General features: G+C 33.9%; 5 protein-coding genes across 7 annotated transcripts in view; 3 read left to right on the top strand and 2 right to left on the bottom strand.

Annotated features, from left to right (window-relative positions):
- The first annotated feature begins 12,593 nt into the window (after positions 1-12,593).
- LOC127117519 (uncharacterized) lies at positions 12,594-15,922 on the top strand. 2 transcript variants are annotated; one of them, XM_051047565.1, is made up of 2 exons: positions 12,594-12,881; positions 13,418-15,922. In XM_051047565.1, the coding sequence occupies exon 2, from the start codon at positions 13,512-13,514 to the stop codon at positions 15,597-15,599; it is 2,088 nt and encodes a 695-aa protein (XP_050903522.1). In that variant the 5' UTR covers positions 12,594-12,881; positions 13,418-13,511; the 3' UTR covers positions 15,600-15,922. The 2 variants fall into 2 exon arrangements, with proteins under 2 accessions (XP_050903522.1, XP_050903521.1); XM_051047564.1 differs by having other exon boundaries at positions 13,415-15,922.
- Positions 15,923-39,952: 24,030 nt separating this feature from the next.
- LOC127117517 (serine carboxypeptidase-like 50) lies at positions 39,953-41,481 on the top strand. Its single transcript, XM_051047562.1, has one exon. The coding sequence runs from the start codon at positions 40,024-40,026 to the stop codon at positions 41,398-41,400; it is 1,377 nt and encodes a 458-aa protein (XP_050903519.1). The 5' UTR covers positions 39,953-40,023; the 3' UTR covers positions 41,401-41,481.
- A 749-nt stretch (positions 41,482-42,230) lies between these two features.
- LOC127117518 (40S ribosomal protein S26-3) lies at positions 42,231-43,951 on the bottom strand. The gene is made up of 4 exons (XM_051047563.1): positions 43,803-43,951; positions 43,521-43,698; positions 43,247-43,380; positions 42,231-42,485 (listed from the first exon to the last, which is right to left on the bottom strand). Exons 1-4 carry the CDS (start codon positions 43,803-43,805, stop codon positions 42,408-42,410), a joined length of 393 nt encoding a protein of 130 aa, XP_050903520.1. The 5' UTR covers positions 43,806-43,951; the 3' UTR covers positions 42,231-42,407.
- Positions 43,952-49,835: 5,884 nt separating this feature from the next.
- LOC127117516 (uncharacterized) lies at positions 49,836-52,036 on the bottom strand. 2 transcript variants are annotated; one of them, XM_051047560.1, is made up of 3 exons: positions 51,900-52,036; positions 51,582-51,806; positions 49,836-50,458 (listed from the first exon to the last, which is right to left on the bottom strand). In XM_051047560.1, the coding sequence occupies exons 2-3, from the start codon at positions 51,747-51,749 to the stop codon at positions 50,225-50,227; spliced, it is 402 nt and encodes a 133-aa protein (XP_050903517.1). In that variant the 5' UTR covers positions 51,750-51,806; positions 51,900-52,036; the 3' UTR covers positions 49,836-50,224. The 2 variants fall into 2 exon arrangements, with proteins under 2 accessions (XP_050903517.1, XP_050903518.1); XM_051047561.1 differs by having other exon boundaries at positions 51,905-52,010.
- Positions 52,037-67,735: 15,699 nt separating this feature from the next.
- Positions 67,736-72,089, top strand: part of LOC127117515 (uncharacterized) — a 4,360-nt gene continuing 6 nt past the window's right edge. The window contains exons 1-4 of the mRNA XM_051047558.1: positions 67,736-68,003; positions 68,110-68,190; positions 69,720-69,912; positions 71,685-72,089. The exon at positions 71,685-72,089 is cut by the window's right edge and continues 6 nt beyond it. Of these exons, the coding sequence (XP_050903515.1) occupies positions 68,137-68,190; positions 69,720-69,912; positions 71,685-71,815 (378 nt within the window). The 5' untranslated portion in view covers positions 67,736-68,003; positions 68,110-68,136 and the 3' untranslated portion in view covers positions 71,816-72,089. The remainder of the gene's footprint in view (positions 68,004-68,109; positions 68,191-69,719; positions 69,913-71,684) is intronic.

The raw sequence follows: 72,089 nt of genomic DNA, 5'->3' as shown, positions 1-72,089 counted from the left end.
GATGCACCTTTGCATTGAATATCGTCAACTGAACAAAGTTACCATAAAAAAACACCCCTTACCTCAGATAGATGACCTATTGGATCAATTCAAAGGAGCCTCCATGTTCTCAATGATGATTTATAATCGGGTTATCGTCAAATTCAGAGTTTAAATTTTTGATATTCCAAAGACTATATTTAGAACCTGGTACGAGCATACATGCCATTCAGAGTGACAAATGTGATTGTCATCTTCATGGATTACATGAACATAATCTTCCAGCCTTACATGGACCAGTTTGTTGTAATCTTTATAGATGACATCCTTATCTACTCCCGTTATCCACAAGAGCATGCAGAGCATTCGAGGATTGTCTTATCGGTGTTGTAAGAAAAGTAATTTTTCGTGAAGCTTAGTAAGTGTGAGTTTTGGATAACCAAAGTTAAATTTCTTAGACACTTCATATCTCAAGGAGGCGCGGCAATGGAACCAACAAAGGTAAAAGTAGTGATCAAATGGGAAAGACCGAAGAATGTCTTAGAAGTCAAAAGCTTTTTAGGTCTGGTAGGATATTATCCAAGATTCATCCAAGGGTTTTCTTAATTATCCTTAGCAGTGACTAGACTCGCCCAAAAGGAAATTACTTTTCGGTTGGATAAGAAGTGTGAAAGGAGTTTTTTTTAATTAAAGAAGAAGTTAACCACTACTCCCATCTTGGTAATTCTGGATCCTAAAAATCCATATGAAGTGTTTTGTGATGCTTCCAAGAAGGGGTTAGGCAGAGTCCTAATGTGGAATAGGTAGTTTGTGGTATATGTGTTCCGAAAGTTGAAACCACATGAAGATAACTATCCAACTCATGATCTTGAGTTAGCAACAATACTATTTGGATTCAAGGTGTGCCGCCATTATTGGTATGGAGTTCATTTTGAAAAGTTCATTGATCATAAGAGTTTAAAGTACCTCTTTGACAAAAGGAGTTGAACATGCGGCAGATGAGGTGGATGGAATACCAAAAAGACTATGATTTCAAGCTCAAGTATCATCCATAAAAGGAAAATAAAGTGGCAGATGCGTTTATCCGAAAAGAAATATGCACGACTAAATTGATGATCTTAGAGCATGACCTATTAGAGTAGCTCCAATTCGTATGGACTTGTGATGGAGTAATAATGGGAAACATGAATATCACATGTGATTTGAGGGAAATGATTAAGTGTAACCAGTTAACCAATGCAGAGTTTCAATTTAAGATTGGACAATTGTGTTTTTCTCAAGTCGCATATGGAGTTATTTTATTTAACCAACGAGTGTGTATTCTGAATGATGCAAACTTAAGGAAATTCATTTGGGAGGAAGCATACAAAAGCAGGTTTACCATTCATTCGGGTTTGTCCAAGATGTACCAAGATCTGAAGATGACTTATGGGTGGCTTGGGATAAATAAGAGTATTGTCGAGTATGTAGCCGGTTGTCTTATGTGTCAGGAAGTAAATATTGAGCACCAAAGGTTAGGTGGACTAATGCAACCGTTAGAGATTCCATATTGGAAATGGGATAGCATTTCCATGGACTTTACCATAGGATTACCATGTACACTACATGGTCATGAATGGATTTGGGTGATTGTGAACCAGTTAACCAAATCAACCCACTTCTTGGCCGTGAAAACCACATACAATGTGGTTTATCTCGTGCGACTATTTATTGTGGAAATTGTGAGGTTGGACAATGTTCCTTCAAGCATAATTTATGATTGAGACCTAAAGTTCACTTCAAGATTTTGGAAGGCATTTCAACATGCAATGGCTACAAAGTTATGTATGAGCACTTCGAATCATCCTTAGACGAATGGTCAAACAGAGAGGATGATTCAGAATTTGGAAGATATGTTTAGGGTGTGCATGTTAGAAAGTGGAGGAAGTTGGAAAGATCATTTTCCATTGATCGAGTTTGCCTATAACAACAATCATCATGTGAGTATCAAGATAGCCCCATACAAATCCTTGTATGGGAGAAGATGTAGAACACCTCTTTGTGGGACCAAAGTTGGAGAAAAGAGTATTCTTGGACCCGAAATTATTCAAGAGGCCACTGAAAGGATAAAGATAATTCGTGAAAAAATGAAAAAAGCTCAAGCTCGCTAGAAGAGCTATACGGACCAACATAGGATATTGTTAGAACTTTAAGAAGGAGATCACGTGTTCTTGAAGGTCATACCAATATTGAAATTGAAAGGACCTTTCAAAATGAGAAAGTTGAGTCCGAGATACGTGGGACCATATCAAATCATTGGACGGGTGGGCGAAGTGGCATACCAATTAGCATTGCCACCTTCCCTTTCCAGTGTTCATGATGTCTTCCATGTATCACAACTTCAAACGTTTATTCCCGACTCTTTTCATCCCATCCTACCAAATAAGGTTGAATTAGAGTGGACCTTTCCTTCTAACCTCAACCAAGTTAGATTATGGACTATACGGTCAAGACGTTGCATAACAAGAAAATATCCGTGAAGTTCCTTTGGGAGGCTTCGCATCCGGGTGAGGCTACTTGGGAGCTCGAATCAGAAATGCAGAAGTCATATCCTCATTTATTATGGTAAGTTTCAAATTCGAGGTTGAATTTTTTTTAAGGAGTGGATGATGTAATATCCCATAATCTCCTAAATGTTAATCACCCCAATAAGTTGGGATATCTTGCATGGTTAGTGGGTTAAGAGAAGATTTAATTTAATTCATTCTTACATCATTACTAATTAGTACGAAGTGGCATTTTGGAAATTTTAAGAGTTTGGAAATTGTAAATGTGTAATTTTCCCATGTTCCATAAGAGACAAATGAGTATTCTTTCTTTTCTCAATACTAACTTTCTTTCTCTCTCATTGTGAGAATAAATTTAGAAACTTGGAGAAAAATAGGAAGAAATGGCGATTGGCTAAGGAAGAAGGAAGGAAAGCTTCACTCAGCTCTTATCTCAATTCATCATATCCTTTCTAGATGTGGGTTCTTAGATAGTGGTCATGGGGGTTTCTTTTTAACTTGAGTATGTTTGAATGAAAATTTGGGGAAGTTAGTTGGTGATTCTTGCCCTGCATGTGGAAATTGATGTTTGATATATGATATTCTTGATGTTATGTTGTATTAATGTTGTATTGTTTGTGTTTATCAGTTGTACTAAGATTATTAGGGTTTAATACGAATGATGCTCTTGAGAAACAATAGATAATGTATATGAAATCCTTATATATGATATGATTATAAAATGGTGTGTTTCAATATGTTATAACATTATTAGAAAATGTTTAGATATGTTTGAATGCTAGAAAAACATGGGTATGGGGATGAATTTGGATGAAGTTCATAGAATCAATTGATATCCATGAACACCCAAACAATTTCATGCATGAATGTTGGTGATTTTCTGGATTTTCCAAAGGTAAATCGATTTACTCCCTTGGGTAAATCGATTTTTACATGTCCCCGAATTTCAATTTTTGTTGGCAGATAGGTGGTAAATCGATTTACTAGGTAAATTGATTTACATGTTCAATTTTCCCAAAATTCGTTGGCAGAGAGGCAGTAAATTAATTTACTCCCAATGTCAATTAAATCACTTCCCTGAATCATGTCCAATTTCAATTACTTGGAACTTTTATGCCTTATAGAATGCCATATGACTTGTAGTAAATATGTATACATATAATGGTTGATAATTGAATAAAATCCATGATAATCAGGTTGTTTAATCCTAGAACCCTAGTTGGTAGAAACAAAAGGAGAGGCGAGGCAAACTTAGGTTGTGATTGAATTAACCTCAAATGTGATGCTCGAATATGAAAGGGTGCCCCAATGAGTAACCATGGGATAAGGGGTATTCTATTTCAAAGAATGCCTTAGTTGGCATGAAAGATTAATGATAGACTCGAGGTGAGTTGAGTAGACTTGTATGAGAAATAACAGGACATTGTGATTGTCAAGAATAATTATTTATCCGGGAACAAACCATATTCATACTTGCCCCGAGTTCGACACTTATATGAATTAGTAACAGAGAAAGACAAGTGACTAGAAGATTGATTCTATGACTAGTGTCTCGACCCATGTAAACGGTGTTTTCCAGGGTAAGATGATTCATCCGGGATGAACGTTTGTGGCTGGTGTCTCAACCCATGTAAGAGGTGCTTGTCAGAGAAAGAATCCAGTCTAGTGTAGGTAGTTTGTGACTCATGTCTCGACCAATGAAATAGGTACTTGTCGGGGAGAAGACGTTCCTCACTTATCGTAGACATCTATGACCTGTGTCTATAGTACTAGACGTGGGATCGATCAGGGAAAGATGTTTTGTTATTTGAGTTCCCGAGTTAGTATAATATTGGGTTAAGTGGACCCAATAACATTATATTCCCATATGATACAAAGATTGATAAGTTCTTGATTTCTCGATCCGTCGTGTGATTATATACATGTGATACGAAAGCGGATGACCTGTAAATCTCATTTATCGTATAGAAACCTTCATTTTTCAAATAAGATAGGAGAATTCACTGAGATTAGTATCTCATTTTCAAGTAGCTCCAAGAAAGAGAACAGTAAAGGTAAATTTGTTTGAAGACCCACTCAAAGATGATTTTTCATTTTGTATTCCACTGTGATCCATGTGTATCTTAGTATTTTGGATTGACATTCATGTACACTATATGCCTTGTTTATACTGTATGTGTATTATAGACATGTTTTATCTGATGTCGTTAAGCGCTTATGTATGAATTGTACTAATGAATTTCTTGTGTAATATTATTTTTGACATATGTTACATCCTTTAATGTTATAGTATTAATATATTGAGGTCTATATAAATATAATTTTATTAAAACAAAACAAAAAATATGTTGACACCATAAAAGATGTATGACGTTATATGTTCATATGAATATCAATTTTAAAAAAAAGTTTTTCTTTTTCATTACATATTAACACTTGTTTTAAATATATTTTATATGATATTAAAATTTAAGTGTTCAAACATTATTTTTTTTAAGGCAAAATAATATATATATATATATATATATATATATATATATATATATATATATATATATATATATATATATTTAAGATAAACAAATACAAAAAATATAAAAAAAAAATCAAAAGAATAACAAACAGATAAAAGTAAAACCAAAATCAATAGGCCAGTGAATTGCAAGCAAAACCAAAATTACTGAACACCTCCAGAATAGGTTAGAACTCTTGATTTACCTCCATAATAGGTTAGGTTAGAACTTTTGATTTATTAAAGGTTTAGACACATGATAGAATTCTAAGGAGCAAGAAGAAATAATTCAATTTTGACTTGTTAAACAACCACTTCCAAGCGAAAAAATATTATTTTCCTCAATTTTTTTCGTATTTATTAATACACAATTTTTTATCATTAGCCGCTTATCAAATAATTCACACCACCACATATCAAATCATAGTTAAATCGACTAAAATAACTTAACCTTTGCTCCTAAAAGTAAGAAAAATCGACTAAAATAACAATTTACTCTATTGAAAATCGAGATAGAGTCTTAACAAAAAGAAAAGATAGTCGCAAATATTTTTTTAATTTTTTTTACATAAATAACCAAAATTTTAATTTTAATATCAAATTAATCAATTTTTTTTACATAACTCTTAATATTTCAAATAAAAAAAGATTAAAAAGGAGGCATCACATAATTCTTATTATTTTTTTTTTCAACGTGAATTTACCTATAGATTTGATGCTAACTGCAAATTTACATCGGCCAAATTTTTAACTCTTTTGTTTATATATAGTTTCGTAAATAAATCTGCAGGTAACATCAATTGATGTCTCCTACTTTTTAAAAAAATATATAATTATTTTAAAAATTATGTGAAAAAATGGGTTAAGTTGGTATTAAAATTAATTTTTTTTGATTATTTAAGTAAAATTTCACTTTTTTTTTGGTCTCTTTCCTCAACAAAAATGGTTGAGGTTTCCAAATAGGTCTTCATACCTAGATATGCATTCATGACAACGTAAATACTAGTAGTATTTAATACTAACCATCGAAAATGAAGTACTGAAAAAAAATCTTTGCTATTAAAAAGAACAGTAAAAAATCATCATTTAAAATAAGACAAAAAAAAACATTAACCGACACAAGATAATTAAAAACGATTAATATTGCAATATGATCGCCATAATCTAATAAGATACTGTAAAATGTTTAAGCTTTAAAAGTAGGGTTACAATTTTTTGTACAACTATTTTTGATTGGTATGAAAAGTCCGATATCTATTGGAACAAATTGGTATGAAATTTTAAGCTTAAATTTTAAAATTATATTTATAATTATATATCTCACTTAAATATAATAAATTAAGTTCCCTTACTTCACTAGAATTTTATTTATTTTATTTTATTAGTTTGTGATATTAACATTAAAATAATTAAATAAAATTTTAATTATTTTTGTTTGACTTCATAATTTTTTTTTGTATTTTTAATTTGTAATGTGTTATAATATTTTTAATAATACTATAAAATTAAAAATATATAATATTTAAAGTAATATATATTTATATTAAATATTATATATATTTATTTTATTTTAAATAAAAATTAATTTGTTATGGATTCAATTAAGTGCAACTCATATAAGTTTGAATTACATATTTTAAATGAGTATTGTTCATTGCACCTCATTTCTTATTCACCTATTTCAAAAAATTTAAAATGCTCTTAAAATTTAAAAATTAGAATCCAGACACATCCTAATCACACTAAATATAAGTAATAGATATATTCGGATATTGAAATCTAGATTCACCATTTATTATTACATAGACATAACATAGAAACAAACAAGAAATTTGGTCTAGAGGTTTGTCCGAATATAAATACGGATTCTTTCCTATTATCATATACTCATAACACATAAGTAGTTTGACATAGGGATTTGTCTGGATATTAAAATTCGAATCCAACAATGTTATCACAAACACAGAACAAATAAGCAATATGGTCTAGAGTTTTGTCTGAATATTAAAATTTGGATTCACCTTTGTTATCACAAACACATAACACACCAGGAATTTTAATCAAAGAATATTAAATAACATAACTTAGATCTTTGTTATGTGAAATAACACAACTTAACCTAGATCTATGTTATCACATACACAAAATACATACCATAAATATATGTTAACATAAATTTAACATGACATTTCATCACCAACAAATAGTTCAGGACGTTCATAATCTTTAGAATATTTGTGGTTGCTCTTGCAAGTGTTGCATCCACCTCGATATAATCCTTAATTGTGTAACGATGAAATATACTCCATATAACACTTACATCAACATATGCCTTCAACTCGAACTTATTGAACTTAATATTCCCTTCATTATCAAAGTTGATGAACGATATTCAATCTTAACTATTCTTTTATTGTCGACGTAATGTAAGAGATTATCTAGTTTGAATTTTAGATCTACAAGGCAGGTGCTCTCGGTGACCATAAATTCAAATGGATATCTCATGTCGTTGAAATAAAAAAATGTAATATACCAATATCGATTCATTTTCAAGTGTTTGTGCTAACAATATATGAGGCATATTTATATATAACTAATATCATTATGAACCATTCAAATGTAATACCGTCGCAGGGTTGGTTCGGATATTAGAATCTAGTCTCATCCTATTTGTTTTATTATGTATAAAGAATACACATGAGGTTTATCTAGTTATTGAAATTTTGATTCTCCCATGTTATAATCACATATACACAAAATATATGGTTTTTCCGAAGATTGGAACCCGAATTCATACTAGACAATTGACAGTTCTTGTTTTATGGACTTGTTTTATGACATACAAACACATCAAAATGTTAATTATAATATTTATACAAGTAATGTTAAATATATATTAAAATAAATCAAATTTTATCCGAATTACATCAATGAAAATAACTAATTGACGTTACATCCAAAAAAATGTGTTATCACCTAAATGCACTATAAGATGAAAACCGAACTGCATCAAAAAAATATGTCACCACATGTGTCACCATCTAAATCTTTGAGGCATATTTGACTTTTCCTGCTTTGATTCTTTTTCAATATCCCTCAACTTTGAAAACTCTTCCATCATATCTAAGATAGTATCCGACCAAGTTTCAGATTCTTTTATGGAATGAGATGTCCAGTTATGGGATGTTCATGGTATAGACCATCCTGGTTTAAAATGAACTTGAATAAAATATTGTGTGTTTTGAAAGTCATTCAATACATATAACTCATCCATTTGGATTTAGAGGTGAGTCACTTTGAAGTGTCAAAAATATTTGCAAGAAACCATATCTTATTAGACTAATACACACTCGATTATATTCATTTTCTATAAGATGACCCATTCAAGGAAAAACATTCATTTTGCCTTCAGTGTTGCACCATTAAGATAAGGAATAGGAGCATCATAAATTTCATCATATTGTTGTTTTCCCCTAATAGCCTTGTGTATGATTCCTTGTGTGTATTCAAATCTTTGAGACTATGTTGGCGGGAAGTGTATGATTCTCCCATCCCTTACATAGCAAAGCTAAAACAACCCGATAACTGCACTTACCACCACCTTTAACATCTACAATTTTGTCAATGTGTTTGTGCATAAAAACAAGCAATTTTTCAATGTGTATCATTGTTGGTAAATGTGATGAAAGTGATGGTTTGCTGATGCGAACACCTTTAATAGAACTTCTTTTGTATTGTGAAATTGGAGAATCCAGATAAAGTGAGTCGACATCTTTGAAATAGGATGAAGACTTCCTAGTTGAATTGTTAGTTCACTGGGTGTTGGTTTGACCTTCTTATGAGCACTCTTAGCTTTAACCGACTATGCAGGTAGTTTCATATTTGTGGTTTCTAGATAGGTTATCTTCCCCAACTACTATTTGATTAGCAATTTCATGTTATAATCAACTTTTATATATATATATATATATATATATATATATATATATATATATATATATATATATATATATATATATATATATATATATATATATATATATATATATATATATAGCCTTTTCCAGTGAGTGTGTACCTCATCCATACATATGTGTCAATCAAATTTTAGCTTATTCTAAAATAAAACAAGAACACAAAAGACCTTTTAGTCTTCTAAGTGTATAACCATATTTAAGCTATATGAACCTATTTTCTCTGCTCGCACAACTTTGTGATAAATAAAATCCAATCTCACTCGAGATATATTGTCGAACAAATCTGAATACATATTATTGTATTTATATTTATGTTCTAATATTATGATGTTGTAACCAAATGATGTTTGTATCTCGCTATGTTGATTTTGAATCATTTGGTTCACTAATTCCCACCCCTTACATAATTCCCCTTTACTATTTCCCAATCAGTTTTTCAATATCGAATGAGTAAATTCAACTTTATTATTTATAGTATTTCCAAAGTGTCTAACCTGACCAGTCCATGCACAAATAATTTTCTTCTTCACCTGGTCAAATATAGTGCTTTCAACATATTACAAGAACTCAAAATATTTTGCATAAGACCATATGAATTGTACGAAAAATTTGACATGTAATTCTTCCGTAGAAGAATCTATTATAACATTCCAAAAATCAATTATGCTTTCCAAAATCTAACTAGGTTTAACCATTTTCCTATCTTCACCCTTTATTTGTTTGGTCCCTACCGCATGCTTAAGTTCACCTCTCACATTTTTTGTTATATGATACTTACATAGTAAATGATATGATGTATGAAACATGTTTGCAATTGAATTCATCAGTGTAGTATCGCGATCGATGATAATCACCTGTGACATGTTTTCTTGGTTTTTCAACAATTTCTGACACACTTCCAAAGCCCATGTAGCACTATTATCTTTTCACACTCCAAAAATGAAAAGCCAACTAAATAAGTCATTTTTGTAGAACTAACACGAATAATTTTTAGAATAGGAAGTTTGTACTAGTTGAACAAATTATCAACACAATGGAAAATGTATTAAACAACTTCATGGAATCAGGATGAGCCCAAAATATATCTAGAACAATTTTTCCATCCTCACACACTTTGTACTAAATTCATAATGATCATCATCCAACAATTTCAACAATTGTTGCATTTCAGATCTTGGACCTCTTATACTTCATGGGATTCATTCATTAATGCAGTATCACGGTTAGTGACAATCACCCGTGACATGTTTTCTTGGTCTTTCAGCAATTTTCGACACACTTCCAAAGCCCAAGTAACATTATTCTCTTTTTTACATTCCAAAAATGCAAAGCCAATTGATAAGTAATCTCTGTAGAACTAACACCAACAATTTCCAGAAGAGGAAGTTTTTACTTGTTGAATAAATTATCAGCATAATGAGAAATGTATTCAATAACTTCATGGAATCAGGATGAGTCCAAAATATATCTAAAACAAATTTTCCATCCTCACACACTTTGTACGTAAATTCATAATGATCATCATCCAACAGTTTCAACAATTGTTGCATTTCAGATTTTTGACCTCTTATACTTCATGGAATTCATCAGTGCAGTATCGCGGTTAGTGACAATCACCCGTGACATGTGTTCTTGGCTTTTCAACAATTTTTGACACACTTCGAAAGCCCAAGTAACATTATTCTCTTTTTTGCATTCCAAAAACGCAAAGCCAATTGAATAAATAATCTCTGTAGAACTAACACCAACAATTTTCAGAAGAGGAAGTTTGTACTCGTTGAATAAATTATCATCATAATGGGAAATGTATTGAACAACTTCATGGAATCAGGATGAGCGAAAAATATATCTCGAACAATTTTTCCATCCTCACACACTTTGTACGTAAATACATAATTATCATCATCCAACAGTTTTAACAATTGTTACATTTCACATCTTAGACATCTTATCTACTTGTGTATTTCATTTGCAAATATTGTATACTTGACTAATATTTGAGACACTTTAGAGTATTTTGCTTTTCAAGTTTCGAGTAATTTTTTGAGTTGAACCATGTTCAATATCGTGTCAAAAACAAGTTTCTTCTCTTCAGCATTCAGACAACATACATTCGGATGACCAAGTAACTTGTGACCCAAACCATGATTATGTACAGCATAAATCACATTAAATATCTATGTATCAGTCACCTCTTGGTACATGCACAATTTAAAAGGACATGCACATTTCCTTCTTCTAGTGTTATCACTTTTCAAATTTCAGATAGGTTCTTTATACTGACCATTTTTTTTAATCTCATCGTAACAAACGCTTATCTTCAATCAGAATCGAAATCAACCTCCTGATAACCGTGTCAAACCTTAACCTAATACCCTTCGTGCAAACCCATTCAAGGATATGTTCACATAAAGTAAACTCTATTTATTGGTAAATTCTTTTCGAACATCAATGTGGACAACAACTTGTTGGAGGTAGTTTCAGATCACCATCCTTAAATACATTAACTTTAATCACAATACTATGGTGTTTGATCACAACATCAGAGTGTTTTATGACAACACCAAAGTGCAACATAACTTCAACAAAAAAATTTAAGACAATTTCAATCAATATTGAAAACATCCAGATTTCAATTTCTGGATCAATCCTACACGAATTTGAAGTTCAATCTTTGAATTATGCGTTCATAGTACAAAAAGAAAAACTATATTATCTATATGACGATCAATGATATAAACGTACATTACTTGTAATTTCAAATGATTTTACGTTTTTTGATGTCGAAATACACTTGAATTTTGTTTGCAAGTGAAAATTTTGATTAAGAATGAAACGAGATTTTGAGGGATTTGAGAATTTTGGATTATAATTATGAAGAATAATACTCGTGCAAGATAATGTAACATTCATTTTCCCATATAATATTTCAGAATTCCATAATTCAAACGGTGTATCCAAATTTCAAAATCCAAATATCCTTTTTTTTTTTTTACTTTGAATGATCGTGTCTTTCTAATAAAAAAAAATTACAATATAAATAGTGCATCCAAATTTCCATCTTCAAACGATGCGAAAAAAATATTTTTAAATTTTTATAGAGTTAATAAACACTACATAGGTGGACACCACCCTTTTAAATTCATATATTGAGTATACAAAACCTTATGCATGCTTTGCTTTAAGATAAGACAACCCATTTGTTTTTAACAAATGCTTTATCTTATTTTTTAAAATTTCAATCCAAATAAAATAGTTAAGAAATCTAGCTAAAATTCACAAGCAATAAAACTATTACCGATATTACTCCAAACCATTGTCCAACTTAGAACCAACTCATAACACTCCAATCTCTAACTTCTAACTTCCACCAAAAACCACATAAATTTATACTTCCATATAATAATGATAGTAACAAATAAATAAAAACAAATAACAAGTGAAAATATATAAATAAATACTTTTAATAATAAAGTAAAGAAAAAAAGGTGAAATAATAATTTCCATTACGCACCAACGGTGCACGTTAGTTAGTTCCAACAACCTCACAGTAATAATAATAACAGCGTTTGAAAAATTTTATTTCATTTTATTTCTATTAATTCCTTTTTAATTTTTTTTCTAATCTCGGCGATTTTCTGTCGGAATCTCCTATTCATCGCCGCACTTTCCTTCTCCGATTTCTTCTCAATTTCAGATCCCATTTTCAACTTTTTTTTCCTTCAATTTCTTCACTTTCACACAAATCTCACTTTTTTCCCTTTTTTTTTTGGTTCAGTTAGAGTTAGATTCGTTCTTACTTCAGCTTAGATTTGCTTCAGTTTTCAACTACACGTGGCGATCTAGGTCATCTTCAACACCTGTGAGGTATTTTATTTTTGAAATTTGAATGTTATAGTTAGCGCTTATTTTTTTCTGAATCTGGATTAGGGTTTTAATTTTTTGAATTAAATATAAGTTTTTATTTTTGGTTGAGATTTTGGTTATGGGTTTTCGATCTTTGCGAAAAAGAATAATTTTTATTTTGTTTCTTTGTTAAATCTAGGTGAATTAGTTGTTGACAAAAAAGTTAGTTTTTTTTGTTAGATTTAGTTTTTTTTTTTTTGCTAAGAATAATGAACTATGAATTATTGCTACTTGAGTTTGGATTGGAAATGTTTGGCTGCTTGCATGATTTAGGAAATATATGGAAAAAGTAAGTGAAGTTTTGTGATTTTACTAATTTTATAGGCAAGATTGAAAATTGTGTTTAGGGTTTGGTTCAGTATCAATCAATTGAATGTCTTGATCTGTTTATTGTAGTTCATAGTTTGAGTTTGTTTGTTCAGTTTCTTTTTTGTGTTGGATTCAAACTTCAAAATTAAAGTTTCTCACTTTTTTTTTAATTCTAAATCTGTCAGAAGGCATGGAAATGAGGTTGTATATGATATTGGAAATGATGTTGGGCTGTTTGTAGATTAATTTTTAAGTTCAGTTGTGAAGTGATTTGGTTTCGGGATGGAAGAAAATAAAGAGGAAGCGCTTAAGGCGATAGAGATTGCTGAGAAGAGATTTTCTCAGAGAGACTTTGAAGGTGCGAAAAACTATGCTTTAAAGGCTAAAACACTTTGTCCTGAGTTGGATGGTGTATCTCAAATGGTGGCGACGTTTGAAGTTTATTTTGCTTCTGAGTTCAGACATAATGGAAAGCTTGATTATTATTCGGTTCTTGGACTGAAACCAACTGCAGATGAAGCGGCTGTCAAGAGGAAGTACAAGAAGTTGGCAGTGTTGCTTCATCCAGATAAGAACAAATGTGTTGGAGCTGATGGGGCGTTTAAGCTTGTTTCCGAGGCGTGGACTTGTCTCGACAATGCTATGCGTAGCTCTTATGATCTCAAGAGAAATTTTTCTTCTGTTGTTCAGGCTACAGGTTATAACTGTTCCAATATGCCGCCGACGTCTTGTAGTAAACTCGACACCTTTTGGACAATCTGTACCGCTTGTAAGGTTCAGTATGAGTATATGCGCAAGTATGTGAATAAAAAACTCTCTTGTAAGAACTGCCGCGGTGTTTTTATTGCGGTTGAAACTGGTGCAGCCCCAGCAAATGGTTCATTTCCGTATCAACCTGTGCCATATGTGCCAGGAAATGGGTATGGAAATCAATCAATTGACGGAGTTACATATGCTCCGTCTAATGCCCCCTATTTTAATGGGAATGGAGTCCAAGGATACCATTCTGGACACGGTTACGAGTATGTTTCAAATGTTTCGTTTCAGATGGGCTCTGCTGGTTATATCCATCAAAACGGGTCACCTACTGCTCTACCTGCTGGTTCTGTTTATCAGGTCAATGGAAATGCAAAGAGGGGAAGACCAAAGGTCAAACCAGAAGTAGCTAATGGAAGGCATCCTATGGCAGAGACCATGGTCAACATAAACTCACATGTATCGTTCTCGTGTAATGAACTGCAAGAAGTTAAGCTTGGTAGACCTGACAAGAAACGTAAACTTACGGTGGGAGCCAGTTTCAAAAACGGATTTGATGAAAAAGGGTCAAAATGTGCTTCAGAAGCAGTAGTGTCAAATGGAAATGATTGCGTTGGAAATAGCAGACTTGGCCAGAAGCTTTCCAGTGTAAATGAAGTTCAAATCAAACACTGTTTCACTCCACCTGCATTTGACGCTAGAAAATTATTGATTGAGAAAGCCAGGACAGTAATTAGGAAGAAACTCGAAGAAATGAAGTTGTCATCCGAAGCTGCAGCTCTAAAAGAGAAAGAAAAGGTGCAACTTGATGTTTGTCAAGTCAAAAGACAGACATGTAGGAAAGCACCTCTGAATGTTTCTGGCATTCCATTTGAACACGGAAAAGCCAATCCGATCTCAATAACTGTCCCGGATTCTGACTTTCACGACTTCGACAAAGATAGGACAGAGGAATGTTTCCAGCCAAAGCAAATATGGGCCTTATATGATGAGGAAGACGGAATGCCGCGATTGTATTGTCTGATCCGCGAGGTTATATCTGTTAATCCTTTTAAGATCCATATCAGTTACTTAAATTCCAAAACTGATACTGAGTTTGGCTCAGTAAACTGGCTTGAATCAGGTTTTACCAAATCTTGCGGAAATTTCAGGGCTTGGACTTCAGATATTGTCGACCAAGTCAACATATTTTCTCATGTTCTAAGCCGCGAGAAGGCAGGCCGAGGTGGTTGTGTTCGCATATATCCAAGAAGTGGAGATATTTGGGCTGTTTATCGAAATTGGTCACCCGATTGGAACCACTCTACACCGGACAAAGTAAGGCATGAATATGACATGGTGGAGGTGCTGTATGATTACTCCGAGGATCTCGGTGTCTGTGTTACTCCCCTTATCAAGTTAGCTGGATTCAAAACAGTATACAAAAGGAATCCTGACCAAAGTGCCGAAAGATGGATACCGAGAAGAGAAATGGTACGTTTTTCACATCAAGTTCCTTCTTGGTTGCTGAAAGGGGAGGAAAGCAAATTGCCGGATCGGTGTTTTGATCTTGATCCAGCTGCAACTCCGGACGAGCTTCTTCATACTGCTGCTACAGAAGCAAAAGCTTTGTAGGTTATAAATTGGTGTGAAACAATTACTTTGATTATGCTTTTAGCATTCATGATATTTTAGATTTAACTGTACACTGTCACACTTGGTTGTTACATACCACTGTGATATGAGATTAACAGAAGAATGTTTTAGGAAAGGGTCATATTTTAGTTTGTAACATTTGTCTTAGACTTTTAAGATCTAGTGATTGCTTGTTGCCTCAGGAGTTGTAACTCTTGTTGTAAGAGACTTCAGGACACATTGGCATTGTAACTGTATTTCTGGCCAGTATTTTACTGGTAAAGAATTGATTCAATCAAAGGCTGAAACCAATTTTAAATCCAGCAACTTCTAAGAGAAGGAAAAGAGGTGTAAATTTGGCTAGAAAAATTGTTTATTAATGTGACTCATCCTCCTTTTTCAGAAGCAATGGATCTAGCCATGAATTGCTAGTTTTTTATTCAGGTATCTGTTTTGTGTACGTGTATGTAAAAGCTGAAGCATGGTTACAGAGTTATTGGTTTTTGGTGTTAGATATGAGGTATATCATTTCATTCATAATAATAGAATAGATGTAATGTAATTAGCAAGGTGGAATGAGGTGGAGAAACTTGAGGACATGCCATATCTAGAGCCATCTTTGTAAATAATGAATGTGTTTCTCTAAGAAAACTTTATTTTGAAGTTACATTTACAAAATATTAACTTTTCAATTTCTTCTAATTGTAGTTGTCATCCCTTCTCAACATAAGCAATTGGTGTTTTAAGCATGATTTGTAGTCTGTCATAGGATTATTTTTAGGTCTGAATCTAGCATTTTTGAAGACATGATTAGTCTCTTCTTAGTCTATATAAATTTATTTTAGACATATCAAATTCAAATAGACTAAAAAAGTAAAAGACTAATGAGACTTAAAATTTATTTGCATTGATTTATTTTAATTTACCTATTCGTATAAATTTTGTGAGACTATTTGTATAATAAAATTCATGATATTGTATCCTAAGATGTTTTCATCTTATTTACATAAATTCTCCAATATAGTCAAATTGTATTTATGTATTTTAATTTAAAATATAAAACATAACATAATGATAATAAAAAATTATTCATATTTCAAGGATTTTTTGATCGTTTGATGTCTAACTTTTTTTAATTAAACAGACTTATAAAAAAGTATAAACCTTTTCTATTTGAAAAAAAGTTCGACCTAACCTGAGTCTATGTAGGCTAGGCCATAGACCCCTATTAATCGATTTGATCTATTTTCACACCTATGTACCATGAGGACCGATCGGGATGACAATAGACTAGGTTAGACTTCAGAAGGTCTGAGTTTGGTTTATGATAAGCTTACAAGACCTGAGTCTGACCTATGGGCTACTATAAGTTCTTTTTATGACTTTTTTAAATATTTGGTATGACAACGTTTTTAAAAATTTGGTATGACCTAAAAGCCTATTTAAAAGTCTGTTTCTTTTTAAGGTTTTAAATTAATCCCATATTAATTAATAAGCCGTCTCTCTCTCTCTCTCTCTCTCTCTCTCTCTCTCTCTCTCTCTCTCTCTCTCTTCTCTCTCTCTCTCCTCTCTCTCTCTCTCTCTCTCTCTCTCTCTCTCTCTCTCTCTCTCTCTCTCTCTCTCTCTCTCTCTCCTCTCTCTCTCTCTCTCTCTCGCTCTCTCTCTCTCTCGCTCTCTCTTCTCTCTCTCTCTCTCTCTCTCTCTCTCTCTCTCTCTCCTCTCTCTCTCTCTCTCTCTCTCTCTCTCTTCTCTCTCTCTCTCTCTCTCTCTCTCTCTCTCTCTCTCTCTCTCTCTCTATCTATATATATATATATATATATATATATATATATATATATATTATTATATATTATATATATATCTATATATATATATATTATATATGTATATGTATATGCTGACTTATTTAACATTTTTTTAATATATTTGAATATGCCTATTTAATATATATTTTTAATATTTATGTATATATTTATTTAATATATTAAATTTAATATTTGACAGTCTAACAGTGTATAATAGTTAAATAAATATTTGACAGAAAAATAAACAAAATCAATAGAACTGTTAAAATATTAAATTAATCAACAATAACAAAAAAAATAAACAAAATCAATAGAACTGTTAAATATTAAATTTCAACAACAACAACATTAAACATTTTACTTGATACGACTACAACTAACATTAATAAGTTATTTTCATATTTTCCTAACTAGCATGAAACATTTTTAATAGGAAATTACTAGGGAAAATATTACATTAAGTATAAATTTAAGTTTTCAAAGAAAATGTTTTGATGAAGACAATCAAGATGGTGAAGTCATGTTCAAATAAAAAAGAATGAAGAATCGTCTCAAAAGATTAATTTATAGATGATCAAGTAAAAATTGTGTAATATACTATCTCACGACTATATATCTTAAATGCTTAAACCATCTTTAAAATAATCATAACATATCATACAAATTTTATAACTTTGCTAATTTTACTTTTCATATCAAAATTTCCTAACTTTGTTTCATTGTATAATCTATTATTTCCCCATCAAAGTACATAATCCTAGAAAAGTACACCCAATACATATGGTATACACACTCTTTCCTCTTCTTCTTTTATCAATTCTCTTTGTCTCCTCCATTCCTCAACTCTTATATTTTCATCATCATCAAAACAACCACTCTCATTTGTTGCCTCATGCTTATTGTAATTACTATTCAACTTCAATATACTTCAATTAGTAACCTGATTTTTATTCAATTAGTAAATTTGTGGTTATGTTTTTGTAACCACGAGTATTTTTGCATTTGTTTGTTAATGATGCAAGATACGTCTTTATTTATAAAAAAATAGATGCAAAATAAATGTTTTTCAAAAAAATGGGGAAAAAAGTAAATGCTAGTGTCATAGTTTTGATCAAAAAGTATATAGTTTTTTTATGATTTGATCTCTGTGGATCTCCGGTTCTCTGTGGGGATCTGTGGAGATGGGGATGAGAAAAATGTTCCCCTGTGACAAAGATCAGGGACGGGGATGGGAAAAATATTAGGGGGCGGGGCGGGGAGCGGAGAAGCATTCTCCGCATATTTCTTGCCTCATTGGCATCCCTACTTTCCTCTCCAAGACGAAAGCCTACTTCTGAGTTTCACCAGAATATGCTACCAAATCAATTTTCGACACGGATTTTCTCTGATTGGAATACCCAGGAAGAAGAATGGAAATCAGAAGCAGTAGGCAAAAAACATTCCTTCGAACTCTCTCTCTCTCTCTCTCTCTCTCTCTCTCTCTCTCTATATATATATATATATATAATATATATATATATATAATATATATTAATATATATATATATATATATATATATTAGAAGTAATTCATATTTATTAGTTGTACTATTTTCTTAGCCCCTAAGTTTGTTAGAGGGTATTTTAGTATTTTATCCTATTCTAGTAACCCTAATTTTAGCTTATAAATAGGGTGACAATCATTGTAACTTTTATCATGTTTTTGTAGCCGTCATTCTTAATAGAATATTTCCATTCATTCTACCTTTGCACCAACAATTGGTATCTAGAGCTCCGGTTCGGATTCATTGGGAAACACGGGAAACACGAGTGAACGTGAGGTCTTGTGTGTTTGATTTTGATTCTTAGATTCGTGTTGAATCTTGAACAAAATCTGATCAGAATTTTAATTCTGTGGGTTGGGAAACACTGTGTGAGAAATCTGAGTGTACTGTGCAAGGTAGAAAGATGAACGAAAACGGCAACATGAACACCAAACTTCCAGTATTTGACGGTAAAAACTGGAATCGTTGGATGATCCAAATGCGTGTACTGTTCGGTGCTCAAGATGTTCTAGATCTTGTCACTGATGGTTATGTTCCAGTAGCAGCAGATGCGACGGATGAACAGAAAAACGCGCAGAAGGAAGTAAGGAAGAAGGATCAGAAAACATTGTTCTTCATTCATCAATGTGTTGATGTAAATGTGTTTGAGAAGATTGCAGATTCAACGACAGCAAAGGCTGCGTGGGACACACTGGTTAGATGTTATGGTGGTGACGCATCAGTGAAGAAGGTGAAGCTTCAGTCCTTGAGAAAGCAATATGAGAATCTCAACATGAAGAATAATGAGAAAGTTTTTGAATACATCTCCAGAGTGATTCTGATCACTAATGAGATGAAAGTGTGTGGAGAAACTCTTTCTGAAGAAACAATCATGGAGAAGGTATTGAGATCCCTTACCTGTCAATTTGATTACATTGTGGTAGCAATAGAACATTCCAAAGATCTGAGCACCATGAGAATTGAAGAGCTGCAGAGCAGTCTAGAAGCGCAAGAGTTGCGTTTGACTGAGAGAACTTCTGAAAGGGAAGTAGAGCAGCAGACTCTAAAAGCAACTTCTGATAGGAGGTATCAGAAGCAGTCAGAAGCCAGGAGAAGATCTGATGATGGTCAGAAGTCAGAAAGCTCAACCTCTGATAGACAAAAGAATGCTCGGAAGGGAAAAGAGAAGTATGACAAGAAGAAGATCAAATGTTACTGTTGTAAGAAGTTTGGTCATTTTGCTAGAGACTGTTGGTCAAACAAGGAGAGAAAATCAGAAGAAGCAAATATAGCCAGAAGTTCTGATGACGAATCTGTGCTATTGATGGCCTCTGAATCTGATGATATGGATCTGATAGACTGGTGGTATATGGACACTGGCTGTTCAAATCATCTTACTGGAAACAAGAAATGGCTGGTTGACTTTGACTCTGAAAAGAGGACAAAGATCATATGTGCTTATGACAAATATCTTAATGCAGAAGGTATGGGAAATGTCAGAGTGATTCTGAACAATGGGAAAACAACATTGATTCAGAACGTGTGGTATGTACCTGGCATCAGAAGCAATCTGATGAGTGTGGGACAATTAATTGAGAAAGGTTTTTCAGTTACCATGAAGGATAATCTTCTGAAGCTGTATGACTGCAATCAGAAGTTGATTATGGAGTCAGAACAGGGAAGGAATAGAACATTCAAGGTAAATGTCAGAACTACAGACTCAGAATGTCTTAGTGCAACAAGTGCTGAGAAGGAGAGTGAGTTGTGGCACAGAAGATTTGGTCATTTGAATTTCAGAAGCTTAAAACATCTGAATTCAAAGAAGTTGGTACATGGAATTCCTGCAATTAAGAAGCCTGAAAAGTCATGCAAAGTTTGCATGGAAGGAAAACAACCACGATTGCCATTTGCGTCAGAAACTGCTCCAAGAGCAAAACATGCCTTGGGAGTTGTACATTCTGATGTGTATGGTCCATTTCCAGTAGCATCGATTGGAGGGAATAAATACTTTGCGTTATTTGTTGATGAATTCACAAGAATGACATGGGTATCCCTTATTAAGTTTAAACACGAGGTGTTTGATGAATTCAAGAAGTTCAGAATGAAGGCTGAGAATCAGAGTGGTCAGAAGTTGAAGATTCTTAGAACTGACGGTGGAGGTGAGTATAACTCCAAAGAGTTCCAGAAGTTCTGTGAGGAGAATGGAATTGAGCATGAGGTTACTGCTCCTTATACCCCTCAACACAATGGTCTTGCTGAAAGAAGAAACCGCACTTTGCTTGATATGGTGAGAAGCATGCTAAAGGAGAAGAAACTTCCTCAGAAGCTCTGGGGAGAAGCTGTTGCCACTGCAACGTATGTACTCAACCGATGTCCTACGAAGAAGTTGAAGGAAGGAAATAGTTCCAATACAGAAGTGGACTGGAGATAAGCAAAGTGTTAGTCATCTGAAGGTGTTTGGTTCTGTTTGTTATAAACATGTTCCAGAAGCCAGAAGACAGAAGCTGGATGATAGAAGCAAAGTGATGATTCTGATAGGGTACCACAGTACAGGTGCATACAAGCTCTATTGTCCAGAAACCAACAAAATTGAATTCAACAGAGATGTGATTGTGAAGGAATCAGAATTTTGGAATTGGGATAAGTCTCAATCTAATTCTGATGTTAGAACTTCTGAAGAAAGGTCAGAGTTAAGAATTTCTGAAGTTGGAGTAAACTCTGACGTTGATTCTGATTCTGATAGTGATTCTGACTCTGGAGAAGACTCAGAAGATGAAGGTGACTCTGATGATCCAGACTCTGATGACCCAGACTCTAATGGTAATCCAGATTCTGGTGGCAATTCAGACTCTGGAAATATGCCAGACCCTGAAGATGGTCAAAGCTCTGGAGGAAGTCAACCATCTGAAGCTAGAAACTCTGAAGCTCAAGACTCTGAACAAGTTCAGAGACCACAAAGAATCAGAAACATTCCCAGAAGATATGCAGAATTTGACATGCTGCAAGACACTGAAGTAGACTCTGAAGGAGAAGTTATTCAGTGTGCCATGTTAGTAGACTCTGAACCCATAAGTACAGAAGAGGCTCTTAAGCATAAGCTCTGGCTGAAGGCTATGAAAGAAGAACTTGATGCTATAGAGAGAAACAAGACTTGGAAGCTGACAGAACTTCCAAAAGACAAGAAAGCCATCAGCGTCAGATGGGTTTTCAAGCAGAAGTTAAAGCCAGATGGTTCAATTGGCAAACATAAAGCAAGGTTGGTAGCCAGAGGATTTCTACAGAAACCTGGGCTGGATTACTCTGAAGTGTTAACACCTGTAGTAAGACATGAAACAATCAGAATGGTGATTGCAATAGCTGCTAACAGGAATTGGCCTCTGATGCATTTAGATGTAAAATCTGCATTTCTGAACGGTCCATTAGAAGAAGAAGTTTACGTGTCACAACCTCCTGGATTTGTGAAAAAGAATCAGGAAGGGATGGTGTACAGATTATACAAAGCTCTATATGGATTGAAACAAGCGCCCAGAGCTTGGAATCAGAAGATTGATTCATTTTTCAAGAAGCAAGGCTTTCAGAAATGTGAGATGGAGTACGGTGTCTATGTTCAACATACTTCTGAAGGAAATATGACTCTGGTATGTTTATATGTTGATGATATACTGCTGACTGGAAGTTCTGAACAGGAGATAGCCAAGTTCAAGAAAGTTCTGATGAATGAATTCGAAATGACTGATCTAGGCAAAATGACATACTTTCTAGGGATGGAATTCAGATACTCTGAGAAAGGTATTATTTTGCATCAGCTCAAGTATGAATTAGAACTTCTGAAGAGATTTGAACTGAAGAATTGTAAGATTGCTGTCACACCTTCTGATACAAATCAGAAACTGGATTCTGACTCTGATGGAAAGGATGTGGACGCTACAACCTTCAAACAGTTGGTTGGTTCCCTGAGGTATTTGTGCAATACCAGACCTGATATTTGCTATTCAGTTGGGATGGTTAGTAGGTTCATGAGTAAACCTAAGTGGTCCCATTACCAAGTGTAACACCCTTCTAAAATACCCCAAATATTTAATTAAAATAACAACATATATCAATCAGAGTAATTATGCAGTTAAGGGTGTCACACAAACAACTTCATACATTTATCAAAATAGCTTGTCATGCTCATTTATTTATCAATTAAAACATTTGCATAATACGCAGCGGATAGAGATCAAATCGATCATTCAAAAACATGCAACTCATACATGTAAGATCATTCAGCAATCAACAATAAAATAAGACAAAACATCCCGTCCCGATGTTACATCTATCAGAGCATGACCCACTAAGGAAATTACACTCGACTCCGAACATTAGCTTCTACTCAACTCACTGCTCGTTACCTGAAAAATAGTTGTAAGGGTGAGTTCCTCAATCGATATAATAAGCATTATAAAACATCATGTAATGCTAAGTAATTTAACACATATCATCACCCTAAACAGATCACATATTCAGCAACGACAATCATCAACTCGTAATTATAATAATACTCAACATCAACACAAAACAACACGTATAATATTGGAATACATCCATTCATATTATACGCCATACATACATACATTATGCAATGAGACTCCATGCATGCGGTACCGACTATTTGTGAACATATAGTTCAACCTCACCGACCAACTCCAGGTACGGCTACCATGCCCACTAGTCCCACTCATTTGAGACCTAGTGACTCACTCACTAATTCCTCACCATGGGAATTAGCTACCACCCCCAAAGGGCTATGATATGCACGCTAATCACCTAGCATGCAAACATCAACAACAATCCACAACAACTCACTAATTCCTCACCATGGGAATTAGCTACCACCATAAAGGCCACAATACACATGCTAAATCACCTAGCATGCAAACATCAACAACAATTCAGAATAGACATATGCTCATACTCTAAGCCATAAACAGTCCATTTACAATTGCATACATAACAGATACATTCACAGCATTATGCCTACAATCACACATCATCAGCATGTTTATCACATAATCATATCAGGTCATACCACACAATCAATCACAGCATTAGCACACTCTACTAATACCTATACTACTCAAAACAACGGGAAATGATCCCTACTCTATCATACATCGGCTAAATTACATTACTCCGCTGAACAACCAAAAACTGCACGACAACAGCACAGGAAAACCAAAATTCTGCCCATACGCGTATGCCCCATGTCCATACGCGTATGGCCCATTTCCTGGCCAAGCCCATACGCATATTGCCCATCTCATACGCGTATGCTACGCGTACTACTTCCTCATACGCGTACCAACAGAGACAAATTTACGTTAAAAACATCATCTTCTTCATCCATACGCGTATTGCCTAGTGCCATACGCGTACCAGACCACCTCATACGCGTATTGCCTAGTGCCATACGCGTATGACCAGAAACCAGATTTCCAGATCTGCAATGGTGTTCTCTGCTACGAGATCTCCCAATTCCAACCTTCCACAGTCCAATTTTTCACCGAAATCGCTCATATCATCTAACACGAATCATACTCTATTCGAATTCACAATTACTAGCATTATTTACATCTAATTCCTACGAATTCCTTGCAATCAACAATCCAATTTTTATTCATCCAATACTTCACAATTCATCATGCATCGTTCTAATCAGGGACAATTCAATAGTCTATCACTACCCATTACATATTATCCCATAATACCCATTAATCGACGATAAACCCCCCTTACCTGAGTTAATCCGGCAATCCTTCGGCTTCAAGCTCTTCCTCTCTTCAACCCTTGTTCTCTGGTTCCCTTTGCCCTTTTCCACTTTTCTGTCCCTTTTTCCTTTTCACGTGAAAAAATAAACCTTTTTACTAAAATGGGACCTTTTTCTTATTTCCAACTTATATATTTTCCAATAATTATTATTCCAATAATAATAATAATAATCCAATAATTCAAATTATTTAATTAAATTAATAAATATAATATTAACTTAAATTAAATAATTATCTTATTTTTATCGGGGTGTTACAACTCTCCCCCACTAAAAGAGTTTTTCGTCCTCGAAAACATACCTCAAGCGAATAACTCCGGATAAGACTCTTTCATCTGACTCTCAAGTTCCCAAGTCACATTGCCACCTGCTGGTCCTCCCCAAACTACTTTCACCAAAGCAATCTCTTTACCCCGCAACTGCTTCAACTCTCGATCCTCTATCCTCATAGGTGATGTTTCAACAGTCAGGTTATCTCTCACCTGGACATCATCTACTTGGACCACATGCGACGGATCATGAATGTACCTCCTCAACTGAGACACATGAAAAACCTCATGCAAATTCGCAAGTGACGGCGGTAAAGCGATACGATAGGCTACCTCCCCTATCCTCTCCAAAATCTGATAAGGACCAATAAATCGAGGTGTCAACTTCTTCGACTTCAAAGCTCGACCAACCCCAGTTATCGGAGTAACACGAAGAAACACATGATCTCCCTCTTGAAACTCAAGTGATTTCCTTCTCTTGTCGTGATAACTCTTCTAACGACTCTGAGCAATCCTCATCTTCTCCCGAATCATCTTAATCTTTTCCGTAGTTTGTTGAACAATCTCCGGTCCAACCACGGCACTCTCACCGGACTCATACCAACATAAAGGTGTCCGACATCTCCTACCATACAAAGCTTCAAACGGTGCCATACCAATGCTCGAATGAAAATTATTGTTGTAGGTAAACTCAATCAAAGGTAAATAACAATCCCAAGCACCTCCCTTTTCCAAAACACAAGCCCTCAAAAGATCCTCTAGCGACTGAATCGTCCTCTCAGTCTGACCATCAGTCTGCGGATGATATGCAGAACTCAATCTCAGCTTAGTTCCCAAAGCCCTCTACAAACCTTCCCAGAACTTCGATGTAAATCTAGGATCTCTGTCCAAAACAATACTCGACGGAATACCATGCAAACTTACAATTTTCTCAATATACAACTCGGCCAATCTCTCTAACGGATAATCCATTCTGATCAGAATGAAATGAGCCGATTTCGTCAATCTGTCAACAATCACCCAAATAGCTTCAAAGTTCTTGATTGTCCTCGGTAAACCAGAAACAAAGTCCATACTGACACTGTCCCACTTCCACTCTGGAATAGCCAACGGTTGCATTAGCCCAGACGGCTTCTGATGCTCAATCTTTGACTTCTGACAAGTCAAACAAGAATAAACAAAACTCGCAATTTCTCTTTTCATTCCCGGCCACCAAAATAACTTTTTCAAATCATGATACATCTTCGTAGCTCCAGGATGAATACTCAGGCCACTACGATGTCCTTCCTCAAGGATACTCTTCTTAAGTTCGGTAACATCCGGAATACACACCCGATTACCAAATTTCAAAACACCATTCTCATCAACTCTGAATTCACCACCTTGACCTTGATTCACTAGAGTCAACTTATCAACCAAAAACACATCGGATTTCTGACCCTCTCTAATCTCGTCCAGAATACCACTCGTTAACTTCAACATTCCCAATTTAACACTATTGTGAGTACTCTCACACACCAAACTCAAGTCTCTAAACTGCTCAATTAAATCCAGTTCCTTAACCATTAACATAGACATATGCAATGATTTCCGACTCAGTGCATCAGCTACTACGTTTGCTTTACCCGGATGGTAATTCAAACCAAAGTCATAATCCTTCAGAAACTCTAACCATCTCCTCTGTCTCATATTCAGCTCTTTCTGATCAAACAAATACTTTAAACTTTTATGGTCACTGAAAACCTCAAATATTGACCCGTACAAATAATGCCTCCATAACTTCAGAACAAAAACCACAGCTGCCAACTCTAAATCGTGTGTCGGATAGTTCCTCTCATGAACCCTCAATTGTCTCGAAGCATAAGCTATAACCTGCTTGTTCTGCATCAACACACCACCCAAACCCAACAATGAAGCATCACAGTAAACCTCAAATAGTTCTGACGGACTCGGTAATATCAGAATAGGAGCAGTAGTTAATCTTCTCTTTAACTCTTGGAAACCCTCTTCACATTTTGAGTCCCAAATAAACGCTTGCCCCTTCCTAGTCAACATCGTCAACGGTAACGCCAACTTAGAAAATCCCTCAATGAACTTCCTATAATAACCAGCCAAACCAAGAAAACTCCTTATTTCAGAAACTGACTTCGGAGCTTCCCACTTAGATACCGCTTCTATCTTAGAAGGATCGACAGCAACACCACCTCTTGAAATCACGTGACCAAGAAAACTAACCTCTTCCAACCAAAATTCACACTTAGACAGTTTAGCAAATAACTTCTTTTCTCGTAGAACTCTTAAAACCATTCTCAAATGCTCAGCATGCTCTTCTTCAGATTTCGAATACACCAAAATATCGTCAATAAACACCACAACAAACTGGTCTAGATACGGATGGAAAATCCTATTCATATACTCCATAAATACTCCAGGCGCATTAGTCACACCAAAAGGCATTACAGAATATTCATAATGTCCATACCTTGTTCTGAAAGCAGTCTTCTGAATATCCTCAGTTTTCACACGTATCTGATGATATCCCGATCTCAAATCTATCTTACTGAACACGCTCGCACCAACCAACTGATCCATCAAATCATCAATCCTCGGCAAAGGATACCGATTCTTGATCGTCACTTTATTCAGTTGCCTGTAGTCCACACACAACCTCATAGTACCTTCTTTCTTCTTAACCAATAACACTGGTGCACCCCACGGTGACACACTCGGACGAATAAATTTCTTATCCAACAGATCTTCCAGCTGACTCTTCAATTCAGTTAACTCAACAGCAGACATACGGTACGGAGCCATCGATATCGGCCTAGTACCAGGTACCAAATCAATCGAGAACTCAACTTCACGCTCTGGTGGCAATTCATTCACTTCTTCAGGAAACACATCAGGAAAATCACACACCACGGCTAGATCGCAAATCACCAGTTTATCTTTAGCCTCCAAAGTCGCTAACAGCATAAACAACTCTGCCCCATCTGCTACTTCTTCATTCACTTGCTTTGTAGATAGAAATAAACTCTTTCCTTCCTCAATCTCCGGAAAAATCACAGTCTTATCAAAACAGTTGATATAAACTCGGTTAGACACCAACCAGTTCATTCCCAGGATAACATCAATTTGTACTAGTGGAAGACACACAAGGTCCATTCCAAAGTCTCTACCAAAAATACTCAAAGGACAATTCAAACAAACTGAAGTAGTAGTCACTGAACCCTTCGCAGGAGTATCAATCACCATACTACCAAGCATCTCAGATATTTCTAACTTAAGTTTCACAGCACCATCCAAAGATATAAAGGAATGAGTCGCACCTGTGTCAATAATAGCTACAAGAGGAAAGCCATTAATATAACACGTACCTCAGATCAAACGATCATCTGCAGAAGTCTCAGAACCCGATAAAGCAAAGACCTTGCCTCCCGACCGATTCTCCTTCTTCGGCTTAGGACACTGTGGGCTAATATGACCCAACTCTCCACAGTTGAAACAAGTCACAGTCTTCGACCGGCACTCTGCAGCCAAATGACCACCTTTTCCACACTTGAAACACTTCTTCTCATTACTGGTACACTCATGGATACGATGTTCAGCCTGACCACATCTGTAACACTTAGCAGGGGCACTGGAGTCTCCCCCACTAGGTCTCCTCATCCCACTCTGCCTCTGGAAACCCTTGCCAACTGCATACGGTTTCCCACGATCATTCTGATTCTTGCCTTTCCTATCAACCCTTTGCTGATAGCTCTCTGCTCTAGCCTTGGTATCCTGCTCAAAGATCCTGCAACAGTCCACCAAGTCAGAAAACACCCTAATCCGCTGATACCCAATAGCCTGCTTGATCTCGGGACGTAGCCCGTTCTCAACTTCACACATTTTGAAAATTCTCCAGTAGCCTCAGCATAGGGAGTGTAATACTTCGACAACTCGGTGAACTTAGCAGCATACTCAGTAACAGACCGGTTGCCCTGCTTCAATTCCAAGAACTCTATCTCTTTCTTTCCTCTGACATCCTCTGGAAAGTACTTCCTCAGGAATCTCTCTCTGAACACAGCCCAAGTGATCTCAGCATTCCCAGCAGATTCCAACTCAGTGCGGGTAGCAACCCACCAATCATCCGCTTCCTCTGACAGCATATGCGTACCGAACCTGACCTTCTGGTTTTCGGCACACTCAGTCACTCGGAAGATCCTCTCGATCTCCTTCAACCACTTCTGAGCACCATCTGGATCGTATGCTCCCTTGAACATTGGAGGATTGTTCTTCTGGAACTCACTCAGTTGACGAGCAGCTCCCATTCCCATAACATTCGGATTTCCTCCAAGTACTCCAGCTAGCATACCCAGAGCCTCAGCAATCGCAGCATCGTCTCTACCTCTTCCAGACAAGGATTTAGGACCTCACCCTCAAATGTGTCCGCCCCGCCCAGCCCCGTTTTTTTCGCGGGCTTTTGCGGGCACGTGTGTACATAAAAAATTTCATTTTTAGGCTTAAAGAGTGCAGTGTCCGCGGGCTTTCTCCGCCCCGCCCTCACTTTTTTGTGGGGCAGATGTAAGTTTTAGGCCCGCATCCTCAACTATGACCACCCCGCCCCACCCTATTTTTTTGCGGGCTTTTGCGGGGCGGGCCTAAACGGGGCAGGCATGCCCGTTTGCCACCCCTACATTAAACATAAGGACACTATTCTTAAAGTATCCGTAGTCGAGCTTTATTGTGAAGTGGGATAACATTAAAGCATTAAGACTATTATGTATATAGACTGATGATCACATCTCATGGATCATGGATAAGGAGTTATCAAGTCTTAAACATAGGTATGAATATTAAGAGTAATATTTATACTGGATTGACCCGATATGAGAATACTATATAGAATGTTATGCAAAGTGTCATAAGTTATTCTCATGGTGATAATGATGTATACCACCCTTCTACCTGAAACCACTATGGACCCTAGATGTAGAGTCGAGTGCCTTATTGCTGATCAAACATTGTCCGTAATTGGATGATCATAAAGACAGTTGATGGGTACTCCACGAAGCATGCTAAGGGACATGAGTGACCTAGATGAAATTTGCCCATCCTGCGTAACAGGATAAATGTCTATGGGCCCAATATTTAACTGGACAAGGATGACACGGTCTATGCCTTGTGTTCAATATAGACATAATGGCAAAAGGATAATTGTACACATAAGTATTATCAAAGAAGGATTTGTCAGATCACATGACATTTTCGTGTCTTGGGTAGCAGTGATGTGTTGCTAGATACCACTCACTGTTTATTATGTTAAATACGTGATTTAATATAATTGCCAATGTCGCGAAAACCTACAGGGTCACACACAAAAGGACGGATTGATGAGAGATAGAGTAACTAAGGAATACCATAATGTACGGTGCACTTAAGTGAATTGTAGAACATCGTAAGGTACGGTGTACTTAAGTAGAATACGAAATATGGTAAAGTACCACGCCACTATGGCAAAAATGACTTTTAACAGCGCATCTTAGACAGCGCTTTTAAAAGAAAGCGCTGTCTAAGGTTAAAATTAAAATAAAGCGCTGAAAATGTTCCAAGAAAATACTAAAAGCGCTGTCTAAGGGGGGGTCTTAGACAGCGCTTTTAAAAAGCGCTGTCTAAGACCCCCCCCTTAGACAGCGCTTTTAGAAAGCGCTTTTAAATATAGACCTTAGACAGCGCTTTTGATAAAGCGCTGTCTAAAGTCTTTAAATTTTAAAAAAAATTAAAACCAAAAGCGCTGTCTAAGGGGGGGTTTAGAAAGCGCTTTTGGAAAGCGCTGTCTAAGGCCCCCCTTAGAAAGCGCTTTCCACAAAAGCGCTGTCTAAGGTCTAATTAAAATAAAATTTTTTGCATTTTCGTTCTCAGTACGTCTTTTTGTTTTCCCTCTTCTTCACTCACCTCTCAGACACCCAAAACACGTTTTTTCCTTCAACGTTCGAAAACCCTATTTTTTCCTCCGCCGTCACCCAAACAAGCGACCGCCGCCGTTTCCGCCACTGTTTCCGCCACCGCACGCACTCCTCATCTCAACAATCTCAACAATCTCAACAATCTCAACCCTATTTCAACGTTCGAACTGGTATGTTTCAACATACTTCTTTTTCTTTTTTATTGTTTTTCCTGTGTTTGTGTGTTTTTTCTGAGCATATATATAAAGTTAAGAGTGGATTTTGGGAATGAGGGAATTTGTGTATAAGGTTAAGAGTGATGATGGGAATGAGGGAATTTTTCTGAGCATATATATAAGTATGTTTCAAGATACTTCTTTTTCTTTTTTTCACAGCAGTGATGATGTGGATTACAAATACATAAGGTTAAGAGTGGAATTTGGGAATGAGGGAATTTGTGTATGTATGTATATTGAACATATAAAATGCAATGTTAATGATAGTTGGTGATTTGGGAATGAGGGAATTTGTGTATGTATGTATATTGAGTTGTGTATGTATATGTGTATGCAATTTGATTTTCTTTATACTTGCTTGGTATGCATGATGAATTTTGAAATGCATTGCATGTTGGGGCTGTCATGACTAGGCTTGGATTTAGATGTTCAATATTGTTCAAACTTCATGTTTCCTTAGTGATTATACTTGAAGATTGAATAGGTAGTTTTTTTTCTTTTTAACTGTGAAAGTGTTATTCATCTCACTTTCATTCTAAAGGAACAAGATTTCTCCCATAAAATGATTGAACGAACTCTAATATAGTTATAGGTATAGTTATAGGTATATTGTAATAGAAAAAGTTTGATTCTTGTAATATAAAAAATGAAAGTGATGAGGTAATTAAAGTTGGTATATTGGCGTATCGGATACGTTATTGAAGTTTATATTAACATTGGTTATGTATAGGTTTTTGAAGTTTAAAATGAATTAAAGCTTATAATTGTTAGGATATTCAAAGATACTACCTTAGCTTATAATTGTATGGATTAATTGTTTACTTTAATAAGTAGGAAAACCATGGATAAAACATGGATCTGTGCCGATCGAATGACCAAAGAGTACGAGAGTGGGGTTTTGGAATTCGTTAAGTATGTTGTTCAACACGCTGAAAACCCCAGACGAATGCATTGTCCTTGCTTGCGTTGTTGTTATATTGGTAAGGTTGACGCACATGGATTGAAATCGCATTTGCTGAGGCATGGGATTGATCAAAGTTATCAGTGCTGGATATTTCATGGTGAGAAAATTAACGAGAATGTTGAATCGAGTGGAAAAAGTAGTACGACCTATGCTTCATACGACAAAGACCGGATACCGTGACGGAGTACGTTCTTCGGATCCTCAATGACAATAAAGATGCGGAGAAGTTGTTTTTTATACCGTTTAATACCGGGTATGCATTTCATTCTAAATTCATCTATTATAATTATTTTCCAAGTTACCATCTAACATTTGCCTAATCATTACAGTGGACATTGGTTGTTGCTCGCAATCAATCCTATCCGAGAAATTGTGTATTATCTTGACTCGTTAGGAAATGATTGGGCAACATACCCGGATATGAAGTTCCTAATTGACACGTAAGTGAGAATGTTCAAAATTTTTCTTAGTTTATGTGAATTGTTCTAATTGCTTCATTTTTATTTTATTAGCATCCTACAAGCTTTTCGGGCCCAACGAGATATCCAAACCTCAAGGAGGGGCGCCAACCGCATTACATGGATTAAAGTGGCGGTATATTTTAATTACCACATTTTTATTATATTAGTGATGATACTTGATAAAACTTAGGATTTATAATCCATATTTTTTTTTCATGTAGTGTCCTCAACAACGTAATCAAATAGATTGCGGGTATTTCGTGTTGAGGTTTATGCGGGATACTCTTGCTTTGGGCCGATTAGTGATTCCCACCGATGTATGTATTTCTAACTTATGACTTATTTTATATTTACACATATCTCATTTAATTAAATAGTTGGAATTAATTCAAAATATGTTATATTATTATGTAGTACTTTGAGGAATTCAAGTGTGCATTTTATACAAAGGATCAAGTGGACGAAATCAAAGAGGAGTGGTGTCAATTCATGATAGAGCTCAAAGTTTTTTCATAAATTTGTGTAATTAATGTGTACATTTGTAGTATATGTAATGACTTGTAAATGTGTACATTTGTAGTATATGTAATGACTTGTAAATGTGTACATAAATTTGTATATATTTTGATACATTTAAGTCAAAATTGGTTTGAATTGGTATATATATATTTGTTAGCCAAAAATTGGTAGAAAAAAGGCCAAAATGGCATGTATAAAATGTGATAACTGTCTGTCAAAATCTGGTTGAAAACAGGTAGAAATTCTGGTTTATAAACCTGGAAAAAATATGGTTTAAAACAAAAGCTACAAAAAATTTTGTATACATTAGACAGCGCTTTTGGAAAAAGCGCTGTCTAAGGGGGGTCTTAGAAAGCGCTTTAGGCAAAAGCGCTGTCTAAGGGGGGGGGCTTAGACAGCGCTTTATGAAAAGCGCTGTCTAAGCCCCCCCCTTAGACAGCGCTTTTGCCTAAAGCGCTGTCTAAGGTATACCTAAAAAAATTAAAATAGGGGGGCTTAGACAGCGCTTTTTGAAAAGCGCTGTCTAAGCCCCCCCTATTTTAATTTTTTAGGTATACCTTAGACAGCGCTTTTGCCAAAAGCGCTGTCTAAGGTATACCTAAAAAAATTAAAATAGGAGGGTCTTAGAAAGCGCTTTAGGCCAAAGCGCTGTCTAAGGGGGGGAGCTTAGACAGCGCTTTTAAGATTTCAAAAAGCGCTGTCTAAACCTTTAGCAGCGGAGGTTTAGACAGCGCTTTAAAGCGCTGTCTAAGGCTAAAAAAAGCGCTGTCTAAGGTCTTGTTTGGCGTAGTGCGCGCTTAAGTGATATTTGCATATTATAAGATATGGGCCACATACACTTGAGTGGGCTTTTTAGCTTGCAGCCCACACAAGTGGTTCTATAAATAGAACCCTTGTGTATAAGCATTTGTGCAGTTGCAATTTCGTTTCTCTCTCTCTCTCTCTCTCTCTCTCTCTCTCTCTCTCTCTCTCTCTTCTCTCTCTCTCTCTCTCTCTCTCTCTCTCTCTCTCTCACACACACACACACACACACACACACACACCACGCAAAGCCTTCATTCGTAGCAGCTAGCATTGAGATTGAAGGAATTCGTTCGTGTGGATTGAGTAGAGGCGTTGTCATAGTTCAACGTTTGTGATCGCTCCGTAGATCTGCATCAAAGGTTACAATCACCACAAGAGGTAACGATTCTATCACTGATCATGCCCATTCGTAAGGATCACTAAAGGAGAAATTTTAAATTCCGCTACGTTTTGGATCGTCCTTCTCCTTCATGAAGGAGATCAACCTAGACAAATAAATTTGTGATTGCATTTCAGTTTCGTTGTAGAATATTGGACAACAAACTTATTTATTATTATTTTGTATTAATAAAACTGAAGTCAAAATTACAATACTATTAGGTCATGTATTTTGTTCAATTTCATTATAAAATTCACATCTCTCTCTCTCTCTCTCTCTCTCTCTCTCTCTTCTCTCTCTCTCTCTCTCTCTCTCTCTCTCTCTCTCTCTCTCTCTCTCTCTCCTCTCTCTCTCTCTCTCTCTCTCTCTCTCTCTCTCTCTCCTCTCTCTCTCTCCTCTCTCTCTCTCTCTCTCTCTCTCTCTCTCTCTCTATATATATATATATATATATATATATATATATATATATATATATATATATATATATATATATATATATATATATATATATATATATATATATATATATATGTATATTCTTTTATGCCATTTTACATTTATCAATTAGTGTAACCGTTAATTTATCGAATACTAAATTAATTTATCAACTATCAAACATCAGTTATAGGTTATCAATTATCAACTATCAACTATTAGTCATCAACTATCAGTGATAAGTTATTAATAAGAATATTTTAATAGATGAAATCCAATATATCATTTAAATCAACATAACTAAGCTTTATCTTTTTAATCTTAAATTGAACATCAGATTTTATTTTTGGTACATGAGCCTAATTACCATAATTACACTTCGTGAATAAATGAAATGTTGCTAATGTAAGAACAAGATTTGGTTATGCATGTGGCCTCTAGTTTTGATGATAACAATACATTGTTTATTAGAGAATAATTTTGTACCCTAATAGTTTTGTCTAGTGTGTAGTTTTTGCTAACAGATTCTGATTCTAAAGATTTGGCGTGTGACGTCATCAGATTCTGAGCTCAACACACTTTGACTCTAAAGAGATACAAAAGTGACATTTACAAGATTATGTCAAGTTCTGGAACGCTCTTAGACAACTGTTATGATGAACGTTTATGCTAAAGCTTCTGACTGTGACTCTAATAGAAGAGCCTATGAAGATTTGTCAAGCTCTCAAGATTATGCATTCTCAAGTTTTGTAGACTCTGAAGACCAAGCTCTGAAGACTCTAAAGATCAGGTTCTGAGGAACTGTGTCACGACTCTAAAGACCAATATTCTGAAATTTCTCTTAACCAGACTCTTGATCCTTCTAAACATGCTTCAACATTATTCATTCAGAAGCCTCTGGAGATTAGAAGATAAGATCAAAATGTTTTGCGTAAGAAAAATAATATACAATACAAGATCAAATATTCCTTCCACTATGCTGATTTTGTGAGTTAGGTGTAACACCCTAAACCCCACACATAATTTATCGCATAAATTAAATATAAAATAAAATCATGTAGGGTGTCACACATTCATAACATATATGACTTGCTCCGTAACACGGGTTTCAACAGTAAATTTCAACACACACATTTGTAATAAGGATGTTTACACGACATCCTACTTATCTGAATCATACCTGGGATATTTACACGACATCCTTCTCATCTGATCGGTATTATATATTCACAAAATAAGACATTCATAACTTGTCACTGCATGCTCACTTCCATTTTTAATTATCATCGCAGCGGAATTATAATCACAATTATGGAAGATAAAGCAAGTAATAACATCTACTCTCAACTTCAATTGCAATAACAAAATAAGAGAGTTCTAATCAATCAACTCAACATCTTAAGAATTCTCAACAACAAAATTAGTCTTATGACTTCGACATGATCAAACATAAGGAATAATGTAAGCGTTTAACCCAACCCGATGTTACATGATCAGAGCAAGGTACCACGAGTAAAAACGACAAAATAAAGAAGTAATCCAAGAGCTACCTTCCACTTACTTCAGCAATACTACTCTTGAGTATCTGCATGATGCCCATGTAAAGGCAACATTCAAACAGAAGGGGTGAGAATTCATTTCAATAATAATGATATAGAATGAAGAATAGAGTACAACATCTACACAATCATGCACAACAATATATCACATTCTTACATCCAAATCATAATCAATATCATCCACGACAACATCTTAATTATCATCAACATCATACAAATCCATATCTCAATTATCATTAACATCATATGCAACAACATCTCATCCAACAACACATCAACAACAATCAATACAAATGCAACACTTATGCAATGTACTTAACACCGACTCAACATGCACATGGTACCAAAATGAACACTCGGGTTCATCTCACTCCATGATCTCCACCATAGGATCGATTCCCTCTTGGAACCGGAGCACACCAAAATTGCTACCATCACCATAGGTAACGCTTCACTAATCCCCCATAATAGGAATTAGCTACTCGCACCCGATCCATCACCATGGGATCGAGACTCACCAAAAATTGTTACCATGAACATATATAACGTTTCACTAATCCCTCATAATTAGAATTAGCTACTCACACCCGATCCATCACCATAGAATCGAGGCTCACCAAAATTGGACCGAAACCCGTACACCAAGATGCATGACTCTCAAATAACATGCATTAACACAATAAGGTTCACTTAAAGGATCCCCATACACATCTCATCATTTATGCATCACACCATTCATCATACAATAACCAATTCATGTTACCACATGAATAATATCAATAAATAACAACAACTCATAAACATCTTAACATCATCGACATAACAACATAATTATCACACAATGATATTACAACAATGCAACGATTCATCAACCAAACGTATAAACCAATATATCTATCAATACAGTAGGCATGTTAATATTATTAAAACATATCAACAATAACTACCATGTTTTAGGTATGAGCATTAGATTTCTAATGCTTCAAACGCCATCAAAATCGGACTTACGAAATAAAAGTTATGACCAAAATCGTCGGGATGTGTCAACAATTCATTAACCGAACGTAAGAACAAAAACTTCACCAACACAGTAGGCATATGAATAATACTCAATCAATTCACTTATCACCATCACATTATATCTCTTAGAGTCACCTTTCTAATTCTTTAAACCCCAACCCAAAATGATTCACGGGTTGAAATTTATGATCAAAACCGTGCACGAAGGCATTACTAAAAAGTTGTTGTTTATTAAATTTTCCAACATAATTTTCATCTTCTTCAACCCCAAAAACGTCTATGAAATAATCTCCAAAATTATTTTATTCCTGAAACAAAGTTATAGCCCTCTGTTTCAGATATCCAACGCTTCAAACGGCACTCGATTTGGACTTACGGATCAAAAGTTCTGACCAAAGCGATTTTGACCGTAAAACATAAAAAAAGGCTCGCGATTGCGATGGACAGAATGCAGAATTTTCTGCGTTTTTCATCGTTTGAGGCCTTTCGGGCCTCCGATTTCGATTCCGTAAAAAGTCAAACGCTTAGAAAATTACAACCCATGTAATACTATAATTATATAAAGTTAATTGACAGTTTTAACCCAATTAAATAATTTAATCACAACTTTAAGATTATCCCTAAAACCTTCGAAATTGCAACAATGGTGAATATAAGTTTAATCATCAAAATAAAAAACTACACACATGTAAAACACATGAAATTCATCATATCATCATCATATAATAATCAACATAGCATCCAAATTCAAAATTATTAATCAAAACACTCAATCCTAAGGAGGTTAAGGGTTCCTCCATTCTATCCTTCTATCATATCATTTACTATTGGAACAAGTTCTCACCCTTACCTTAGATTTTTCAACAAGATGCACACTTCAAGCTCTAACAATGGAGTTTTCCTTTAGCCATATCCCTTGCCTCTTCTCATCACAAAATTCTATTTTACGTAAAACCCTCTAAACTCTCTTACTAACCTTTTTATCATTAACCTAATCCCCCTCAATTAGGAACTTCTACCATTGCCCTCACTTATCATATTATTTACCACCATACCCCTATTGGCTCTAATTTTCTTTTAATAAAATAATACTAATAATATTCTTCTTTTTCTCCATACTATTTCTACTCTTCTCTTTTATTCCAACCAATTAAATAAAATAGTTATAGGCTAATTATTAAAAATTCTTATTATCCCCATTAAATAAGTAAAATAACTAAATTTCATTATTTAATTAAGATGCTCATATTCTAGTTATTTTATTTATTTATTTAATTTATTCGAATAAAACACTATTTATTTTAATCATTAATTAAAATTCTAATTAATTATCAACAACTATATCAAACTTTTACTCCCTCCATACTTTTATTTCAAGGATACTTACCCCCACAATCATACACAATTAATTTAAAACACCCATTAATCATATAAAAATTTAAATAATTCAAATTAATTAATTAATTAAATTCGGGGTGTTACATTAAGGACTGTACTATTCTACCGTTTTTCTTCCCATTATTCAATCTGTTATGTAAGGATACAACTGCAGTTTATTATTTCAATTCTATCCTCCAACTGATCTTTTCATTGCGTATATAAAGACGACTTGGAAGAATGAAGACGCTACTAATTTTCATGAAGCTAATTGCTGTCAATTTAGGTGATAATACACAACGCTTTTGCTGAAATGAATATTATACTTATGTATCTAGAATAATCATTGAACTCTTAGTGGCTTCGTATTTCCAACACGATGCCAATGCGCCCTAAGTAACCATATTTTGATGTAAAAGGCTAAAATCATCCTCTAGGATATTATTAAATCCTTTAGAGTACTATTGCGCTCTCTAGAATAATCATTGAACTCTTAGTGACTTCATATTTCCAACACGATGTTAATGCGCCCTAAGTAACCATATTTTGATGTAAAATGCTAAAATCATAATGGGTTGCATATGATTCAAAAGTAGGGGTGTTCATTGCTTTGGGAAAATCCGAACCAGATCAGAATCCAAACCAAAATATTGTGTTTGGGTTGGACATTTTTTTAGTTCGGACAAAAATCTAAAACAAACCAATTAAACTCGATGTTAAATGATTCAGATAACGAATTTCCAAAATTCTACACGCAAGTCTGCCTATATGAAATAAACCATAATTCATATAACTTATATCATCATTATAAAGGAAATTAGTATAAAACCACATTTGTGACATTCAAAACATGAAATTATATCATTAAAAAAATGAAAGAAAAAAAATGAAATTTTAAAAGGAAAAATATTGATCTAAATTATATTTTTCATAAAATGTTTTTGTACATTTATTTTTATTCTATCCGATCAATCAAACACCAATCAATCTATTGTGACTCGATTTCGTTCGATTTGAAATTTATTGCAAAAATATGTAAATTCAATCCAAATCAATCCATCAATTTGAATATTAAATTCTTCCAAAGATGAAGTAAACCGGCCCGCCAAGACTCCTAGTCAAAAGACTAAAAAGTAACAATTTTTTTAATTTACTTAACAAAAAAAGTTACAAGGATAAAAAACAAAAAATCGATGGTAAAGATTAAATCATATTTAAATTTAATTTAAAATATTTGTAGCAGTAAATAGCTTAAAAAGCTGTCATATGTGTCGGCTAGCCAAAGAGAGGAAACAAAAGACACCCTTGTGTAATTCATATTTCCTGTCGTTTTGCAGATGAAGAAGATGAAGATGGAGAAGGACCCAACCACCCTTTTCATCAACACACTCCTTTTCTTCTTCTTCTTACAGTTTCAGAGATTTCTTTCAGTCTCAGATTCTTCACTATTCCCCATTGAAGCACTTCCCACAAAATCAGGTTACCTACCAATAAGTCCCACTTCCACTTCCTCCATTTTCTACACATTCTATGAAGCACAAAACTCCACTTCACCTCTCTCTCAAACCCCTCTTCTCATATGGCTTCAAGGTGGCCCTGGTTGCTCCTCCATGATGGGCAACTTCTATGAACTTGGTCCCTATCTTGTCACCAACTCACTCACCCTTCAACCAAACCCTTCTTCTTGGAACAGAATCTTTGGCCTCCTTTTTCTTGATAATCCCATTGGAACTGGCTTCAGTGTAGCCTCAACTCTAGAAGAGATTCCAACCAATCAAAACGCGGTAGCAGAACATCTTTTTGCTGCTATAACAAGGTTTGTTCAGCTTGATCATGTTTTCAAACATCGTCCTATTTATATCACTGGTGAAAGCTATGCTGGAAAGTATATTCCTGCTATTGCGTGCTACATATTAGAGAAAAACAGTGTTTTGAAAGACAATGAGAGAGTGAATTTAGCTGGTGTTGCAATTGGTAATGGACTAACAGATCCTGTGACCCAAATGGTTACTCATGCTGAAAATGCTTATTATGTTGGATTAATCAATGAAAGACAAAAACATGAGTTGGAAAAATTACAACTTGAAGCTGTTGAGTGGGTAGAGAGAAGGAATTGGAGTGAGGCGACTCGGGCGAGAAACCGTGTCTTGGATGTTCTGCAAAACATGACAGGGTTGGCTACTTTGTATGATTATTCGCGAAAAGCTCCGTATGAAGATGAATTGGTTGCTAAGTTCTTGAACATTGGTGCGGTGAGGAAGGCGTTAGGAGTGAAAGTTGACGAATTGTTTGTTTATGAGAAATGCAGTAAAATTGTTTGGGCTGCATTGTATGCTGATTTGATGAAAAGTGTGAAGTATATGGTGGAGAAGATATTGAAGGAGGAGATGAGGGTTTTGTTGTATCAAGGTCAGCGCGATTTGCGAGTCGGTGTGGTTCAAGTAGAGGCTTGGGTTAAGAGTATGAAGTGGGAAGGGATTGAGGAGTTTGTGAATGGTGAGAGGGAGATTTGGAAGGTGAATGGAAAGGTAGCTGGTTATGTGCAGAAATGGAAGTCACTTAGTAATGTTGTGGTTTTGGGTGGTGGACATCTTGTGCCTAGTGATCAACCTTTGAATTCACAAGTGATGATTGAAGATTGGGTTTTGGAAAAGGGTTTGTTTGGAAGTGCGTTGGAACTAAATGTATCCACAAATTTTGTGTATGATGGATGATGATGTCTAACTATTTGTGATTCAACTTGACCTTGATGTTAATTTCTTCATCTGCAAGAAATAAAACCAATTTAGATACTACACTCTATTATTAATCACAGATCTGAGTTTTATGCATAAAAAAAGTTTTCTTAATGCATAATTTAGCTGGATCACTAGATGATTATGTACATGAATACAAAGAATGTGTGAAACCAGCAGTACTAAAAAGGTGTCAAACTTGTTCCATCCCATATACCTTATCCTAGAACTCCTTCAAATTATAGCAGATTATGAAGTTAGTTAGTTCTAGTAGCATGTCATTAACCATTGCAGAGTTGAGGGGAGATAAGGATAATGCACAAATTTATCTGCTTGTTGAGGCAGGAGCAATGTATCATCATTATCTTTGAAAAGTTTTTGACAAGTTAGAAGACGAAAACTTCAACAGCGAGAAAGGAAATGCCATAATGTTCAAGGCAGAAGCAGATCCTCTAACTTTGGTCTCTCTAACTTCCCATACAGATTATTACTAATTTGTTATTGAAATTTGGTTATTACTTAAAAGCTAAGAAATAAGCCATAGTCTCTAAAAGTACCTAAACAAGAATTATGCCAGTTTCGTATAAAAATTGCAAAAAAGCATCTCTCATATCTTTCACAAAACGTCTTTAAATATTATTATAAGGCAGCCATTACTCAGGCTTACAAAATGTCAAACAATTTTATGATTAATCTCATTAGAAGGAAGCAATTTCAATGCCATGTCATTAAATTAACGAAGGAAAAAGATGATTTGAGATTCCTAATATGGTTGATAAGCAGACAATCATAACATATTAAAAAGAACATCATTAAAAGTACCAAATATAAATTATCAAAAATATAGGTTCCTCTCAAGAACAAATTAAGCATGAGAACAACAATATACTTTGTCTACACGAATTCAAAACTCTTAAAAACAAGGAAATTGAGTTTTTTGTGACATAACATTAATCCAACACGATCAAAACTCTTGAAATTTTCTTTTAAGTGCGGACAGGAGCTCCTCCGGCTACAGCAGGGCGAGGTGCTTGACCAGGCTGACCAGGCCTTGGTGCATCATCCTTTAAAAGAGAAATAAAAAAAATTGTTAACACCAACCGGTAAAACAAGTACATACTTTATAACTAGAAGAAAAAACAGATATTCAATTTCCAATAAATCCACAGGCTGGATCAAATTAAGAGAAAAGATGTGAGCAAAGAGAGGGATATAAATGGATATTTTGTTAGATTGTAACTTGTATGAATGGGATAGGAGATAAACCCTAAGTAGAATAACTTTCATCAAGGAGAGGGAATATAAGCCTTACATTTGATTTGAATTGAAATGAGAGTAGTGAAATTAAATAGAGGAAGATGATAATCAACATTGTAGGTCCAAATAATTGTGTTTTATACACTCAAAAACCACTAAATCAATATCAACCTATAACAGAAAAATTAATTAACAAAATTTTTGTTAAATTTTGTTGGATTGCTAAGAACAAGTTTAGGATTTGGTAGAGGGAGAGAGTACTAGACAGGCATTCTAATAACAAACAGGCTCTCTCACTCTGGGAAACAGACGATAACATTGAAAAAGCAAGAATGAAACAACATCTAATATAATCTTGAAAATAATTTGAAAGCATAGTTTGAAATATCTAAATCACTATTAAGCTTTCATTTGAACAGACAAAAACCAATCATATTTTGATTTCATTACAGCCTAATTCAGGTTGATTTCATTCTCACAAACTAGGTCTATAACTACAATTTCAAGGGTAATTCAATGACTGAACTAGTTAGCAACAGAAACAGAAAATCATGAAAAGAATAATTACCCTGCGCCTGATGAAACGCTGAGGAGGGTCACGCTTCCTCCTATCAGTGCGAGATCTAACCCTCACAACATGAGAATGAATAGCACAAGACACACAGTACTGCATCTTCACATACAGCTTAGGAAGAGTGTATTCTAGAAATTACATAACAAAAAGTAAATTAGGGCAATTATGGAAATAACATAGGTATGAATCAATTTACAATGAATCAAAATCAAAATTATAAAATCACATAATCAATTCAAACATTCAAACAATCAAAGAAGAAGCATACGGTCATAGACACAAGCTTCCTGAACATCTCTAACAGCAGCCTGTTCAACAATGTTCCTCACAAGAAATCTCTTGATTGCCTTATCCTTGGGACAGCATTTTCCGCAGTTGGAGCAACGGATGAACTTGACATGGCCACGGCCATGCTTGTTACGTCCTCCATTCCTACGCTTGAAAGTCTGCAAATGACAAATTGATACATGGATTAAGAACTGAAAAGTGAATAGATCGATCGTAGAAAATAGAGAACAAGAATCAGGATCTGAAGGATCTCAAACCATACCATTGTTGAAGCTCAAGGTTGCTGTGAGGTTTCTTCAATGCCGCTAGGGTTTGTAGAATAAGAACGACGAAATTTGTTGCTGTTATTTAATATATATTGATGGGTCAAAAGCCCAAAGCCTACAGCCCAAAAGTTTTAGTTTACAGGCCTTTTTATAACCAAACCCTTTTTTTCATATTACTGCTTAATTAAATAAAAGTCTTTAAGAATAATTAATTCTATGAAGATACACTAATTTTTTTAATAGAATTAATTTTTTTGATAAAAATATTTATTTTTTCAAAATCAAATTATATTACAAATAAAAAAAATAAAAAAATCTCAACAAATTTCATACATACATTTTAAATATTTTAAATAATACATACAAATCAAATTATAAAAATATTAATCACATATTTAATATTTTAAATTATCAAAACTAAAATAATAAAATATATAGTAAAATAAATTGGACGGGTTCGGAGTGGGTACTAGTATCCATATTATATGATATGTCCTCATATTTTATAATCACGGAAAATTCAAACGCAATCAAATCGGGTTTTCCCTATCAAATTCAGGGTGGGATCGGGTGGATATATTCGGGTATGGATTATGCTGTCATACCTAGTTAAATTGGATTTAATTTAATCAATTATCCAACTCATTTAAATTTAAATGAGTTCGATTCATCATCTAACTCTCAATTTTGTCATCAAAATTGAATTGAATCAACTCACAAGTATGTTCAAGTAAGTTTGATGATGCTTATTAATTAAACTTATGAAATTTCATAGTTATTTTGCAAATAAAAACTTAAAACTCTCAAATAAAAATAAAAATTTGAAATATACTCGTCATTACATAGAAGACTAAAATAGTAATCTTATCGTTGAAAAGTAAAGCATTCATAAATAAAAATAAAGATTTAAAATTTACTCATCATTATGCATAAATAGTTTCAATCAAAGTTGAGTGATTTTTAATTTATCAAGTGTACTAAATCATGTCAGTAGTAATAACGGATGGTCGAAAATATTAAAAAGTTTGATTGATTATATGGTTTGTGTACAATTTAACTTGGACAAAAGGGTAAGGGTTTTTGAAAGTTTCTTGATAAATTAAAATTTTTAAGAAAAAATTAAATTTAATGGAGTAGAAAAATATGATGATATATGTTAAAGATGAGTATAGCATTGAACCCCATTGGAACCTTAATTTGACTATGTTATAACAAATTCTCATTATGTTTGATTATTGGTTCCCTAAATTATTTATCATTAATTCCTTAGTGAGCAAGTCTTTAATCTTAAATTAAGGTCATGTTTGTTTTACCTTTAAAAAAAAATAGATTTTTTCTTTGTATTTTCAAAAATGAATTTTATAAAATCGTTTATCAAAATATTATAAGTTTTTTAATATTCTTTTTTTACCTAAATTAAAAGACTAATTTTGATATCCTATAAAATATATATACAATATTGAAGATCAAAACATAGTCGAAATCGTATTTTTTTCAAAAAATTGTATCTCAAAAATAATTTTTATGAAAAACTATTTGAAATAAAGTGATATTGTGAAATTTTGATATCCAAAAAAAATCAATAAAATGATTAAATATCTAAAATGACATTTGTCGCGCCGCGAAAAAATACAGAGTCGCCACCGGATTTTATTTATTTTAAAGGAAAGAGAAAATAGCGATAAAATCCCAAAGAGAATGGCCTTCGCAACCAAGAGCGGATTCGGAAGTCGGTTATGCAAGAGAAAAATATTAGCATCTCTCACATCCATCGTACTCGACGGAAACCACCAGTTTGTATCAATGCGTATGGATGTTGTTTATTTGAATGTTGATTGTTATCAGAAAATAAGATGAATAAGAATAAGATAGAAAGGGAAAATAAGTTTTAAATTAGTGTGTTCGCCAAGGATTCGAACTCTTGTGCCTACGTATCCTCGTTCGTGCAATAAGAAAGTCAGAGCTCCATTGTTCCCCTCACAAAATGGAGTATTAGTTTGATTGTTTTTATGAACAGTGTTGACGTTCGCATTTTACTGTTTACTTGTTTGTATGCTCGAGCATGAAGCGTTAAGTGTTTGTTTGTTTGCGGTAGAATGGATGTGCTTGGATTGCACTATATCAGTTAAATATTACTTGCTCAGGCATGGAGACTTAAGTGTTGTTCACAGTAGAACGGAAGTAACACGCCTTTTTGAAAATGTTTGAAAGTTGCTCTAAGGCAGAAAATTGATTTGATTGGTTGGGGTTGATTTTAGTACGGAGACAAGCATCAGACTCTTGGCTATGTACGGTCAACAATCTGAATACTCGGGAGTTGAGAGGATAATGACATCCTGGCCACTCTTTTTCATCCAAAAGAGATTTGATTTGTGAAAGAGATTTAGCAAGTTTAATCATTGGTACTTATAGGGAGACAAGTATCCAACCATTGGCTAAATACGGCCACAAATCGGAATACTCTGGAGTTGAAAGGACAATGGCATCCTAACCATTTTTTTTCTCACAAAACATCGAACTAAACTTGTTTTATTGTTAGATGTTTTGAGGAGGAAGTCAAACCTTAGGCCCACAAGCTAGGTACGACCGACAACCCAAATACTTGAATGATGTGTACAAGTACGTACACCTCATTTTTGCATTCTAGTTTATTGAGAAATTATTTTGAAAAAGACAGTTGACGTTGGATCAAGTGTTTGACATTTATTGTGAAAAAAGTGTGTGTGAAGAATAGAGACAGATTGAGAGGGAAATGATATGGAATGGGGTACTTGATGTTGGATCAAGCATTCCCATTGCTATGAGGTGAGTTTGATTTGGACCTCAAGTATTGATTTTAAATTACATGATTTTATAGTATATTTTTTTGTTAATAACTAATACTCACTTATTGATGTAACTTTAGTCAATTTTTGAGTTTGAAGGGACGATAAGTTGATGAATAAGTGAATATATTATGTTGGTGAGCGTAAGAGGGGCTTTAAGTCACAACTAACACTTTATTACATTAGAAAGCTCAAGCATGATCGTGCACATCTAATTATGAAATATAAATTTACTGATAAGTACATTTAGGAGAAGGTTGTCGAGTCTCGTAGTTCTACTGAATTCTTAATAGTAGTCTTATTTTTTTGAAGAATAACCATATTTTGTTTTACTCATGCTTTTGAGATACAACCATGTAAATTAATATTTTCATTATCTTTATAACAGGTTAAGATTTAACCAAGAAAAGAAAACAACGATAAAAATAAATATCCACATAGATTGTATCGTGTAGGTTAAATAAAACTTGAGGAACAAATGATTAATGAAAAATATAACAACTGGGAGATGACCCGCTAAGTTGTCAACGCAATTCATCTCCATCATCACGACATGAGAAGTGAAAGAGGACCAGACAAAGGACGTGTTTAGAGTTCAATGCAGTCACTGAGAAGATTGTAAGTAGATTTTTTATTAATTAGAATATTAAATTTAATTTTAATCTCTTTGGTAATGAATTCTTATTCACGTTGTATACGATTTGTTGGTTGATATGTCCAGTCAATTTTCCTTTGTTCCATATGTATGACTTGATATATTAGTGGAAACAATTGGAGTAAAAGAGTATGGTGGGCGTGTTTGTGATGTTGGTTGAGGCATCGGCCTGAGATTATACTTTGGAACATAAAGAGTAAAGATTTACACAAGAAAGAGATAGACGAGCTCATTGACAATAAGTTAAAAGAAATATCAATAGAGGAGCAAGAATTGCAAAAGAAAGAGATCGTCGAGCTCTACGATAAGAAGTTTGAAGAAAAATTAGTACAAGAGTGGGAATTGTAAAAGAAAAAGATGGATGGGCTCTACGATAAGAAGTTAGAAGAAAGATTATCACAAGAGCGAGAATTGTGCAATAAAGAGTTGGACGGGCTCTATGCGGTATGTGCAAAATTTATTTTGTGTGCTGCATCTTTTTTGTGATCTTATAACATGACATATGCGTTATGTATTATTGTTGTTTTTATGATGTAAAAATTAGCATCGATGGGTGTAATCGTCCAACCGAGTATAAATGTAGTTGACCAGTTGTCTGAAAAGTTATTTTAAGTGGTACAAGCACAAAAGAAAGTTGTTCAGTCGTCCATACCCAAAATGAGACAACAGTTCCTTATGAAGATCTATTAAAAAATTGATATGTTTGAACATGGATATTAAAGAAGACTTTCCTCTTCATTTACAACATTATCCAAATATAGAACTTCTTTTCTATATTAATCCTAAGAATATAAAGGATTTTGTGTTTCGAAATGAATGGCCGAGCATATATATATATATATATATATATATATATATATATATATATATATATATATATATATATATATATACTACAATTGCGGTGCACGTAAGTACGTTTTTATGTTAATTAATGTCAATTTGAATTTGTGTACTTAAGTACTTTCAATGTTAAGACTCATTTCATTTTTTTACCATTTAGGTACATGCATCCTTTTATGTATAAATCAAATAAATCATATATTTATGGATTCTTAGACCCATTTAATGTACAATTTTTATTTAATCAATCACATGTTATTTGAAGCATACTTACTATCACGGTTAAGATATCCGAATTAAATTTGTTATTTAGCATTGTATATATTTGTAAGTAATTACGAATTTGTATTTTCTCTTATATTTAATATTCAATATTTTATTAAATACTAATTAGACTTGTGATCATGCAAGTAGTCATTGATAATTAATTATTGTATGTCCTCAGCAGAGTATGACAATTGTGATATATTTCTTAGGCAAACAACTTTAACCAAAAATAAAATATTAAATTACAACATAAATTAATATTTTATAATATTTAATAATATTTTCTTTAACTTTGTAATTAGCGTAGCATGTAATGTTTAAATTATTTTTAATATATAGAGATATAGAGGAAACTAACATGTTGAAAGGACTTAGAAAAACAATCCAAATTTTATACTCTTATAGTAAGTGTGATATTCGTGGCATTCATTTATCTATAATTACATGTATTTTTATGTGTATAATTACTTACTTTATAAAATAAATTTGTAGATAAGGCAACCGCCAGAAGAATACGAATGTGGATATTATGCCATGATAAACATTGTCTCCACCGACATTGTAGATTCTTGTAATATATATTTACAATAACAAATTGATACTTTTCACCGCATAAAAGTTTGTTATTATTTTAAATCAAGTGATCTTACATTTTCTTCAAATTTATATAGATATTTAATGATTCTACGTCATTCATATCATAAAACTTTATGTTCATACATGTTAGACATCTTGCTTCAATGAGATTTATAAGGCAAATTGACACTGATTTTGTAATATATATTTGAAATATCTTGATTTTGATGCAAATAATGTTTAGGTTTGTTTTAAAATTTGGTACTAAATGGAAGTCACCACATTTGTATCAACCAACCATGGTGAAATGTAACATGTTATTTATTTATTACTTATAGTTTGATGGGAAATTGATCCCATGACCTGGCAACATTTCACCAAAATTGTTAATCTCAACTATTGTGAGATGTGACGCGTTATCGAATTTCTCACCACGACCACTAGCTTGTGGTAAAAAGTAATGCACTTTCTATCACACCCTTCATTATCACGGACCATAAACCATGATGAAATTCATTTCTCAACCGTGATGAAATCCAAAGCCATTCCAGCGAGTTTGAAGCGACAATTTTCTACTTTTCGAGTTTTGCCACTAAGCTTATTAGAAAAAAGAAAAATAAATATTCATGTACATAAAATACGACAAACAAAAAAATCAATGATATAAGTGCAACAATCAAATCCAATCTTCCTGAGGTTATATTGAATCTTTCGTTTTAGATATGAAAAATCCTACAAATGGATGAACGATTCTCCGATTGTTCATGACTTCTCTTTTATGTATCACATCACAGTCCAATAATTCACTTTCGAAACAACCTAAATTCATTCATTCAGATGATATAAGAACGTGAGGAAAACAATTCAAAAGGGTTTTGAAGAAATTACCCTAAATTCATTGATAGATGGTTTTCACAGTACAACTTCACTTCTTAAAAGATGTTTGAAACATGTGTTATGTCTAGTAGAAAATATTTTGATAACCAATTTGAAACCGAAGGTTCAAATTTGCCGTTCTTATTCTTATCAAGTTACTAGGAAGAGGATATGCCAATACATATTACTGACAATGAGAGAAAACAGTTTGGCAAAGCACCAATACACAGTGCTAGTATTTCAATCAACCATATGGCCCAATATTCAAATGAGTGACACTAAGATTATACTTTAGTCTTACAATATTCTTCCCATTGCATAAAACAGCTGGCTTGTCCTCCCGAGTCTTGGCTAATGGCTGTTGATGATAAAAGCTTCAAGCTCGTGCTAGCTTTTTCTTTGAAGGAATGCTTCTCTTTGTTGTTGTTGTTGTTGTCGGTGTTGTTATTGCAGCTTGAGCAGTACCTGGTTTGGTAAACCAAGTAGTATAGAGGAACTGTTTATGAGCGCCTACATGGTTGCAAACAAGACGAAGCTTCTGTCTCTCTCTCATCCATCTCAAAACTACTTTCATGTGATTCTTGCTCGTCAAATCTTTCAGTCCAACTTCCTGGAAAAACATTGAAGGTGATGATAAAACTCAATCAATCAATAGAAACCCAACAGATGCAAAGATCTGTAACATTCATAAGGTTTTCATCACAGGAAAACAAAACCCTATGTGCATATAGATCGCGAGAAAATACTAGTCAATCTTCTGATTATTCATTTCTAGGAGAAGTAGGCCAAATTTCTAAGCTTTACTCCAAGTGAGTGGTTCTAATACATAGTCAATACTTACGATATTAAAATTCAACGTTAAACTCTCGATAAGTTTAAACTAACCCTTCAAAGTAGTGACATTTTGCAATGACTTCAGAAATATGAGAGAAGAAACAATAAATACCCACTATCCATTCTTGACATTGTGCAAATAAATGTTATGAAGAATTGACAAATTCAAATCCAAGAAGAATGAGCAAATATAGCTGATCAGTAGCAGTAAAAATGACTCTTGTAAGTGAATAGCTATTATTCCTTGAAACCTTTAGGCGGAATACTCAAGTTTACAAGTTTCTACAACAACAACAGAAAAAGTAGTCTAGTCTACTAGTGTAGCTAACAAACAATTGGAATATCTCCTTCGACACGTGCAAGAGATCTTGGTTCGTGCAAATTATTGTGTCCTGTTACTTCCAATATAGTGTGTTTATTATTTTCCTAACATACAACACACCAACCTTCTCCTCAGCACAAAATGTGGAAAGATTTAGCTTTCCCCAGTAACACGGTAGATATATCATATATGCAGGGTTGTTCCAAATCGTAGAAAATAGCAAACTTTCAAATACTGCTATTCTATTCCACGCTACTATATCGCCGTTTTAACCACTATTTCACAACACTTTGTACTAAATAAGGTATAAAAAAACACAACTCATTTGTTCTAGTTCTACTATGCTATATCACCACTAAAACAACTATTCAACAACAATGCATAAGTGTTTCAAAACTAACAATAACCAGGCCTTATCTCAGTAACTTGGGTCGACTACACGGATCAACTTTCGTTTCTTTGTTTCGTCATAATGTTCTATCCAGGACTGTGTTTCTATACAAATTGTTAATCTCAAATTAAAAACAAATAGTATATATATATATAGATTAATCGATTAATTAGAGAGATTTAGAACCTTGACGCGTTCCCATGTGTTAGAAACGGTGATTGGACCATGCTCCTTGACGATATCAAAGAGAGCTCTGGTTATCGTTTGTCTCTGTTCCGGTGGCGTTGTCAGCGTCACCGCTCCCATCTTTGGCTTCAGTTTCTTTGCTGCATTTCTAATCGCCGTTCCAAACATTTCTCTACCCAAACCCTAATTTCTTACACCTCTGTTTTTTTTCAATTACAGTGTATTCTGCAAAGATTAAGAATACAGTATGAATTGTATGAAAGAATCAATTTCAATGAAATTTCACAATGATATTAAGGACTTGAATTATGAAGTTACCTTACTTTAGCTCTGGACAGTGGAGATATTCCAGTCGTCTGTGCACTGATAGAGTTGGAGACACGAAATTGCATTTTGCTGGGCTCCACTAGTATGGGCTGGGCCTTGGAGGTTTCTTCCTTCATGCACCTACACAGTTATACCCATATCCCAGTATTTTTTTTTCTAGATGTTAATTTTATTTTTATTTTTAATCCGTTTACCATTTCATTTTTTACCATTCATTTAAAACTTCTAAAAATTGCACCATTTCATAGTTGTACTAGAAGATTTTGAAAAATGATATCCGGTATGTTTTTTTCATTTCGGAAGACTTATTAAAAGAACTTTGGTGTATAAAAAAACAAATTCGGGAAGACTTACTAAAAGAGTTCTGATTGTTTAGAAAAAATGTATTGTATCGGAATAGTTTACAAATGTGTTCCGGTTTATACGCTTATGTGCACCGGAACACATTTAGACAAGTTATCTGGTTTGTTCATTTTGTGTATCGGAACTCTTTTATAAAGATATTCGATTTGTTTTGTTAGATGTATTTTTCTTTTACTATTTTTTTTATATTACAAGTATGAAAATTCCTCCACAAATATGCGATAAAAACCAAATATGTGTAGATACTTTGATACTTTTTCAACTACTCAAAAATTTGGTATACGAGAAGAGGTGATAAGGTGGAATAAAGAGGTTGAAATCCAAAATAAAATTAATATTTGATTGTGATAAGGGTGAAAAATGCAAGGATACTGATAGTGGAACTCAAAATGCGACAAAAAATATGGATGTCCATTTAAAATCACGTCGACTCCGACGAAAGATGGGTCTTGATGGAAGGTTGATGTAAAAAGTAGAGTTCATAACTATGGTTTAGCAGGTAGATTAGAAGATCATTCATTTGTTGGTAGGTTAACCACAAATGAGAAACAACATGTTGTTGATTTGACAAAGAGACATGTTTCACCTAGACACATATTGCTTTCCTTGCAAGAGCGAAATTCGGAGAATATCCTTCGGATCACGCAAATATATAAGCATAAGAGTGTGATAGAAAATGAGATAAGAGGTCTTAGAAGTGAGATACAACATTTATTTAAGCTTATTGAGGGTGCATGCTATGTTTACTAGAGTAGAAAAAGAGATGACTCAAAAGTTGTGAGAGAGATATTTTGAGCTCATCCAGATTCAGTTAAGTTGTTGAATATTTTTCCTATTGTGTTAGTTATGGACAACACCCACAAGACAAACAAATATAGGCAATCTCTGTTTGAAATTGTTGGCATGACATCAATCAAGTTGACTTTTGTTGTCGAATTTGTGTATATGGATTTCAATAGACACCGAATTTTTGTTGGGTGTTAGATAAGCTTAAACAATTGTTTGTGAAGAAAGATTTGTGTCCACAAGTGATTGTTATAGATAGAGATCTTGCTTTGATGAAGGCAATTGAAATTGTGTTTTCAAGGTCGATTGATTTGCTATTTCGATTTCACATTGAAAAAAATGTTGGTGCAAAATGCAAGCAATATGTGGTTAATGACATGCAAAAAACGATAGACACATTATGGATGGAAGTTGTATGGGCTAGTGATGAGGTTGAGTATGATCAACGGTTGCAACAACTTGAACATACATGTGTTGATTGTAATAAATTTATTGATTATGTGAAAGACGTATGGTTGACTCTACATAGAAAGAGATTTGTTAGAGTATGGATTAATCGACTGCTACATTTGGGTAACACCGCAACTAATTGGTATGTGTTTTTTTAAATATTTTTTACTATGTATTTTTTTGTATTTTTAATATGTATTATTTTTAGTATTTTTAATATGTATTATTTTTAGGGTTGAGTATGGTTATTGGAAGTTAAAGCAGATGTTGGGGAATAATATAGGTGACATGGTCAAATGTTGGGAGGCTATGAATAACAACTTGAAGTTACAACTGGGCAACATTAGAGATTCTTTTCAAAAAGTTTTTATGAAGTTAAGCACGCACACAAAAGTCCATTTTATGGTAATTTACGTGGTTCAATGTCCCAAGCTGCTTTGAGACACATTGTTGAAGAGTTATTGAGAGTTGATTATGTGAGAACTAATAGAAAAATATGTGGTTGTACTCTTAGAACATCTTATGGGTTACCTTGTGCTTGTGAGTTAGGAAGATACACACTTAATGGTATACCGATACCAATGGATATTGTTCATGTTCATTGGAGAAAACTAAGTATGGAAGTTAGGTTTGAGATGTAGATGATGGGTCAGGGGTGAATATGAGTAATGCAATAGATGAATTATAGAAAAGGTTTAGGTTATTAAATATTATTGGGAAAAAGGCATTAAAAAGTAGGAGTTGTGAACTTGCCTATCCCACAATGACTTCATTGTATCCACCATCTAAGAAATTAAAAACTAACGGAGAAGTGAATAACAAAAGGAAAAATATAGTTGAAACAATGTAGAAACACGAGCCCAAACACGATCAGATGGTCTTGCTTCATAAACAAGAATTGGCACCTCTCTTGGGAATCACGAGGATGCGGTAACAAATGAGGATGCAAAACACGACAATACCATTCCATATATCCATCATCTGTATCAGATGGAGTGATAGTCAGTATTGTCTGATGGATCAATCAACGACACTCTGATGGTAACCAATCCACTATACATCAATATCATCAACCATCATATAATCAGAAGGTGAGGGTGGAACATACTGCTGTTAAAACAAGAATTATTTATGCCCTTAAAAGGTTTTATGATAACAAAGTATTTAAAGAATAATGGGTTTGCTAACATTTTCTTTAAGTGTGTAGGATCACAAGCGTATAACTAATCGTGATTGTTAGCATATGCGGAGAAGAAATTTAAAGTCTGATTCTGATAGATTAGAATCTGAACTAGTCCATCGCCTCTAAAGACATCAAACCATAACGTCATGACGCATCTTCTAATGACAACTCAGACTCTGAAGGTGTGAAAAGCAGATGATGTGTACCCTGAATCAAAGCAACCATGTCTTATTAGAGCCTCTGATTTCTGGATAACGTTAAATAGGGTTTTTATTTTGTAAGGCTCAATAAAAAGGGATGTGACAACTTCATATTGTTCTACCTTTTGGTAGATACTTAATACGACGAAATATATTAAGAGCAACATTATTATTCAATGGATAAAGCTTCTAACCTAATGCAAGTCTACAACGTCTTTCTTGACATACTTTTTCACTAAGTTTGTACGATATGTTCAAATCCTCCAACATATTTTTTTCAGTCTCTTTAAAAGGAAGCTGAAAACTCAAAGGAAGGTTACAACATCACAATGCATTACAAGATCTTTGACATAACTATGAGCTATTACTTATGTGATTGTTATAACTTAAAGATCATAAGATTTCTTATTTTTAATTATCATAGAAATCTTAGAAAGGCTGTAAATCTTTGTGATTGTTTCACAATTGTTATACTTATGATTATGTATCAAAGTATAATAGTTATCTTGTTCACTAAACTTCTGTTCAAAGTAGAGGAAGTATCTTGCATGCGGGCTTGAGTAAGAAAGTCTCTTTCTAGGTTGATTTAGAAAGGAAGTCTTTTGTCTGAGGACTTGAGAAAGGAAATCTCTTTCTAGATTGATTGAGCAAGGAAGTCTCTTGTCTCAGGACTTGAGCACAAGTCTCTTTATAAGATGATTGAGCATTGAAGTCTCATGCAAGTGTGTTGAGCAATTTGTAACTTGTTTGGTTATGGTGAAAATCTCTTGTTGAGGCAAGGTGACTAGACTACTCTCAGTTGAGGAAAGGAACCATGATAATCTTTGTGTGTTTCTTGCATTTACTTCTGAACTTTAGATTTTCGCTATTGTGTTTTAAATCTAATATCAGAGTCTGAACATTGTTCAGAATCTAAAAGTGTTGATTCAAAAGTAAAATTGATTTTAAGAATACATAATTCTCCCCCCCCCCCTATTGTGTATTTTTCTCACCTTCAGTTGGCATTAAATCATGGTCTGTACTAAACACTTAACCGTGGTACATACACGATCTTGAGAAAAATATTATTTTCATCATGCCTAAGAGTTCTGTTGTTTTTAGTTCTAGTGAAGATCCCTATCGTGGTAATAACAACCATGATCAAAGTACATTTGGTCAAAACACATTTACTGATAGACCACTAACACTCAGTGGAGACTCCAACGGTTGAAAATTAAGATCTACACTCATATAATTGGTCTAGATGATTAATTATGGTATATCTTGGAAGATGACATTAACTTTCATGTTGATGGTGTTGGAATGGTTTCTGACAAAAAGTATTTCACTCCTAATTAGAAAAAGATTTATAGAAAACATCATAGAGTGGGAGGCATTTATGTTGATGCTTTACCTCATTACAAGTATGTAAAGATTATTTATAAGTCTACTGCAAATACTATCTTTAAATCCTCATGTGCAATCTATGAAGGTAATCAACAAGTTCAAGGAGTCAAAACAAATCCTATGATTCAACAATATGAGTTGTTCATGATAAAGAATGATGAGAACATTGAATCTATGTTCTTTAGATTTAAAGTTCTTGTGTCCGGACTTCAGGTCCTGAATAAGAGTTATATGACTATGGACCATATCAAGAAGATTCTTAGGAGTCTTCCTATAAAATTCATACCTAAAGTGACTGTTATTCAAGAATCCAAAGACTTAAACTCTTTAAGTCTTGAAGGTCTTATTAGTAGTCTCCAAAGTCAAAATTGGAGTTGAATAAATATGAGCCTGAAAAACATGTTAAAATGAAGGCTTTAAAATTTGTGAGGGGATATGAGAAATCCTCTCAAAAGCTCAAAGAAGCCACTCATGATGAAGCTCCTGGTGAATAACATGATGATGATGAACTGGCATTTATCATTAGAAGATTTAAATATTTGTCCAGACAGAAGAACAAATTCTCTGGTAAGAGAGACAACTTCAAAGGGTCAAGTTCTTGAAGTAAAGATCATGATGGTTCTTACAATTGTAAGAAGCCTGGTCATTTCATTGTTGAATGTCCTGATCTTCAAAAAGAAAAAATCAAGAATGAGAGCTTCCAGAAGAACAACCTCAGAAGCAAGTTCAAGAAAAGTCTGGTGGCAACATGGGAAGAACTTGGCAATAAAGGAGAAGATGAAGAAGTTAATCTTGCTTTTATGGCTTCAACCTTCTTAAACTCTGAATCTGGAGTTGATTCTGACTCCGAGTCAGAAGACACAGAACATGTATTTTATAATCTCTATAAATATAATTTAAGTACTTTGTGTCATGACCTTATGGAAAGATGTCAACAAAAAGTCAGACATATAAAAACATTGAAAAAAGGAATGCGATATTTTAAAAGATGAACTAAGTACTTCCAAAGACAAAATTGAAAATCTTGAAAAAGAACAAATTGCTTCAATGAAAAATATGTCTAACAAATCTTTGGATAAAAGTGAATTAGCTATTCGAGATTCCATTATATCTGGTTATGATAGAATCAAACTTGCCTCCATGATTTATGGAGTAAGTAATAGCAAAGGGGGAGGACTTGGTTATCATCAAATTACAATCCAAGGTTTGATACTTAGTGAAACCGTAAAATCTTTCTTCTTCAAGCACTACTCAAAAGGGGTTGAATGATTATTTTGTGCATGTTGCTAAAAAGGTTAAAAATCTGAACCAATCAGTACCTATGATAAATAACTTACAAATTCAGAATGATTCAAAATCTAAAAGTATTGTATCTAAAGTTCCTAAAGGTTTAGAAGTCAAGGTTAATACTTGTCATGGACAAACTCTTGGGAAAAAGTCAAAACCATACTATAAAGCTAAGGCATAAAGCAAGAAGAAGTGTTATAAATCTAACCTCATAGGACCCATAAAAGTATAGGTACCAAAGAATGAGATTGTTTTTGCTGCAGGAAATAACAAAGCAACAACTGCTCTAGGACAGTGGTTGCTTACAACCTTCACAAGAAGAAGGCTTACATTCCAAATCCTAACTCTAAAGGAGGAAGAAGATATGGAATATGGAAGAAACCAATAAGACAAGTTTGCCGGTACTGGGAAGATTAAAGTATTCCACTATGGACTGGTGCTTCAGATTCTTGGTTATGACTCTAAGCTTCATGTAGTTGTTCTAAGAAGTCTTACGAGATTTTTGATGATTTACAGAAAAGAATTATTGGACATATATTATTCCTCTTGAATTAGATTATGTTCATAAACAACTTTGATCAGAAGCTCCCTGTCGGGTTTTGATGAACAAATAGCCTCTGAAGCATTACAACACCTGATATTATGAATTTGAACAATATTTTTAAATAGTTGCTTTGCAATAACTACCTCTGACAAATATCCAACTATGTTTCGTTAATGTTGAACGACTCTTGACACGTGGAGTGAATATGTTGGGTAAATATGTCCTTCATTCCTTTTTGGTTATGTTCTAATTAGCTTATTATTTGTGTCTTTCACTGAACTTATGCGTGTTTGTGTTTAAAACTTCTTATGCACTAAAAAACACTTTATTTATACCAGAATCACACATCTCATTACTTCACTACCTACACTTTTGTGTTTACTAACCTTCTCTGAATAACCCCTTTTCAACAGAAACCCTACAACCCTATTCTTCAATGACATCAAAATTTCCCAGGGATACGAAGAGTCCTTTAACCCCTTCACTTAAAACCTCAAGATAAACCAAGTGTCATTTCCAAAATCTTCAAAATGAAATTTGACCAACTGCTATCAGATTTAACAAAGAAGGGTATTTTAGGGAAAGTTCTTGCATGTAAATTCTCCATTTTACCTATTTTGTTATTATCCCATCTTACATATATTTTGTGTTTCAATTTCCGATATTTCTCATTTGTAGATATGTACACTATCGAGTTTCAGAAGAGAGGATTTCCACATGCACACATCCTCATTTTCTTGCACCCTTGAAACAAATACCTAACTCATTCAGAAATAGATAAAACTATCAGTGCTGAAATTCCAAATCCTTTGCAGGATCCAAAGTTGTATAATTTGGTTAACACTCATATGGTACATGGTCCTTATGGTTTGGATAACAAAAGTTCACCTTGCATGAAGGAAGACAAATGTTATAATTATTATCCCAACAAGTACCAAAGTTCTACAATAGTTGATCAAGATGGACACTCTATCTACAGAGGAAAAGATAATGGCCACACAATTGACAAGAATGGAATTATCCTGAATAACGGTCATATCGTTCCTCGTAACCTAAGTTTATTGTTGAATTACGAAGCACACATCAACATGGAATGGTGCAATCAATATACTTCCATTAAATACTTATTAAAGTATATAAACAAAAGGTTTTGATCGAATTTCGGTTGTTATTGTACCTTATGAGACTAGCAAAATAGGTAAAGATAGTAACATTGATGAAATAAAATAATATTTATATTATAGATATATTTCACCATCTAAGGCATGCTGGAGGATCTTCTCATATTCAATACATGGAAGGAAACTTGTCGTTGAGAGGTTGTTTTTTCACATTGAAGGAGAAAAATCGATTTACTTTAAAGATTATGAGCAAATTGGAAATGTTTTGATTTAGCCAAGTGTTTACATAATCCATGTTTACAACTTGGTTTGAGGCTAACAAAATATTTGAGGAGACAAGGTTGCTAACTTATGGACAATTTGTTTCTAAATTTGTTTATGTTAAGAAAACCAGGTTATGGAAGCCTCGAATGAGAGGATACAACATTGGTAGACTTATTTGGGTTCTACATAGTACATAAGAGTCGTATTATCTATGTTTGATGTTAACCATAAAGAAAGGTCCCACAAGCTACAATGACATCAAAATGGTTGATGGTTTCACACACGAAACCTTTCGAAATGCATGTTTTGCCATGGGATTTCTCCAAGATGATCGAGAGTTTATTAAGGCAATAATGGAGACATATCATTGGGGTTTTGGTATTTTCCTAATAATAATTAGCATTACTTATCAGATGATATTTTATATGACCAATGTCGCTTGATAAAAAATCTAGGTATTTTACATTATGCACAAAAATAAGTGCTCTAATGATTGTATTTTTTTCACACATTTTTTTTATGTAAAACTACTTCTCATTGATGAAGATATACAATAACTCACATTACTGAAAATTGAGTCACTCTTACAAAATAACAAAAAGAGTTTGAAGAATTTCAAACTTATTCCATATTCAAAGGATTACATCTTAAATTGCCTTGGAAATAAATTAGTTTATGATGAGAGGCAGTACAATCTTGTTGCTAAAACAATGCTACATTAAAAATTGTTTTTTCTCTCTCAGAGGTTATTCTTCCTATTCTTTTGTAAACCATGAAATTTATTGACTATGTTTTAACTTTCTTAATCTCAAATATAATTATTTCATTTTGGCCAAATTAGATTAGCAAAGAGATACTTATTTTGAAATTATGCAAGTTGTTGGATCTGACAAAGGATGTGTATTTTTCATATATGGTTATGATGGAACATGTATAATAATCAAAATTTGTCTACTACTTTCAATATATTCACATTTAAATTTTTTCTATTTGTTAAGTATAATTTTTTTTTGTTCTAAGTTTATTTAAACACCTTATTTTTTATTTCTCCATTTGACTTTCTTTTATGTTTTCATGTGTTGTGATTAAATTATCCAACATAATTCATCACATTCTAATTGTTGAATATGCATCAAATTATTGTAATAACATACAATGACTACTATAAATAATGCATTCAAAACATGTATGCTAACTAACTTATTTGAAATCTACTTTTACATCACTTATCATATACTTCTGAAAAATACTTTCTACTTCCTTATATGTATTAACATTTAAGTTGCTATATATTTTTACATATAACTTACATACAAATAATATTATTGAATCAAGTATTAAATCATGAATTTGATTATATGATATCAAGAACAACTATAATTTATCTTAATTTATTTGGCAGGTAAAATATTCATGTGGAACAACATTTCTATTGCATTATGTTCCAAAAGACAAATTATTTTAAATGTTGTATCAAGCGAAATTGTCAGTTTATGCTTTGAAGCTCTTGACAAAAGTTTAAAAGATATTGCGAGTGAAACTAATCATGGTTATGGGACTTTTTTTTTTGGAAAAGTCATTGTATTTGATGGTGATTTCATACAAATTTGACCTATTATTACTAAGAGGTAGTATATATGATATTATTCATGCTACAATTGATGTTTCTTACATTTAAGATTATTGTAAAATATTGAAACATACAAAAAACATGCAACTTCAAAGTGGTGCATCTACTTCTTAAATTGAAGAAGGAAAAAAGTTTTCTGATTTGATATTTCAAATATGAGATGGAAGAACATATGAGTCCAATGATGTATACGTTGATATTGTTATTCCTGAAGAATTTCTAATTTCTAACTTTGATGATCCAATTCAAGCCACTATTACAAGTACATATCCTAATTTGGTGGACAACTACAACAATTCTCATTATATTCAAAGTAGAACAATATTGGCTTCCATAATTTATTGAATTGTAATTCCTTATGTCGAAGCAGGTTGCTCGATAGAAACAAGTAAGTGTCGAACCAACTAGGGTGTTGAGTTGTGTTAGTGTGTCTAAGTGTCAAAGTATGTTGCTTCCCACAAGATTTTGACTTAGGCCTATTTTAGTAATGTTAGCTATTTTGGGCTTTTATAGTTTTGGGCTTTGGCTTGAGGTCTAAGATAACCTAAATCTACAAATAGAGGGAGTAGCCCTCATTCTTGTAATAAAGTTAATAGAGTATCCATAACATTGTAATTCACAGTATTTTGCAGTTACAAAGTGAATAAGAAGTTTTCCACAGTTTGTGGGCAGAGAGAAACTCTGCAGAATTTTATTACTTTTCTCCTTCGTTATTTACTTTCTTTCTTTATCCATTGTTCTTCTTTTTCATTGTCATTATATGGGCGATAACAATTTTGTTCATCAAGATTGATTGAAATTCTCCATAGGTTTTAGGGGATTTCCAACATCTGATATCAGGAGCTCTAGTTTAATCGATTCGTTGGAAGAAAATCACAATGACAACAAATCATCCAAATGGGCATTTCCAACAAATCTTTCGATTATCAAGAACAACAATTATGAGAATTGGTGCAAGCAGATAAAGGTTGTATTTTGTTATCAAGATCTTTGGGATCTTGTGAAGGAAGGAGTATCAACATTTACAGAAGAAGCGATAGATTAAGAAAGGGCTGCACATAAAAAATTAAAGAAGAAAGTTTGTAAAGCTTTCTTTATAATCCATCAATATGTTGATGCAGATAACTTTGAAAAGGTTAGTGATATAAAGTCAGCGAAAGAAGCATGGGAAATTCTGGAGAAAACGTTTGGAGGCGCGGAGAAGGTGAAAGAGGTGAGGTTACAAACTCACAAAAGAACGTGTGAATTTCTTCAGATGGAAGAAAATGAAAGCATAACCGATTTCTTCACCAAGGTTACGAAACTAGTGAATCAAATGAAAGTATGTGGAGAAATATTGACATCAAGATCTGTTATTGGAAAGATCTTGAGGTCGTTGGCTCCAAAGTTCGACCACGTGGTAGTAGCCATAAAAGATTCAAAGGATTTGTCAAAACTGAAAAAGGAAGAGCTTCAAGGGACGCTTAAATATCATGAACAAAAAATGATTGAAAGAGCTGTAGGAAAGTCGAAAAGTGATATGGCTTTGCAGGCTCAATCAGCAAAAGAAAGAAAAGGCAAAGGAAGCTGGAATGGCAACAAAAGCAAATGAGGCTATAATAATTCAACTGGTCGAAATCAGCAAGAACGAAACTGGTCGAATAAGAGAAAACCCTAGAACCAAGGCAACCAAAGAGGTGATGTTGCAGGTAGAGGAATAGGTGGTGGTCAAAAGCCAGACAAGAGTCACATTCAGTGTTACAATCATGAGAAGTATGGTCATTATTATAGTGATTGTCCAAAAAAAAGCAGAAGAATCAAGAAACTTATGCAAAGCTGGCGAAACATGAAGAAGAAGAGACATTGTTGATGGTTACAACAAGAGATGAAGAGAGATTCAATGACCAATGGTACTTGGAGTTAGTATGCCCATCACACACGTCTAGAAGGAAAGATTGGTTTGTCAATATAAAGCCCTCAATGAAGAACATGGTGAAATTTGCAAATGACAACACTTTAGCAGCTGAAAGTGTTGGTGATGTTCTGATTATGAGGAAAGATGGCAAAAAGTCAGTAATTTCAAATGTGTTGTACATACCAGGCATGAAAAATAACTTTCTCAACATAGGGCAGTTAGTCGAAAAGAACTACAAAATGTCTATCAAAGATATGATGATGAGAGTTCTCGACTCAAATGGAAGGTTGATCTTGAAGACTCCAATGTCTCATAATAGAACCTTCAAGGTTGAACTAAATGTGATGGAGCATAAGTGCCTTGCAACAACAACCAACATAGATAAATGGATATTGCATTATTTACTTGGCCATCTCAATTTCAAAGACACCAGAGATCTGAAGAGAATAAATATGGTTTCAAGATTACCAGAAATTAACATTCCAAACGAAATGTGCGAAGAATGTGTGCAGGCGAATCGACATAAGAACAACTTCAGTAAGGATGTAGGAAGCAGGTCGAAGATAATTCATGAAGTCATATACTCTGATGTATATGGTCATCTCCAGGTGGATTCTATTGGAGGTAACAAATACTTTGTTACATTCATTGATGATTTCAGTCGAAAATTGTTGTCTTACCTGATCAAGAAGAAAAGTGAAGTGATTGAGGTATTTTCCAAGTTTAAATTTATGGTCGAAAGACAGGGCGGTCGAAGGGATTATGCATAAGGTGGTACCACCCTACACTCCATATCATAATGGAGTCACATAAAGGAAGAATAGAACCATTATGAATATGGTTAGAAGTATGTTGAAAGGCAAGCATCTACCCAAAGAATTATGGGGAGAAGCTATATCGACTGCGACATATATTTTGAACAGATGTCCGACGAAGAAGCTAAAAGGAATCACGCCAGAAGAATATTGGTATGGTGTCAAGCCTAGCTTGTGTCATTTGAGGGTGTTTAGATCTATAGCATATAGACATGTGCCAGATCAGTTGAGAAGAAAAATTAATGACAAGTCGAATCAGATGACCCTAATAGGATATCATTCGACTGGAGGATACAAGTTATTCGACCTAGTGAATAAGCAAGTGGTGATCAACAGGGACGTGATCATAGATGAGCTTAGAGAGTGGGATTGGACTGAGAATGTCAAGAAATATTAAGTGAGAATATTTTATGATGAACCAGCTAGTGACGTCGAAAGAGAAGTTCGACAAGAAGAAGTCAGAGGTGAAACAAGCACAAACATACCTCAAAGAATAAGACACATGCCTACAAGGTTGTAAGAATGTGTGATTACATCAGATGATATGGTCAATGAAGAAGGTGAGCTGGTACACTATGCTTTCTACGCAGATATCGAATCAGTCAATACAACTGAGGCATTGAAAGATTTGAAGTGGATGAAAGCAATGGACTAAGAGCTGAAGTCAATCAAAGTCAACAACACTTGGTCACTTGTCGAATTTCCCTAAGACAAGAAGGTAATTAATGTGAAGTGGGTATACAAGGTGAAGTTGAATCCCATAGGAGAAGTGACTTGACATAAGGCAAGACTTGTGGCGGAAGGATTTCTTCAAAAAGAAGGAATCGACTTCAATGAAGTTTTTGTACCTATTGTTAGGATCGAAACAATCAGGTTGATTGTTGGTCTAGCAAACATAAACAAATGACAGATGTGCCAGATGGATGTGAAATATGCATTCCTGAATGGCCCCTTAGAATAAGAAGTTTATGTTGCACAACCAACTAGGTTGGTGAAACAAGGCGAAAAAAAGAAAGGTGTACATGCTGCATAAAGCCCTGTACGGACTTAAACAAGCTCCAAGAGCTTAAAATAAGAAGATAAATGGCTTTCTAAGGGAGAAGGAATTTGTAAAGTGCAAATCTAAACATGGAGTATATGTAAGAAGAAGCAAAAGTGAATCGCTTATACTATGTCTCTATGTCGATGACCTATTGGTAATAGGTAGTTACAAGAAGGAGATCGAAGACTTCAAAGGTGATCTTAACAAGGAATTCAAAATGTCAGATCTGGGTGACATTTCATATTTTCTTGGCATCGAATTCTACAAAAGTGATAGAGGTTTAATGATACATCAAAGAAGGTATGCATCTGAAATACTCAAGAGATTTGAGATGCAAGATTGCAACCTAACTTCGACTCCAGCTGAGGCTAGATTACAATTGTCAAAAGATTCAGATTCAGATGATGTCGACCCAAACCAATATAGAAGACTTATTGGGTCACTTCGATACCTTTGTTACACAAGACCTGACTCATCATACAATGTAGGTATGATGAGCATATTCATGTAGAAGCCAAAGGTATCACATCTAGCAGTGACGATGAGGATACTAAGGTATCTGAAAGGAACTTTCGACTATGACATTTTGTTTCCTGCAGTTGATGAAGTAAAAGAATGCAAATTAGTGGATACACCAACTCAAGTTGTTGTAGTGATGTTGAGGATCAAAAATCCACAACCGGCTATGTGTTTATGCTAGGTGGTGCACCAGTTGCCTGGAGTTCGAGAAAGGAGCCAATAGTGGCATTATCGTCGTGCGAAACAGAATACATAACTGCTTCTCTTTGTGCATGTCAAGCAACATGGATGGTAAATTTGGTCGAAGAGATAACAACGAAGAGTCATGGAGTAATTACCATGAAGATCGACAATATGTCAACTATCAATATGGCGAAGAATCCGATAGCACATGTACAAAGCAAACACATCGAGATGAGGTTCCATTATCTTTGATAGCAGGTAACAAATAGGAAGATGAATGCGGAACACTACAAAATTGGGAATCAGATTGCAGATATCATGACGAAGGGAGTGCAAGTCGAAGTGTTCAGAAGACTAAGAGCTATGATAAAAGTAGATAGCTTAGACACAACGAATTAGGTGGTGTGTTGAATTGTAATTCCTTGTATCAAAGTAGGTTGCTCGACAGAAGCAATGAAATGTCGAACCATCTAGGGTGTTGAGTTGTGTTAGTGTGTCGAAGTATGTTGTTTCACACATGATTTTGACTTAGGCATATTTTAGTAGTGTTAGCTATTTTGGGCTTTTATAGTTTTGGGCTTTGCCTTGAGGTCCAAGTTAACCTAAATATATAAATAGAGGGAGTAACCCTTATTCTTGTAATGGAGTGAATAGAGTATCCATAACATTGTAATTCACAGTATTTTGCAGTTACAAAGTGAATAAGTTTTCCATAGTTTGTTGACAGAGAAAAACTCTACAGAATTTTAGTACTCTTTTCCATCGTTGTTTACTTTCTTTCTTTCTCCATTGTTCTTCTTTTTCATTGTCATTGTGTGAGTGATAACAATCTTGTTCATCAAGATCGATTGAAATTCTCCGTAGATTTTGAGGAATTTCCAATACAATTAAGGTGGGTGATGAAATTAATGATTATGTCACAAATCTTATACCAAGTACTTTTAAATGCAAATTTTATAATTTTTCATAACAATTTACTTCAATACACTGTGACACATTTTAGTTTTATTCACTCTACATGCATCTTTTACATATATCTTAATAAATTCTCATGCTAGTGTTATAATTTTATACTTTATTAGTTTCTTCCTTTTCCATCGGTAATTTCTAATTTCTATTAGTACGTTAGAATTGTCATAGTTTTAGCTACTAAACATATATTTTAATAGCTTTATATTGATTGATAGTAGCTGAAAAAGAATATTTAAGTTCCGACTCAATTGACAAATTTGAGGCAAATGACTTTGATGCTTCTGAGCATTTAATTCCTTAATTCTTGAGTTGTTTGAAAACTTTTAAGTTGCCAAATCATTCAATCAAGTTGAAAGTAGACACGACTATTATGTTGTTGAGAAATTTGGTTGTTGAGAAATTTGGATCAATCAGAGGATTTATATAATGGTACAAGACTAATCGTTATCAGACTTGCTAATCATGTCGTTAAAACAAAAATAATTTCAAAAAAATAAATTGAAAATATCATTTATACCCCTAGGATGTCATTGTCCCATTTCCGATCACCCTGGTCTTTCAAACCTATAAGAAAGTAATTTCCTATTATTGTCTCATTTGGCGTGAGTATTAATAAGTCTCAAGGTTAATCATTGGATTACGTTGATTTTTATATGTTGCATTTTCTAGAGTAAAAAGTAAGGAGGGATTGAAAATCTTGATTCATAACAAGATTAAACAAAGTTTGGATACAACCACAAATATTGTATTCAAAGAAAATTTTCAAAATATCGGATAGATACAATTCTAATTATATATCAATGCCAATTTACTCTATTTTTATTTAATTCTATATTTCTAACTTATTTTTTTCTTACTTGCATGTTCTTTCCTTTTCTTTTGTGTCAATCTCATAATTATTTATCTTTATTTAGTATATTATATCAAATCTATAATATATTATATTGTGTTTAATTGAATTGACGACACCTTTATATTAAATTTTTATTTATTTTTCAAAAATGAATTAGTTTAGAAAATAAGTGAATGTGGATTAGTTTGGGCATTTATTTAAAAATGTTTGTTATTTAGGTAAAAGTTTCCCACAATCATCTTAATTCATTACTAAAATTTAAACGATCAAATAATAAATTACGTCAAATCCGATTCCATCAAAGTTGTGTATGTCAAACTAATAAGAGAAGGGGATGAATGAGGTCATGTGTCATGTGAATGTGATGAGTAACGAATAGCGCGTGTCTCTGTGACGCAATCTAGTCGCGTGGGACGTCAACACGAAACATACAATTCTGAAAAAGCTTCTATCCCTAAACTAAACAACTCTCTCACTTTCCTCTTTCTTTTTTTTTCTCTCTCTCTGTCTTCTTCCCTTTCATCTCAAATGTGGAATTTCTTCATCTTCTTCTACTTCTCATTTTTATAAATTTTCACTCTATTTTTGTACTCACTCATAGTGGTAAGCATACTTTTTCTTCTTTAATTTTGTTTTATTTTCCCTAAAACTCAGAATTTGAGATCTCGCTTTTTCTTGTTTTTTTTATTATGTGTTTGGTTTTGTTCAGGTGAATTTGGAGAAATTTGATTTTGAAATGAACAAAGGACAGTCACCGGAGCCGCTTGATTTCTTCATCTGGACTGTTGAGGTTGATTACTTCATTCACACAATTAGTTTATAGTTTTTAATTAATTAGTTAATTAACTGTTAATTGTTGTTTTGTGATGAAGAAAACTATGATTTATAATCAGATCTTGTTTAGGTAAAACTCTGTGTTGAACTTGCTGTATGGTAAATTAGTAATCTGAGTTGTTATTTTTTCTTACTTTCTATGAAGAGCACACAGACACCAGAAACACGACACCGGTATTAATTTGAAAAAATGAATAATTAAACTTAAAGTGTTGATTTCGGACACGGATACACATTTTGTTCAGAGGTAGTATTATTACATAACATACTTTTATTAATTAATTGATTTGTTTTTTTATAAGTTTTTGTTGTGTTGGAATTTTAATTCAGACTAATTTGGAGTAGAGTTTTGGTTCTTAGACTATTTCATTAGACACTGAGCTTAGGTTAGCTAGTTAAATCTGAGATGAAGGAAGTTCTCTTGATCTTGTTTGTTGAAAAGTTGAATGCAATATTGGTGACGGGGAACTTGGTGGGTGTCTAGGTGATGTTCAAGTCGTTCTTTCAGAGAAATAATTTGCTAGTCAAGCTTATGCGTGCATTATTGAGCTTGCTTGTGAATCTCATCACCTTTATAAGCTATAGTTTATGTTTTTGATCACAAGTTGTCTTGTTTCAAGTTAAATTCCCAATTAATGGCAAACAACTTTGTTCAGTTTTTTTTTATTTCATTCGGTTTGACATTGAAAGTTTTAATTATCAATTTACTACCGAGTTGTTAACATTAATTTCTACAACACAATGATAATTATGTAGTTTTTTAGTCCCGTGCTGTATGTTTATGCCTTTCTGAAGCATTGGAAGGTGTAAATCTTCATCTCGACGAATTCTTATTCTCCCAACAACACTATCAATAATTCAATATGCATCTTTCTGAGATATTTGCAATTATGTATTTGTGAAAGCGATAAGAGAAGTTATTAAGAAAGATTTTGAGATTAACGATTTGGATAAAAGCATGGTCCTGGATTATGGTGGAAGTTGATCCATGTAGCCTACCTCACTTAGTGGTATAATACTTGGTTGTTGTTGTTGTTGTTGTTGTTGTTGTTGTATGTCTTTGTAATATGGAATGTGAAACTAGAGACCAGTTTATTGTCTGTCTTGGTTTTGCCCTAAATTGAGGTCTTTATCGGAGATATGGCAAGGTTATGATTTATACTCGTCACTGTTCAGTTAAGTAGATTACTAGAATCCTAACAATCTGGAATGTAAACATTTGGTGTTTGTGTGTATTTATCATACCTGGAATGGTAAGCTTATGATTTATCCTTGTTAATCTATTTTGATGTTGCATTATGTGTGTCTAGATCTCAAAATAGAAGTATGATTCTGCTTATGTATTTTTGACTGTTTGCGCACTTGCTTACCCAGGTGTGTTTCATAGGTAGAGAGATTCTACAATGTAGTTAATGCACTGTGCTCAATGACTGATATAACATTTTAATCTTGACTAATGTGCATATTTTTTGTCTGTTTTATCAGGATGTTGGCATGTGGCTGGAGACTATAAATCTTGGTAGTTATCGGCAAACTTTTAGGGAAAATGGTGTTAATGGAGAATACTTGGAAGGGATGTCTATGTTCACGACTGAACAGATCCTTCGTTTCATTAGACGTTGCCACATGAAGTGGGGAGACTTCATCACGTTATGCAAGGAATTGAGACGGATTAAAGGTTTCCTTCTCTCCCTTCAACAGTAAAATACAAAAACTTTCATTAAACTCTCATTTGAAATTTTTACCTATCTGTTTTGAGCTATTCGCCTAATTAGGTAAGGATTGTACATCATTGTTGTGACAATCTGTTTCATTTCATGCCATTAATGAAGCCTAGGTACTCCAAAATTGCTTACGTTTCGGTTTCGTGCCGTAACTGATATCGATACGCATATGATACACCTATATACGCATTCAATAAGTATCATCCAAACTTTTTAATCTTTTAAAAAGGAAATATTGATCGATACGTTTGGGATACCTCTTCAATACTTTGGTTTAAATCTCCAAAAACTTTTCTCAAAGCTTTTTTGTACAACGTTGTTCTTCATCATGATGTGAGTGGAATATGAGTACTTACTCCTTTATTCATTAATTGGTTGTGGGGTATTAGTCAAGATGTACAATCAATTTGATGGTGGTGGTGGTGACCAAATCTTGAATTGGAAGTACTGTCTCCAGGTGAATTGACTTGCCTTTTTGAATGATGAGAATGGTGGGGTGAAAATGATACAATTGAATATTAGTAAACTATTGAATAGAGTAAGACTTGTTTTAAATACAACTTTTTTTAATGACATTTTGACATTGGTTGGGGAAAAACACATCTGAGACATATTAACAAGGAAAAGAACATATTTTTGATATGGATAATAGAGAGATACAGTGTTTTTGCTTTTATCTTATGAGCACAATAGGGATGGCAAACGGGCATGGCTGCCCGGTTTAGGTCCGTCCCGTAAAAAAACGGGATGGACATAGTTGAGGGTGCATGTCTAAAATTTTGGCCCGCCCCGCAAAGAAATGAGGGTGGGGGGTCTGCGGGCATTGCATTTTTAAAGCCTAAAATTGCAAAAAATTATGTTAAAATTTGTGCTCGCAAAAGCCTGAAAAAAATAGGGTGGGACAAGGCGGACATGTTAGAGGGTGCGAGCCTAAAACTTTGGCCTGACCTGTAAAAAAAATGCAGGTAAGATGGGCATGTCCGAGGGACTGGGCCCTTTTTGACACCCCTAGCCCAAGGATCTTTCTGCAAGATGTGATCATCATCTGCATATTTAGTTATATATTAATTAAAAAAAACCAGTCTTTGCAAATACTATGTGTTTATGTAAAGTATGTATAATATTTTAAAAATTTGTGTTAAATGTATTTATTCCGAATCTTATATTTAGATTTTAAGAACTATTCTGTTATGTATTAAGTATTTGGGCTTCATAGCATTTGAGCAATCTGAGGAAACATGAACATATTAGATGAGAGAATGAAGTATATGTTAATGCTATGTTTGGATAGGAATTAGGAATAAGTATAGAATGCAACGGAATTAAAATACCATACACCTTAGTTTGGATATTTTATGATAGAACATATTAATATTAAAGATTCCATTCCATTATTTTGGAAGAGTATGGAACAGTTAAAGGATTGGAATTGATTTCCTGCCTCCATTATTAATACAGTTGTCACTTTGATAGAGACAAGACAACCATCAACATGTTCTCTTCTTATTAATTAACACTTAGTATCTAACATTGTTAAGCATATTCTAAATACAAATTACATTTACACTTTTCAAAACTCAGTTGTCAAAACATCATCTACTTGAACATGTGACATGTTCAATGGATAAGGAGACATGAAAAGTGCAGATGTTTCTTCTGTCCAACTAGATACATTGTGTTTTATTAAACTGCCCCTAACTTCTTTGTGCCGTCGTTCACATCGTAGTGGCTTGTTTGAAAGGGGACCAAAAGGTGCGGCGGCCGTGGTGGGCACCGGCATGCCTGTCAACAGTGTTCTTAAAGGTTGCAAAATCCAACAGACAGTCAAGAGTTGTTTCCTTGAAATTGGAACCATGATGAATGATGATGATACAGCACAACCTTTGCATGTGTTTACATATAGCAATTTTCTCTCTGCCTAGACAACAGAATATAGGAAAGAACTATTTTTAGCTTTTTCTTTTTTTTAATTTCAATTCCAAAGTGTGGTTGTTTATTCTCTTTTGAAGAAATCTTATGTAGAAGGTCCTCTTGCACTAAAACCTGGTGCTGTGTAATTATGTATTATCTCCTATATGAACATAAATACAATATATATGTTGCTTTCTTCAAGTTTAATTTAACTATCTGT

Source organism: Lathyrus oleraceus, chromosome 2 (genome assembly GCF_024323335.1).
Source record: "Lathyrus oleraceus cultivar Zhongwan6 chromosome 2, CAAS_Psat_ZW6_1.0, whole genome shotgun sequence".
Taxonomy (NCBI): Eukaryota; Viridiplantae; Streptophyta; class Magnoliopsida; order Fabales; family Fabaceae; genus Lathyrus; species Lathyrus oleraceus.
This window is presented reverse-complemented; position numbering and strand designations above follow the sequence as displayed.

Excerpts from the sequence above, each read along its gene's own strand:
- LOC127117518 (XM_051047563.1), bottom strand. Across the intron at positions 43,381-43,520 it reads GGAAGCTTGTGTCTATGACC|AATACACTCTTCCTAAGCTG; the intron begins GTATGCTTCTTC and ends TGTAATTTCTAG. Across the intron at positions 42,486-43,246 it reads AGCGTTTCATCAGGCGCAGG|GATGATGCACCAAGGCCTGG; the intron begins GTAATTATTCTT and ends TCTCTTTTAAAG.
- LOC127117516 (XM_051047560.1), bottom strand. The coding sequence starts at position 51,749 with ATGTTTGGAACGGCGATTAGAAATGCAGCAAAGAAACTGAAGCCAAAG. Across the intron at positions 50,459-51,581 it reads ACACATGGGAACGCGTCAAG|GAAGTTGGACTGAAAGATTT; the intron begins GTTCTAAATCTC and ends ATGTTTTTCCAG.
- LOC127117519 (XM_051047565.1), top strand. The coding sequence starts at position 13,512 with ATGGAAGAAAATAAAGAGGAAGCGCTTAAGGCGATAGAGATTGCTGAG.
- LOC127117517 (XM_051047562.1), top strand. The coding sequence starts at position 40,024 with ATGAAGAAGATGAAGATGGAGAAGGACCCAACCACCCTTTTCATCAAC.